At 41.9% G+C, this 61,976-nt stretch overlaps 1 protein-coding gene and 1 pseudogene across 1 annotated transcript; one reads left to right on the top strand and one right to left on the bottom strand.

Annotated features, from left to right (window-relative positions):
- Window positions 1-6,174: 6,174 nt before the first annotated feature.
- On the bottom strand, window positions 6,175-44,361 carry RNF128 (ring finger protein 128). The gene is made up of 7 exons (XM_061598782.1): window positions 43,707-44,361; window positions 25,210-25,457; window positions 15,389-15,460; window positions 13,385-13,467; window positions 9,686-9,782; window positions 9,158-9,326; window positions 6,175-7,598 (listed from the first exon to the last, which is right to left on the bottom strand). Exons 1-7 carry the CDS (start codon window positions 44,128-44,130, stop codon window positions 7,501-7,503), a joined length of 1,191 nt encoding a protein of 396 aa, XP_061454766.1. The 5' UTR covers window positions 44,131-44,361; the 3' UTR covers window positions 6,175-7,500.
- LOC133371564 (5S ribosomal RNA) lies at window positions 29,780-29,897 on the top strand (annotated as a pseudogene).
- Window positions 44,362-61,976: the final 17,615 nt, after the last annotated feature.

Below are 61,976 nucleotides of genomic sequence, written 5' to 3'. Positions count from 1 at the left end.
GTGCCGCCGCGTTCTGTACCAGCTGTAATTTCCGGACCGTTTTCAAGGGTAACCCAACGTAGAGCACATTACAGTAGTCTAAGCGAGAGGAGACCAGGGCATGTACCACCCGGGGGAGCAGATGGACAGGAAGGTAGGGTCGCAGCCTCTGTATTAGATGTAATTGATACCAAGCTGCCTGGCTCACTGCCAAAATCTGAGCCTCCATAGACAGCTGGGAGTCAAGAATGACCCCGAGGCTGTGGACCTGGTCCTTCAGGGGCAATCTTACCCCATTAAACACCAGGTCTATATCTCCTAACCTTCTCTTGTCTCCCACGAGCAGCACCTCGGTCTTGTTGGGGTTTAGTTTCAGCCTATTACCTCCCATCCATTCACTTACTGACTCCAGGCACTTGGAAATGGTATCCACAGCCAACTCTGGTGAGGATTTAAACGAGAGATAGAGCTGAGTGTCATCCGCATATTGGTGACACTGCAGCCCAAATCTCCTGATGATGGCACCCAGCGGCTTTACATAGATGTTAAATAGCATGGGGGAGAGGGTGGAACCATGTGGCACACCACAATTGAGAGGCCAAGGGTCTGAAACCTCATCTCCCAATGCTACCCGTTGATGCCTGTCCGAGAGATAGGAACGGAACCACCGTAAAACAGTGCCCCCTATTTCCATTCCCTCTAGGCGATCTAACAAGATACCGTGGTCGACGGTATCGAAAGCCACTGAGAGGTCCAGGAGGGCGAGGAATGCATGTTCTCCCCTATCCAACGCCCTCCTCAAATCATCCACCAGAGCAACCAAGGCTGTTTCAGTTCCATGTCCAGTCCTGAAGCCCGATTGGAATGGATCTAGATAATCTGCTTCATCCAAGTGTGTCTGTAATTGTTTGGCCACCACTCTCTCAATCACCTTGCCCAAGAATGGTAAATTAGAGACTGGGCAAAAGTTGTTCAACTCTTGGGGATCCAAGGAGGGCTTTTTCAGAATGGGCTTTATGACAGCCTCCTTGAGAGCTGAAGGCATTACACCTTCTCCCAAGGAGGCATTCACCACTACCTTGATCCCTTCTCCCAGTCTCTCTTTGCAGCTCATAATGAGCCACGTGGGGCAAGGATCACGCAGACAAGTGGTCAGCTTCACAGTCGAGAGCACCTTGTCCACTTCCTCAGAGGGAAGAGGCTGAAACCAATCCCACTGGACCGGAATGCCACTGGCCGTCTCTGGCCCACTTCCTGTATCCACGGCGCACGGAATCGTGCTCTTCAGACGCTCAATTTTATCAGCAAAGTGTTTAGCAAATATGTCACAGGAGGCTTTAGAATGTTCCATGGGTTCCTGTGCAACTGGACCGACCAGGCTACGGACCACTTGGAACAACCTCCTGGGACAGCACTCTGCGGATGCAATAGAGGCAGCAAAGAAATCCCTCTTTGTTGCCTTTGTTGCCACTTGGTAGGCAGCTATTGCTGCTCTCACCAGTGTCCGATCGTCATCGGAGCGAGATTTCCGCCACCGGCGCTCTAGTCGTCTCACCTCCTGTCTCAGACCCCGCAACCGTGGTGTATACCAGGGTGCAATCTGAGTTCTATTCAGGGGGAGAGGACGTTTCAGAGCCACCCGGTCTATTGCCCCGGTGATCTCCCTGTTCCACTCCATCACCAGGGTTTCGACCGGGCGACCTTCAGACAGCTCCATATCTCCCAGCACATTCAGGAATCCCTTAGGCTCCATCAGGCGCCTGGGACGGACCATCTTAATAGGTCCCTGTCCCCTGCGGGGGGTGTGCGGCATTGAGAGGTCTATATTTACCAGATAGTGATCTGACCATGACACGGGACTAGAAAAAACAGCCCCCATTTTCAGAGCACTTCCTCCCCCCTCCGAGACAAACACAAGGTCAAGAGCATGACCGGCTACATGGGTGGGCTCAGTATTACTAAGATGCAGTTCCCAGGAAGTCATGGTTTCCATGAAATCCCGAGGAGCTCCTATGAGAGCAGCCTCGGCGTGCAGGTTAAAATCCCCCAAAACCAATAGGCTGGGGGAAAGGACCCGCACGCCCGAGACAACCTCGAGCACCTCGGTCAGGGAGTCTGCCATGCAGCGGGGCGGGCGGTACACCAACAGAATCCCTAGACTGCCCTTTGGGCCCAACCTCCAGTACATGCAGTCAACAAACTTGGTCTCATGAAGAGGGGGCCTGGCAAAAATCAAAGACTCCTGATAAATAACTGCCACACCCCCTCCCCGCCTACCAACCCTCGGCTGCTGCGCATACTGGAAACCGGCTGGACACATGGCCTCAAGCACAGGAGCTGAGGCCTCATCCAGCCAAGTCTCCGTAATGCACATCAGGTCTGCATTCTCATCCATGATCATGTCATGGATGAGTGTTGTTTTCTGTACTACAGACCTGGCATTACACAACAGCAGTCGAAGGTTGGATGGAGTCATGCATCCCCCAGTTTCCTTCTGGCTATGAGCAGGCCTGGAACAGGGAATGGATATTACGCATCGATTTCTTGTTCCCCTAAACTGGCGTGGCCTGCCACCCACATTCCAGCATCTGCCGCCCAGCCTCTTAATATCATGGCTTCCCACCCTCCCCACAGTCACCCTTTTCGATATACACGTCCCCCTCCCCACCTGGTACTTAGGCAGGTTCCCCCACCCCCCCAAACACGTCCAAGTAAGTTGTTCACGTCTTCCTTGCTGCAGGTCAACTCGTTAGCAGCCGGTAGGCCACTCGTCTCCAGTCATGCCTGGGCGTCCAGCACGACACCTGGCCTTTGTCGCTCTCCCCGTATGTCCAATGGTTTCCTCTCCTCAAAATGTATCATCGTCCTCCTCCTCTTGTAGGTCCTAATCTTCCGGAGTGGCCAGAGCGGCCAGCCAGGCAGCCAGCTCCAACATCCGGACGAAGGTGCCCCTGGACCACCGGGAAACGCCACCCCAGCGGCGGCCAACACAACCACAACGGCAAGCCACAATGTTAAACTGAGAATACCCCCATGCCATTCTACTGCTTCCTATAAGCTCATTTCAAAACAAAACCTTACAAAACTTATAGCGCTGAACTCAGAAATGCTTGCTTAACCACCCTCTAAGTTTTCATGGCGATACACAAAACACTCAAGAGAGATTTGAGAGTTCAATGTTAAAACAAGAGAGAGAAAAAGACCCCTGTTGGACTTTTTTCTGTCAATGGTCTCATAATTAGTTGAAATTGATAAAATATCATCCATGTTCACAGAGTACCTGTAATCCTATTACAGACCTTGCCCATACTCTGACCTTCATCTTCTGGAGTTTAAAAGTTTAAAAAATGCCTGGCTGATTTTTAATTAAGAAATTTAACATTGGAGTCTATGATAACGTTGGGCATGCTCAGTAAGAGCCAACTTCAGTGTTCTAACAGCCAGACTCACAGCTGTTTGGCTTGGCTAATCAGGGGGACACACCCAAGCCAGACAGAGCTCCAGTGGCCAGAGTGGTTTAAGTCGGCCCCTCTTCTGGGGCTTTCCTCTTTAACTTTCAACAGCATTTGTTTCAAATCATTACTAGTTTCTGCTAGTAGTATGGTATCGTCTGCATACCTTAAATTGATATTTCTCCCTCCAATTTTCACACCTCCTTCTTGGTCCAATCCCACTTTCAGAACATACCATACAGAAAGCTGGATTGGACCAAGATGAAGGAGGTATGAAAACTGGAGGGAGAAATATTAATAATTTAAGATATGCAGACAATACCATACTAGCAGAAACCAGTAATGATCCGAAATGAATGCTGTTGAAAGTTAAAGAAGAAAGCACAACAGCAGGACTACAGCTGAATGCCAAGAAGACTAAAGTAATAACAGAAGATTTATGTAACTTTAAAGTTGACAATGAGGACGCTGAACTTGTAAAGAATTATCAATACCTCGGCACAGTCATTAACCAAAATGGAGACAATAGTCAAGAAATTAGAAAAAGTCGAGGACTGAGGAGGGCAGCTATGAGAGAACTAGAAAAGGTCAAATGCAAAGATGTATCACTGCACACTAAAGTCAGATCATGCAAACCATGGTATTCCTGATCTCTATGTATGGATGTGAAAGTTGGACAGTGAAAAAAGTGGGTAAGAGAAAAATCAACTCATTTGAAATGTGGTGTTGGAGGAGAGCTTTGTGCATACTATGGGCTGCAAAAAAGACAAATAATTGGGTGTTAGAACAAATTAAACCAGAACTATCACTAGAAGCTAAGGTAGTGAAACTGAGGTTATCATACTTTGGAGACATGAGGAGACATGATTCACTAGAAAAGACAATCATGCTGGGAAAAACAGAAGGGAGTAGAAAAAGAAGAAGACCAAAGAAAACATGGATTGATTCCATAAAGGAAGCCAGACCTGAACTTACAAGATCTGAACAGCGTGGTTTGTAACAGATGCTATTGGAGGTCGCCGATTCATAGGGTCGCCATAAGTTGAAATCGACTTGAAGGCACATAACAAATGTCTTCTGAGGATTGTAGCTCTGTGAGATAAATAGGGCAACTCCTAGCAACTCTCAACATCCTTCACAAAATAACTTCCCAAGTTTCTTGGGGGGAAACCATGACTGTCTACAGTGAAATAAAGGTTTGGTGTGGATGTGGCCAGGGACAGCTTTGGTTTAAATTTGGGTCAGAGACTGCATGTGCCTGCTATAGAATAAAAAGGTGGGGGAAACCCTGAAAAATAATGATACTGTTCAGTGTTTTCCTTTTGAAAAGGGGCTTTGCCCAGTGTCCACCCAGCTAATCTCCTCCCTTCTCCCTCCCCTCCCTTCCCCCAGGTCAGTTTCACCTATCCTAAGCATGATTGCACAGGGTTAAATCCCACTGAACTCAAAAAGCATGCAAATTATCAAACCTGCCCTCTCCTCCCCCTTCCTTTGTCCCTCACTCACCATATGCTCAGAGGCATGCTACCAAATTCTTCCAAGCTACACGGAAAGTGGATTGGGCTGTGAAAGACCAACCCAAATTGTGTTTGCATTTCCCTGGTGCATTCCCTATAGCTGCCAAATTTCCCTGCTTTTAAAAGTTTGATAGAAATAACTGTTGGCTATAGGTACATTCTTAAATCACTACGGTTTTTGCCTATTAGTGAATTACCTTCAAAAAAGTTAGCCTCAAAGCTTAAGGCTTGCACCATTATTTCTTGTAGCAAGAACAATGCACTTGCTCATTAAGAAACACAGTAATTTTTAATGCAATCTTCAGCTCACTCAAATCAAACTCCTTTGCAGAAAATTAAGTTGAGGACTGGCAGGTGCTTGCCTCTCAAAGTAGTTGCAGAGACTGAACTATTATGTCAAGTAATTTTACTCCCAAAGTGTTTCAAGGTCAGTAATTACATAAAAGATTAACTTAATCAGTTTGCAGCAACATTTACAGACAGAGCAACTCCAACTCAAGCACCAAATGTTAATGCCATTTGTAAGATTTACACCATCCTGAAGGTGCATAACAGACATAAAATCTCCAGCAAAACACATTGTCCATCATACGAAGTGATTAAAAATCTTATATTGTCTTTGGACCGATTTTCAGGGCTCAGGGTTACTAGGTAGTCTTAGACTGCTTGCTACAACTTGGGAGTTCACATTGATTTTTCTGTGCCTCTCTCACCTGTTACAAAAGTCTACCACATCCAATGAAACTGTCGGTGAAGCAAATTCCAGTATCAATCAGGGTATTTTTAGTTTAATCAGCCTTCACAGATGCATGATATTCTGTATCTAACAGAAAGAACTGTAATAGACTTTAGATAACTTATGCTACGAACATAACTTTCCACTATTGAACAGACATGCCATGTATTCCCATAATGCTCCAGGTGTATAAGTGGTAAGGTTAGACAACCCAGTTAGACAACCAATCCTCCTCCTTCTCATTAGGTATCTTTAAAATATTCGACCCTAGCATAGTTCTCAAAATAGCAACACCTTGCAGTCTGTGAACTCCCTATTGCTTATACCAGTTACTCTCTCTTCACTGCTGAAGGCATCAGTGGACAGCCACACAGGTTTTATACACTTCAGATTATATTAACAAGATGGAGGTTATCAAGTCATTTAACATTTTGGAGTTCTCCATTATCATTATGTCATTTGATAAGAGGTAGACTCCAACACAAGTCAATTTATACACAACTGCTTTTATTATCAAAAATAAGTGAACATCCTAAATGGGCATTAGAATAGCTTTATTTACATTTTGTATTCAAGAGATTTTTAATAGAAATCAAATATTTACAACTTTATCAAACCCTATGCAAAAAATGAGGGGAAAGATGTATTGTTTCCTGTTAGAATCAAGGGAAAGATAAAAACACATTATTGTAGTTCTCCAGGCCGCTTATGCTAGCACTTGCAATTAGAAACAAACACAGGAGACGCAAAATAAAAATAAAGTGCATTATTAGATGTAGTTCACTTTGGTGGATGAGGTTCCAGGCTCCATGCTAAGGCACCCTGTGTTCCCCTCTTATCCTCATATCCAAATTCCTGTCTCACACATTAGAAAAATAATTTCAAAGAAGTTCATCCATTCATTAATTGCCATTTTAACCATCCTTTGGGAATCGTTATTTAACTGTCCCTTCGGTGCAGCAGCAGCAACAAAACTTCCTTCAAGTGAGAGATCTTCAGCCACCACCAAGGCTGAGGGCAGCAATATCCAAAAGTGGACAGATTCCTGGGCTATGTGACTGTTTGCCCCAGTTAAAGTAGTCCACAGTAAACTTGGATGATGTGTATGACTGTATGCAGCTATTCTTCTGTAAAATGTGCAAATTAAAGATGCCTAACCTTTTATTCAAACACAGCTCAGACATTTTTAAAATGTGCATTGTGTTTCATGAGTTTTAGCTCTCTAATCCAGCATAGCAGGTGCAGAGAATTCCCAATATATTTTATGGATACATTTCATAGGCAGATTGGTTTGTTAAGTCCTAGTAGCTTAATGCAGCAAGAGGTGCTGCACTGAATATGAGGCCACTTATATGTAAAAACATATTAAACCTAAGCTAATAATGAAAAATGAACACACCAAGTGGTTACCATAAACCAGAAGTTCAAGAAAGCTAATTCAGTTATGAAAGTTAACTGTAAACCAAAAACCTCTCTTAAAAATGGACAATATTATGGTTTGGTTGGTTGACTGAATGAAGTTCTATCGCATGAAAAGTAGCTGTGCTTAAATAGCTTGGTGTTAAGATTTTGTCTTCCTTGGTTGCACTGAAAAGAAATCTCTGTACTGAAGAGTACTAAAACTAATTCCACAAAAAAAAAGTAAATGGGCAGGTCATTCCATGTAATTGCAATCTTAAATTGCGTATTTTATCTCTATATCAAGGCAACATTGCTGCTACATCAGTCTTATCAGTTCTGTCATTGTTTGATGCTGGTTATGTCAGGTAGATAGCAGTTTTGTCAAAACAGCTGTTTAGGTCTTTGCTTCATGAGTTTATACTTCATCTGCCTGAAAACCTGAGTTGTCAAGGTGTGGAAGCACATCTACAGGTGGAGATTGGGTTATGTTGTTCACAAGATGGAGATTGTCACCTTTGAGGAAGGAAGGAAGGAAAAATAAAAATCAAGTTTAGAAAAAAAAACAGTCACAACTGATCAAGCTTATATTCTATTCTAGTGATGTTTCAATGCCATTCTTTAGAAAGTCTATTTAAACCAGTTTGGCCAGGGAATTAAAAGTCACACTAAACCTATTTGGGTTTTTTTTGTTGTGGCATTCATTTAGGTTATGTTTTGGCAGCATGTCACATTTCTTTTCACGGCTTACAAGCACTTTTGGTTCACAACTCCATCGCAGTAGTGTGGTACAAGGAATGAAGCATAAGCTGAAAGCACTGTTCACATCTCACCTCAGTTATGGACTCACTGGGGAGGGAGGGGGTGTGTCTTATGCAAGCCAATTTTTACACAGCCCACACATCAGTAACACATGATAATACTGATCCCGTGTACAGGAAGGTTTTAAGGATTACAAAGATACTATGTGAAGCTTTTAAAAAGCAAGCAAATTTAAAGTTAATATTAGTAATATTCCAGCAATCCTTTCAATCCTGTCATATTTCCTCAACTCTAATTCAAAAGAATTGTTCTATATTCTGTATGAGTATGCCAGGTGATTTCATTCATAGTAGCCAAATCTCAAAGTTTAACTAGCTACTCTCTCAAATGTGGCTTTTTAAAAAAACTTTCCGATATACTGTTTAAAGTTGCTTAGCCACTACTATTATTTGGAACAAAGTATTCTCTTTAGGGACTGATCCTGTTAAATATGCCAGCAAAATAATTTATGAGGGGGAGACTAAATAACTCTTGAGATTTATCATGTTAAAATTTGAATCCGAAAGATCTTAGTACTTTTGCAAAACCACTAGCCATGAACCAAGTCATTTCTCACTGCCACATTTTCAACAATGGGCACAATGATCTTGGAAGACTTTGGATAGTCTATGAAGTGTTAAATGCCTATGAATTATTTCCAGCCTATGGAGTATTTCCAACGTAATGTCTAATAGAGTTAAGTCCACTGATTTTAATGGGTCTAAGAGTATGACTTAGTTGGGTATCACCCTTAATTTATAACTGAAGAAACTCTATGCCTGTCTAGTTTTATGTATTTCCATACTTGCGATGTGGAATCAATATTTAGGCTCTTTCCACAGATGCATATGTAATCAGGATTTACATCACTAGATCCAGCTTCTTATTTGATATCTGTATGGCATTTCTCCAGAGTACCATTAGATGTAACCCAGCCACATTAACAGTCTCTATCATCACAATATTTGATGTAGGTATAGCCTTCTGCGAAAAAAGGGCAGGGCTCCAAAACTCATGCAGGACTTAATTTCTTGGTCATTACCTGTTGAAGGGAGACAGGGAGAAGAGAATGCAATGCAATTCATTGGATGTGAACCTCCAGCAGGTGGCAGCAAACACCAGTGTTCATCATTTCTAACTAACCCATGTCTGCAAGGGTAGGGTTCATACTCCAGAGCCAAGGAAATTTTTTTTAAAAATGTCCTTTACTATAAAGCCAATGAAGAATCAGGATAGATCAAGAAGTGCTACCAGGCAGCCAATGAAATGCTTACTTTCTGAAGGGGCAGGTTCCTCTGCAGCTGGCTCATCGGTTCCTTGTACAGAAGCATATCCGGATGATGCTGTCTCACTATGACTATCCTCTTCGTTATGTGAAGGGATGTTAGAAGCTTCATTGGATACAGTGGGTTGGAAAGACTCTCCTCTGTCTTCTATATCCACCTGGGTCAAGAAGATATGAATGCAGGTGATCTTGTGTAAAAATGCATTATTTCTACCAAGCTAGCCTACCACCCTTGTCACTTTTTGTTTTTGAGGTAAATGCTTTACATAAACTTGGTCAGAAGCCAAATCAATATGAGCAAATCTGTAGCATGCACATTTGCTCAGCACAGAGGGGCAGCTTGGAATGCAATGAGGGGACGCACAAAAAACATGCATACTGTGTCTAATAATTGGTCTCCCCCTGCCTTGGCCTAAACATTTTTGCAAATTTACTACAGCATTCAGCTAAGAAACTACCTCTACTGTAGAGCAGCAGAAAGTCACAGCAATTCTTAACTTAGAGATTGCAGATTTACCTCAATTCCCAGAGCCTTCAGTATGTCACATTTACACATGGGGCATGTCCTGTGTTCCAGCAGCCATGGATCAATACAGCTCTTGTGGAAGAGATGACTGGAAAGAAAAAAAATAGTATCACTCACCAGGCTAAAATAAAACACTGTTTGCTTAAAAAAAAAGAAATCAAATGACATTGTTTTGGAGGGTCCAGAACCTTAAATAAGTTACCTAAGCAACACAAACACAAAACCACTGTTTGACTTTTAGTGGTACAATGGCATCTTCTTAGAGAAAAGAAGCTACATAAGCTTTGTGGAATTGTGGCAGGGGGAAAGGAGAGAAGCATAGCAAGGATGTAAAGTTACTGATACAGAAGCTGGGTGGGAAGCTTTGGCTCTGGATGGGGAAAGGACTGGGTATGCTTATGGGAAGAAAGTTCATGCGTGCAAGAGAATGTCTGCATGAGACCGAGCAAGCATTAACTGCGCATTTGAATGTCTGCATATCAAGAGATAGGGCAAGTGCAGGGAACCCTGGGGCCTCTGTATGTTGCTGAACTACAACTCCCATCATCCCTGACCATTGGCCATGCTTGCTAGGGCTGATAGAAGTTGTAGTTTAGGAACATCTGGAGGCTCAAAGGTTCCCTACTCCTGTCCTAGAGTCAGCACAGACAAAGATGTAGGACAACTCACCATTAGAAAACTTCCATCCGGCCACCAGCTAAACTTTGGTGTTATAGTGCTAACCCTGCCTCCAGGAGAGTTAACCCATTCCTGTCTGCTCCACTCCTCCGCTGACCAAGAACTACAGAAGACCACTTCTCCATTCTTCTTTCCAATTCAACTTCCTATCCTTGCAGTCCCTCAGTTACCACCCTAGAGCTACAGAATGTTTCTGCAGGCTCTTCTTGTCTGGTTCCTCCTCATGGCGTTCCAGAACCAGGTAAAAATGGGTCTTGCTTTTAAAAAATAGCTCTATGTGTTTTATCTCAAGTTGGTAGGTTTGTTTTCTATTTCAGTTTTGATATTAATGTGTCTGCAAGGTGTTTAATCTGTCTTTGTATACCCCTTTTGGAGCAGAAGCAGGACCAAAATAGTGCATGCAAAATGGTAGCCAGACAATGGCTGAAGGTGGACTTCAGTAATGTAAGAATGGTCACACATGCATCTAGCAAAACATTTGAACCATTTCTCCAGTATTCAGAGGCTCCCACCTGACTGTCCATATGTAAAGATGTGAAGCCATGGCCGTTTTCTAAACATTGCAAAAATGTAATGAAGCCCTAATAAGTCGCTTAATAAGTAGCCTTCATATGTAATAATAATAATAATAAAATTTTATTTCTAAGCCTCCTATCTGGCTGAATTAACGGCTTCTTTTTGTGCAAATACTACACATGAACTGTTAAAAAGATTGCCTCCTCCTCCAGCTTTGCACCATTTAACAGATCAAGGGGAGTTTGTAATAACTATGAATTTATTGAGGACATGTGCAAGAAGTCACACACTTTTCCCAGGATATGGTTTTGCTGACATGATTCATCTAAATAACTTCCTAAGTTTTTGACCCACTTACACCTAATAACTTTTACTTTTACAATGGGTAAGAGAAAACTACCTGCACTCAGAAAAAGCTCAGTCATTATGTGTCTGCATGAATCATTTTCTAGGTGTGCCTTCTCCTCCTCACAGTGGGCAATACTGCCACATCTCTGCACTGGGAGTGACAGAATGATCAAACTGCACTCAATGCAGACACACAATTGAATTACCATGGCTGACTGTAAGAAAGAGAAGACTACAACACTAAATCAAGGTGACACAAAGCAGGGGGCCTCCTCTATGCATAGGGGCTTAGGCTGACAAAGGTAAACATTTCATTTGTTTCTTGCGGTACACTAGTGTGCCCAAACAGAGTCTGGAAATTACTGAGTAAACTTGTGACTACAGGGTCGGGTTGTTTACTAGTTCTAGGAAACAAGTAACCATTTCTGTCACTATCCATCTCAAAGATCTCTTTTCTACATGTACTGATTTCCTTGTAGTAATTTCCTTATTGAAATTTTAATTTAAGTTAAAGATTAACCCACACAATGTTTATTGAACATTCAAAGCAACTTATCTTTTATAGATTTGCAACAAAAATATTTACCATTCAGAGTGCACACAAGGTCACCTTCTTGTTTTAGTATAACCACCAACCTACTGTGTCAATTCTCACTATTATGAAACAAGTCATCACTTCTTATTTGCCACTTCATATAAAAGACCACTCAACCAAGGCATTGTGCTCTATTACCACACATAATTGTTGCTATGATACTACACAAGAGATGCAAAATCATTGGTTAAAGCCAACTGCCAATATAATTCTTGTTTCCTTTTAAAAACTTAAAGTATTAGCCCTTTAAAACATTTAAGGTTTTGGAATTAAAAAATAAAGCTCTAAATCAATTCTAAAGGTTGAGGCAAAGCTTACAGTTAAATTGTCAATTGTTCAATTTAGCTTGACGTTAATTAAATCAGCTTCTTCAACTATTCTGAGCCAGAAACACAATGCCATGACAAAGAGAGTAGCCACAAAAATTAGTATTCCTGTCAAATTGTTCCCGTTTCCCTCTGAAAAGCATAGTAAAAGGTACCAAGTCATTAGCATCATATTACTTCTTCTCCCCAAACCCTGCCAGCAGCAGCCAAAGATGTCGGGTGACGAAAAACTGGTGGTAACAGGACACAGTTTAACATTTACCACATTTTCCTGAGAAGAACTTGCCAAAACTTGCAGCCCTAAGTTAATAGCCCTGTGCGGCTTATAAAATGCAGTTCTGTCTTAAGTTACCCAGGTTACCAGGTGGTGTAAACCACTCTGGCAACTAAGTTATCTGGCTTGCCTGAATAATCCTTAGGCTGCAAGTTTTCACTGTGCCATTTTAGAAGCTACATTTCAACAGGAGATACAGTAGAGGGAGTAAATTACCCACTGCCATAAACTTTAGACATCACGTCTGCAAGAATCCCTCTTCAAGCAAAGAACTGAGCATGCTGACAAGTAACTGGACTCATGTGTAAACTCAATCTGAGAGCTGTAGAAATATGAAATAAAACGTCCACAAGATTCTACCTTTTTTTTAAAAAAAAAGAAAGTTTTAGTATAAGTTTTAGTTTTAGTATTGCTGTATAAAACAGCAATAGATAACTGTATTTCATCACTGCTTATCCAATTCTGTGATTGCTATTACTATTATGTTAATTATCTTATAATTACTATAAAGATTATCATCTCCTTTCTCTCTTCACTATTATTATATTCAAATCTGATCATTAATTTTGAGTATATATATTTTGTCTCCTCTTGGTCACTTTCGCTTCTACCTTGTTGCATGGACTTTCTGGTTCTCCCTGCACAAGAACATGATCTACAGGAGAGCTGGCCAACACAATGCTCTCCATGTGTTGTGGATGACAACTTCCATAGTTCCTGAAGAAAGCTATAGGTCACAACATCTGGAGAGCAGTGTGCTGGCACCCCCTGATCTGCAGCTTTGAAACCCTAAAACTAACCTTGTTCAGTTGAATAGTGGGATAAAAAGGCAAATAGAAGTTTTTACAACTTGAGTGTATGAGTGTATCTAAAGGGGGAGGAAGAGGGGGGCAGGAGAAGATGGTCAGAGTCTTTTAGACTGAGAATGTAGACTGGGTGGAAAATCAACCTACTTGCATGTTAAAATTCGCACAACATCATTTGGCTTGTACACTTCAATACACACTGCACAGCTGTCTGCATCAGGGCCAGTCTCCTAAAGAAAGGGAAAGTTTGTCCTTGTTAAGAGATGTTGTTTGCAATAAACATGATACCAAATTACAAGTGTGAAGGCTTTAATTAAGTTGATAAATAATGGAACAGAGACTGGGGCACCAGACTTGTACTGTTCCAAAATGCTGCTCTGCAGATATGAAGCTAACATGGATGTGAATACAAGCATATTCTGATAACTATCTGGAGCAATGGTGAGATTAAGAGTAACAGTATCTAGAGAATCCAAGAGTAACCCTAGGACATTTTAAGGGTTATATTAATTTTGATTGCATTTTAAACATGTTTTATGTCTGTGCTACTAGCCCTTTTACTATATCTGCAATGGCCCATGGCTTCAAGCAATAAGTATTTATTGGATCTACAGAAGTGCCTGAGCAAAAAGCAAGAGCAAAAGATCTGCAATGGTATCTACAGCATTAAAGTTGCTAATGTTGTGCATCCTTGTTGAATTCACTCTAGTTTAAAAATACAGCAAATATAGCACCTCCCCAAACTACAAACATTGCATATCATTTCCACTCAAACTCATATTAGGACCTGTCAATAGCCTTTAAAAATGTACAAAACAGTTTTAAAAGGCTCTTATATTTTTATACCTATTTGGGGAGTTCATGGCTACGAAAACATCTCCTTACTGCAGGCAGAGGGTTCACAACCTTCATACTGATCTACTGTAATGTTAATCCTGGTGTATTGTTGCTATTTTCTAGAAAGCAACAAGGAATGTTATTAGGATTAAGAAAATATTTGAAGACCAAGGGGCGTTCTAAATAATAGGGCTGACACCTTTGTCTTCTGCCTATAGGGCACTTGGAGCAGCTTCACAACAAAAGAAATGCAGGACAAAAAATATATTAAAAATAGATTACAATGCTATAACAAAAGAGCAGCGACATAACACACAGTGCAAAATACGGTAATAGTAAAATATTAAACATGAGACATCTCGTGAAATGTTTTTGCTTACTGTGAAAAAAGATCAGTGAAGGAGTGCGCCAATTTCCACAGGGAAGGTATTCTAGAGCACTATTCTTCAACCTTGGATCCCCCAGATGTTGTTGGATTACAACTCGTCACTGGCTAAGCTGTTGATGGGAATTGTACTTCGACAACATCTGGGGACCCAAGGTTGAAGAACAGTATTCTAGGGTGAGTTCTTCAACCTTGGTTCTCCAAGTATTGTTGGGCTACAACTCCCATCATCCCTAGCTAACATAGCCAGCGGTCAGGGATTCTGAGAGTTTTAGCCCAGCAACATCTGGGTATCCAAGATTGAAGAATACTGTTCAAAGCACTGTGGCATTACTGCTAAAAAAGTATTTCTTGCTCATTCACCAAAAATCCCAAGATGACAACACAGGGAGCAAGATCTCCAAAGCTGATTTTAAGGTATATTAAGTCTGTATGGGAGGAGGTGGTTCTTAAGATGCTTAGGCCCTACCAAGACCATTTAGGGTCTTTAAAGGCCAAGACCAACACTTTAAATTGAGCTCAGAAACAACTCAGAGGCAACTGTCATAGTTGATACAGAAATGGAGCTATATAATCCAATTGACAGGTGCCAGACAGAAATCTGTCCGCTGCATTTTAGACCAGCTGAAGTTTGACCTGTTTTAAAAGGCAGCCTTGTGTCAAAACCACAGAAGTAGTTTGCTCTGTTCTGGAGGAACTAAACTCTGGGTAACTGAGGTATAAAAGTCCTGTCTTCTCCAGAAGATGCCAAATGCAACATATCACCTGGACTCTGGTAAAAATGAGCTCCTGGCCACTATCAGCAACTGAGCACCCAGGGAAGGTGACAGGCCTGAGAACACTCCAAGCTGTGTACCTGCTCCTTCAGGAGGATTGCAACCTCATCCACAGCACAATGAAGCAATTTTCCCAGTTCTCGTTTACAGTACCTTATCTCCCTGTTTTAGTGTGCGCAGCTGAAGCCGTCCAATAGCTTTTTTGGCATCTGCTTTCAGTCGTCTCTGAAACAGACAAGCACTTGGTCGATACAAAATTTGTTTCTTCTATAAAAATCTATAAAAACCAACTGCTACTAAATTCATTAACAGCAAGTGGGGTGTTTCTTTAGACAGATTAAGATCTGTTGCTTAATAGTGTTAACCAGAAGATAATTATGAGCCAAGATATGCACAGAAGTTTAACTGAAGCATTTTCGTAGCATTTTTAAGAAACATTACAGAGTTTATTTAGGAGGCAGTGCTTGTTTGCCATTAAGGCTAAAGGACATTGTAGTTCCAAACACAATTTGAATGTTTTCAGAAGGTACTTCCTATTAAGGTTTTTAAAGGTCTTGCAAAGACTGGTCCATACGTACCTAGTTCACACTCTCCAATATTCCTTGCAATTGTCTTATGCTGGTTACAGACAAAATCAAAGCAAATGATTCTTTTGTTTCAGTCACTAGTTTGTATTTATTTATTAAATTTATATTACCGCCCCATAGCCAAAGCTCTCTGGTCTTTTTACAGCAATTAAAAACAATAAAAACAAATAGACAAATTTTAAAACAAAAAACAATTAAAAAAAAAACTATTTAAAAACACATGCTAAAATGCCCGGGAGAAGAGGAAAGTCTTGTAATCATGCACGTGCAAATCTCTACTGAGTGTTTGAGCAAAGCATGTCAATTAACCAAGTTACCCACTGCCCTTACCTTGCCTGAACTGATTTCTAATGGGAAAGGGGAAATGTGTGCATGTGATCTAATCTGGAAAGCTACAGGCAATTAACTTATCTCTATCACTTTGAAGATAAGAACACTCAAGAATCATGAGGACTTGTTTGAAATGTATGAGTACATCCAAGCAACCAGTCAACTGAAATACTGCCAAACTCACTGGAAAATAATTACAAGGCAATTGTCATGTCAGGAAGGAAACTGGATGGGTGGCATTCCCCTCCTCATCCCACACAGATTGGCAGAGGAGCACAAGTGAGCTAATCAAGTAATTTCTATTGTTGTCAGTTTTTGCTTTAGTAGGTCAACCTTAACATAAGAACATAAGAACATAAGAAGAGCCTGCTGGATCAGGCCAGTGGCCCATCTAGTCCAGCATCCTGTTCTCACAGTGGCCTACCAGGTGCCTGGGGGAAGCCCGCAAGCAGGACCCGAGTGCAAGAACACTCTCCCCTCCTGAGGCTTCCGGCAACTGGTTTTCAGAAGCATGCTGCCTCTGACTAGGGTGGCACAGCACAGCCATCATGGCTAGTAGCCATTGATAGCCCTGTCCTCCATGAATTTGTCTAATCTTCTTTTAAAGCCATCCAAGCTGGTGGCCATTACTGCATCTTGTGGGAGCAAATTCCATAGTTTAACTATGCGCTGAGTAAAGAAGTACTTCCTTTTGTCTGTCCTGAATCTTCCAACATTCAGCTTCTTTGAATGTCCATGAGTTCTAGTATTATGAGAGAGGGAGAAGAACTTTTCTCTATCCACTTTCTCAATGCCATGCATAATTTTATACACTTCTATCATGTCTCCTCTGACCCGCCTTTTCTCTAAACTAAAAAGCCCCAAATGCTGCAACCTTTCCTCGTAAGGGAGTCGCTCCATCCCCTTGATCATTCTGGTTGCCCTCTTCTGAACCTTTTCCAACTCTATAATATCCTTTCTGAGATGAGGCGACCAGAACTGTACACAGTATTCCAAATGCGGCCGCACCATAGATTTATACAATGGCATTATGATATCGGCTGTTTTATTTTCAATACCTTTCCTAATTATTGCTAGCATGGAATTTGCCTTTTTCACAGCTACCGCACACTGGGTCGACATTTTCATCGTGCTGTCCACTACAACCCCGAGGTCTCTCTCCTGGTCGGTCACCGCCAGTTCAGACCCCATGAGCGCATATGTGAAATTCAGATTGTTTGCTCCAATATGCATAATTTTACACTTGTTTATATTGAATTGCATTTGCCATTTTTCCGCCCATTCACTCAGTTTGGAGAGATCTTTTTGGAGCTCTTCGCAATCCCTTTTTGTTTTAACAACCCTGAACAATTTAGTGTCGTCAGCAAACTTGGCCACTTCACTGCTCACTCCTAATTCTAGGTCATTAATGAACAAGTTGAAAAGTACAGGTCCCAATACCGATCCTTGAGGGACTCCACTTTCTACAGCCCTCCATTGGGAGAACTGTCCGTTTATTCCTACTCTCTGCTTTCTGCTTCTTAACCAATTCCTTATCCACAAGAGGACCTCTCCTCTTATTCCATGACTGCTAAGCTTCCTCAGAAGCCTTTGGTGAGGTACCTTGTCAAACGCTTTTTGAAAGTCTAAGTACACTATGTCCACTGGATCACCTCTATCTATATGCTTGTTGACACTCTCAAAGAATTCTAATAGGTTACTGAGACAGGACTTTCCCTTGCAGAAGCCATGCTGGCTCTGCTTCAGCAAGGCTTGTTCTTCTATGTGCTTAGTTAATCTAGCTTTAATAATACTTTCTACCAGTTTTCCAGGGACAGAAGTTAAGCTAACTGGCCTGTAATTTCTGGGATCCCCTCTGGATCCCTTTTTGAAGATTGGTGTTACATTTGCCACTTTCCAGTCCTCAGGCACGGAGGAGGACCCGAGGGACAAGTTACATATTTTAGTTAGCAGATCAGCAATTTCACATTTGAGTTCTTTGAGAACTCTCGGGTGGATGCCATCCGGGCCCGGTGATTTGTCAGTTTTTATATTGTCCATTAAGCTTAGAACTTCCTCTCTCGTTACCACTATTTGTCTCAGTTCCTCAGAATCCCTTCCTGCAAATGTTAGTTCAGGTTCAGGGATCTGCCCTATATCTTCCACTGTGAAGACAGATGCAAAGAATTCAAAGCTCTGCTTAATTGCCAGGAATGTTATATCACTACACCCACACTAACTATTCTTTTATCAAATGTGACACAAACCACTCTTATATTTGATATGTGCTCATCAAGCACAGTCCACAGCACAGGAAAGGATGGGTAGAGATGAAGGAAGTATTACTACAATGAGCTGACTGAAGCCTCACTAATGTGATGTCCAAAGAACTCCTCAGGGAAACACTAATACTTGAGACAGTCTCATATTTGGAGAAGGCCTTATGTTCAATTTTGAGAACAAAGATTGGCCAAATAAAAAGGCACCAGTTCATGTTCGTTTCATTCACTGCAAGGCAAACAGAACTAAAAGAGTATCCCTTGATTACAGATGTGACGGATCCTTCAGAAATACTGAAGATTATTATGCCTTTTATAACATTTCAGATTCTCTCCGAGAGTTTTTTCAGGGAGGTCAAAGTGAAACACTAAAGCGAGCTCTTGATAGTCATTGTGTGCTCCGGAGAAGACAGAAGGACCAGAGATGATAGCGGAACAAAAGAAAAGGTTGTGCATTACCCTTTCATAACCCGGGGCTCTCCAGATATTTTGAAGGATACCTGCATTCAGCCCCAGCCAGGATGATCAATGGTCAGGGATAAAGGGAGCAGGAGACCAAAACATATGGAGGACACCAAGCTGGGAAATGCTGATATGCATCACAGGCAAAAGCAGCTCCCTCAACCACGTTTACCCTTCTGGAAAAAGCTTTTGGAAGACTACAAAACCTGCTAGCAGCAGCCTTCAAACTAAGAACAGTCTTCCTGCATAAGTGCAATGATATTTTGAAACACCTTTTTATAAGTTACAACAGAACATATAGGCTCTGAAGTGTTCAGGGATATGTGCAAGAGAAATTCATAAGAAGGAATTATATGCACATTAAAGTAGTCTTATCAGCTAGTTGCTTCTTGGTTTCTGGCATCGCTCTCCTGAAACTGAAAGCCAATGCAAAGACGTAGCCTAAAAATCACCTATTTTTTAACTGCTTAAATTAACTGTTAAAATTGATTGTAGAAGAGGCTCTTCCATTACACAAAAGCAGTCCTCCATGTGGCATGTGGCATGGAAATGGTCTCTCATTAACTTAGAGATTAATTTGTCATAGGTATATAATGAGCCTTAAAGATTCACATCCTTTTAGGAGGCTATAAATATTGATGAGCCACCATGAATACATTTAGCACTAATAAGACTCATTTAGCATCACAGCACTAATTTCAGCTTGGATGTGAAAAAGCTAGGGAAAGGCTGTAATTATGCACTGGACTGGAAGAACCTGAATGGGCTAGATGCCTGGAGTTTGTCACACTGCTGTCTCTCAAGGAAGAGGCAAACCCATTTAGGATAGGAAAAAGCTACAGACTGGACACTCAGCTCTGGCTCCAATCATTTGGTAGATGTGGTCCCAGAAACAGCAGTTCCTACTCTCAGAGTAGATCAAAATATACAATTAGAGCAATCCCTGGCAAAAATACATCAAAGTACTGCAGGTATTCATTTACAGCCCTTGAAGAACAGCTGACCGCTCAATAACTACATATATGAAAAGGAACTTAATTATGTTAGTATGTAATCAACTTTCAAGGAGAGAGGAGCTTATTACAACAAGGTTGTTTACAGCTAGAACAGAACAGTTCAAAAATGGATCACAAGGCAAATACCCTTCTCTCACCAAAAATCAGATAGTCTGAGCAGTGTAATTTCAATTTGCCCAGCAAGCATGCTAGTCCCTGTTGTGGTTTCCACTTGCCACAATAGATTGCCCCTTCTTGCATGAATAGAATGCTTAGAAGGGAACTTAATTACTATAATGGAAAATGCAAAGCTGACTAGACAGGAAGTATTAAAAATGCAAAATAAGTGGAAATATTTTCCCTTCAGCCTCTCATCATTATAATGCCAGGATGGCAAAAGAAACTGCTATACAATCTTACCAGCGACATCTACCACAAGCATTCAGATTTCCACAGAACAGAGAGGTGGGGAGATACAGAAAAATGCAAAATGGAACTACTGGTACATTTGCTATACTGCACCCTTTACAGGCAAAGGAGTCCAGAAATTAGTATGAGATAGATTCAAACCACTTCATATCCATATCACTTCCTATTGATCAAAGTGACCTCTCTATGTTGGGGGGGGGGAAGTGTCACCAACTTTTTTGGGCCAGTGGGCACATTTAAAATTTTGAGAGAGCACCACGGGCACACTCTCTGGTTGCTTCTCTCCTCCCTCCTTCTTGTAAATCTTCGCCAGCCCACTCCACCCCATCCCCTGCCCAGCAGAAAGAGAGAAAGCACTTAACAGACAAGTTCACTTCACTTTTCTAAGAAGTCTGGGTAAAAATTGGATCTTCCTGAATTTGCATAATTTTACATGGAGTCTCCACAAAACCTCAATCGAACTAAAGCTTACAGTGATAGACTACATAATAAAAATCATGTATGACACTTGCTAGCTCCACAAAAACACTGATTGAAGGCTTGGGTCCACATGGATCTTCTCGATTTATACATAACACGACAACAAAACATGGAACTTTCTGTGGACTTAGAGGTGGTCTATGATTTCATGGTGATTTTGAGATGATCTCTCGTAAAAATTATGAAAACCCATAAAGGTCTGTGCCTGTGATTCATGTTTTTGCATTAAGCCAGCACTGAAAAGCACCATGGTTCAGCCAATTAAGACAGATGTGATTAAGACAGCTGGGATGGGGGAGTGAGGGAAAGACTCTTGATAAAATTACACAATTTCAAGAGGGTCTGTTTTACTAGATCCAACAAGTGCGTGCACATGTATCTCTCTCTCTCATGCACACACACACACCCCATTCATACTCCATTTACTCTTTCTCCACTGACACCTGTGGCACACTATTTTCTTCCCATGGGCCACTCTGTCCTCCCCCTCCCCCAGTCACTCAAATGGCTCCCTTCCTTTCCTACCCTTTGGTCATTCCACTTCCTATTCAATTCCTCAGGGGTTTATCTGAGCCTTGGAATGCACATAAAGGCACACAGGAAAGTGGGAAAGAGCATCACTCTTTCAACTTTCTCCTTCAGCCTCACCAGTTTACGATGAAGGGGGGGGGGAAACACGTTCAAAAGCTTCACAGACACAATGCAAACCCTTTCAGGATGCCAGGATTTACGTCCTAATCAGGTTTCCTTTCTTTATCTTCCCTGGGTCTATTTGCATATTAATTAGCATGCCTTGTTGCAATAATTGTAGTCGACTGAGGGTTCCAAATAAACTTTCCCTGTGTTCTCATGCCCAGCTGCAATTCTTACTTGCCAAGAGCAAACGGGCAAGTGGATGTCTACAGGTCTAAAACAAGCATTCTTGACTGTCACATCCCCCCACCCCCAGTAGGATCTAAAATCACACTACTGAAAGAATTCCCACTCCATATAAAGAGCTTCAGTCAAGTATTTAAAGGATCAATTTATTGGAAGCACAAATGAGTGGGAAACTGTGAGGCAGCTTGTGTACTGTATCCACACTGCTTACTGGGCTTTGCATGGGTGATAAATAAATAGCTCTAGAGAGACTTGGCTAATTAGCAATTCCCTGCACGGGTTTTCAAAATCCAAGACAACACTCTCAGTGTGTAAACATCATATAACTGAGTTAACCAGTGGAGTTAAGATTCAAGCCTTTTCCTAAAGGTGCATATAAAAAAAACCTGAATCCACTATTTAATACTTATGAAACAATGATTAAAAGAGATTACGTACAACGCTGGCAGAAGTCAGTTATGGTAAAGCAGCAGCAGCCAACCCCTTCCATTCAGCCTTCTCTACACCCTGAGAGAAGGAAACTTTACAATCACATGTAGGTGGAGATGGATGGTTCTCCATAAATGTGAGGTTGTGAGAGAACAAGTGGCTACTAACAAGCAGAGCAAGTTAAAGAAAAGTCACTTGACAAAAAGCCTAGAAAATGCCCTGCTGAATCAGGCCAAAGGTTAGAGATGTGAAGACCTGGAAAAGCTAAACAAAAAAAAAACAGTTTTCCCCCTGGATTTTTACAAAATATTTTGCTTTCTGAATTAAAAAAAATGTTTTTGTAAATATAACACTATGTATAATATCAAATTACAATTTCTGTACACTGAGGACAAGTAAGCCCTGAATTATACACTGAGAATACAATTCTCAAATGCAAGATCAAGATGTGTTTCTACCTCTAGGAGGCATTGCCATTATCACGCAAGAAGGATTCAGTGCCTTTTTTGCTTGTGGGCTTCCTCTTGTTGGCACAGTTTAATCTTTCTGTCCTTTGTCCTTTTGACTAGGCCTAAAATTTGTCATCATATGATGACAAATATAAAGAAGCAGAAACTGATAATGGTACCTCAGAAAATGAGACTGATTACATTTCATGCAGTATTCATTGAGTCTTGGTTTCCTCCCTTCTTTTTCAATTTCAATGGAAATGAGTGCTTTATGTCTGCTCAATACCAAGAAGGACTAGAGGAGACATAATAAATTTCAGAATACATATTAGTTTTCTTTGTTTTACTATAAGGGCCTTTGGCCAAAAGGCAGGGTATAAACAACAACAACAACAACAACATAATGTTGATGGTTTGTTCTGTTTTGAATGGTTTTTTTGCCTACCCCTCAAACTGGCAAAACCAAAGATATCCTAGGTTCTTTACAGTTCAGCAGCTTGTAACAATTTAATTTTTTAAAAAAATAAATAAATTCAATTTGTAATTGTCTGAATAAACTGTATTTTTAATATATCAAACTTGATCATTTTAAGGCATATCAAGTTATACACAACACATTTTATGGTCCTAAAGCAATAAAGTAATCTGTAAAGGGCACTAAAAAAAAAAGTATAGCGTATTTTTCAACACCCCTCCCCTCAAAAATCTGTTTTTATCCCCCGGGTTTTCCTTCATGGCTTCAAAATTTCTTGGAAATTTTACATCTCTACTAAAGGCCTACCTAGCCCAGCATCCTGTTCTCAGTGTCAGACCAGGTGCCTATGAGAAGCCTGCAAGCAGTACCTTTCCCAACCAGCAACTGGTATTCAGAAGCATACCACTATCATCACTGGAGGTAGTAAACAGCCATCAACAGGTTTAGCCTCACCACCACCACCACCACAGTCCTTTGCTAGTAAGGCCTCAGCTGCTAAAGCAGGTTGATTTGATTTAAATCGCTTCTCTGAAGGATTCAATTTTAATGATTTAAGCCAAAGTTTAAATCACTAGAGAGGAAGATTCTATTTAATCACCAATTTTTAGTAGAAGTAGGTTATTGTTTAATATAACTTTAATACATATTCAAAGATGTAGGCAGGGCTGGTTCTAAAGGCGGCCAGGTGGGGCACTGGCCTGAGGGCCACTAGAGCTACACAGGTCCCTGAGAGGGCCCTCCGCTCCCCTTCCGCGATCCACGGCAAGAGTCGCGGATCACAGGACAGGAGGAGCTTCCGAGCTGCCCGCCATCCCCCCGCTTCACCTACTTTTCTCTCTGCTGTTTTCTGCAGTGTGCGCAGGGTTGCCACCAATCAAGATGGCAGCTGAGGTTTCTGTAAGGGGCTGAAGCCTCTGCCACCATCCTGGTTGATGGCAGCAATGCATGCGCAGTGCGCGCAGCCACAAAAAACAGCAGAGAAAGGTAGGTGAAGTGGGGGGATGGCGGGCGGCTCGGAAGCTCCTGTCCTGTGATCCACGGATCGCAGAAGGGGAGCGGAGGGGCCCCTCAGGGACCTCTGTAGCTCCAGGGGCCCCAGCATGTCTGGAGCCGGCCCTGGATGTAGGTTTCATTAGAAGGCAGGTAAATACTACACAATTATTGTTTTCAGATTAATTTTAATCAAAAAATGGATAAAAAATATAATTTGGTCATTTTAGTACTAAGGCAGAATGAATTTGTCATTCAGGAGATGAACAAGCTCCAACTGTTCAATTATGATATTTTTGTGATGTGCCAAAATCATCACTACCAAACAACTTTTAGATTGTGCTAATAAGATTGTTTATTCTTCTGGTCAGTTTTCTTCTTAAACAACAACATTAACAAAACATGCACATGGATTTTTGAATGGTAAATTATTTCAGTTTTTACATAAATGTAAAGTTCTTTAAAAAATAAAATTTAGGCAATTTCAACCAAGTCAACTTGAGAAACTTAAGATATTGTGTAGTACAGTTAACTCAACTGTTGTCTTCTTCACCTTTGTCTTCTCTGTTCATTGTCTGGAAAAGTAATACAAACTTTCCTGCCTTTTCAGTTTCCAACTTGCTTCTCAATTTAGAATTAAGTAGTCCAAAGAAAGAAAACATTTCTCTATACCTGCAGAACAGCTACTGCTGTTAAGAGCTGATAACCACTTCAGTGGTCTCCTCCTTGTTCAGATCTACTCCATCTCCCCAAATTCTCTATTCATTGACCTTCTCTATCTTTGCACTTAGTGAACATGTGTGCACTTCATGTACACCCCTGTAGAATAGGACTGATCAGGTTATCTCCTATCTCCATAAACTGCTGTTAACATATTCATAGAATATAATTAGAAGTTGTATAATTAGTATTCATGGTGATATCTTTGACCTAGGCTCTTTTTTCCTAACTGTTGTAAGAAAATTTTGAAAGCTGATTTAAATTTTAAAAAAATCCATTTTTTTAATCATTGGTTTTTATCAACCCTGTACTAAAGCAAGACCAACAATAGCATGCTGAGGCATCTATCAGTTTCATCATCTGTGTAAGAAAGGACAGTGTTGATTCTTGTATGTAAATTTGCACATCAGTAAACAAGAGAACATAGGTAGCTGCAACAGCCATGTAGGCTCTCTAATACAGAGAGCAAAGAATGAATATAAGTAACTCACCTGTCTCCTGTTCTGAGCCCTTGCAATCCTAAGCCTCCGTGCAGAATAAAATATGAAGTACCCCACAGTGGCTGCTGTGACAATAAAGAAAGACACAGAAACGAAGAAGATGGAATAGTTGTTCATCCATGATCCATGCTTTTTCCCCACTTCAATAATCATAGTCACTTGATAGCCTTCTGTCATCCTATTAAGGATTTCTTGGCCCTTCAAATGGCTAATCATAATGGCAACAGTGCTTCCTGTACCTATGAGAAAGAGATAGAGACCAGAGCATTAGATTTCCACACCAAATGCAAGTATTAACCCATGAAATCCTATTTATTATTCTACATTGTACTCTCCTTTAATTTTAGGCAATACAGGTAAGCATCTTTCAAGACAGTTGCCTTGGAGGAAGGACTATGGAACAGGAGCAGCACTACCCCCCCCTTCAAAAGCCAAGGCATTGTTATGTGCTCTGCTCCTGAACTTCTCTGGGTGTGGAGGATTTTTTTTTTTGCGCTGTCAGAGCCAAGCGGCATGTTACTGGGTCTTGGTGTGATTCTCCACCGTGATTACTGGGTGTAGAGCAAGGAAGTCTGATGGTTTGGTCCAAGATGGAAAACTCTTCCCTCTATAAATCAAACCGGCATTTATTTAGGTGCAAAGTTGCCTAAGTCAGAGAAGAACATAGCTACGTCATTTGAAACAGCAATTCAAAACAATGACCAACCAGTGATTTCTGCTGGAGACCTTGGACAGCTGCTGCCAGACAGAGCAGGCAGTATGGGCATAGCTGGACCAAAGGGTCTTTCTCAATATAAGGTAATTTCATCTGTTCAACCCTGAGGGGAATTATGTTCATTCTCATATTCTTGATAAAGGTATATACTGATGCTTTTTTTGGTTGCAATTATAGTATCAGATAATTTCCTACACAATGTTAAGTATTACTCAATTTAGGAAGATTTCAGTTGGAGAGATCAGCTTTTAATTATAAATGTCAAGCCGCAGATGCCTGAAAATGTAACCCAAGAACCAGATGATGTTTTTTAAAAATAAATGAATCCTTCTGTTGATCAACAGAAGTACAGACTGTTGGGAATAGTGGCAGGATTTTAATGTATCTCTGGCTGCCTAAAACTAAGTTTATGGTATCTCACCTGTGCCAGTTGAGCAGCCCCACATCCCCTTGGCAGCTGCCTGATACCTTAACTGCTTTGGGTTTGATTAAGTTTAGTAAACAACACTTTTTAAAAATGTTTACTTTTAGATTTATGCTGTATAAATGTCTACAGGGTTTTTTCCAGTCACCAAAAATACTAGCTGAAATGATGATGATATCCCACCCTTCCTTCCAGTAGGAGCCCAGAGCAGCAAACAAAAACACTAAAAAACACTCTAAAACATCTTAAACAGACTTAAAAAATATATTAAAGTAAAACTTATTTAAAAACTTCTTCTAAAAAAGTTTTTAAAATTCTTTAAAAGCAATTCCAATACAGATACAGATTGGGATAAAGACTCTACTTAAAAGGCTTGTTGAAAGAGGAAGGTCTTCAGTAGGCACCAAAAAGAAACAGAGATGGTGCCTGTCTAATATTTAAGGAGAGGGAATTCTAAAGTGTCAGTGCTACAACACTAAAGGTCTGCTTACTATGTTGTGCAGAACAGACCTCCTGATAAGATGGTATCTGCAGGAGGCCCTCATCTGCAGAGTGCAGCAATTGACTAGTATATAAGGGGTAAGACTAATCTTTCAGATATCCTGGTCCCAAGTTGCATGGGGCTTTGTACATCAAAACCAGAACCTTGAACTTGGCCACGTAGCTAATGGGCAGACAATGCCATTCGTTCAGCAGTGGGGTGACATGTTGGCGATACTCTGCTCCAGTGAGCAGTTCCACCACCGCATTTTGCACTAGCTGCAGATTCCAGACCAACCTCAAGGGTAGCCCCACACAGAGCACATTACAGTAATCCAACCTGGAGGTTACCAGTGCATGGACAACAGTGGTCAGACTATCCCAGTCCACAAATGGCCACAGCTGTCTTACCAACTGAAGCATTCCTAGCCACTGAAGTCACCTGGGCCTCTAGAGACAAAGATGGATCCAGGAGCAGCCCTAGACTACAAACCTGCTTTTTCAGAGGGAGTACGACACCATCCAAAGGAGGCAACTGACCAATTATCCGAACTCAGGAACCACCAACCCACAGCGCCTCCCTCTTGCTAGGATTCAGAGTCAGTTTATTGGCCCTCATTCATCCTACCACCGAGTCCAGGAACGGGTCCAGGGCCTGCACGGCCTTTCTTGATTCAGACGTTACAGAGAAATAGAGGTGGGTATCGTCAGTGTACTGCTGACATCTCGCCCCAAATCTGATGACCACTCCCAGTGGCTTCATATAGATGTTAAATAGCATTGGGGACAGGATGGTATTCTGCAGCACCCCACAACACAACAGCCAGGGGGCTGAAAATCACCCAATGCTATTCTCTGAAACTGACCCTGGAGATGGGATTGGAACCACCGTAAAACAGTTCCTCCAATACCGAGCTTATGAAGTTGGTCCAGAAGCACACCATGGTCAATGGTATCAAAAGCCACTGAAAGATCAAGTAAGAATAACAGGATTGGATTCCCCCTATCCTTCTCCTGATAAAGCTGTGATGGAAGGGTTGCCATCACTCATAAAGCCCAGTGACAGATCTCTTTCTTCTCATCCATGTGGAAAAGAATGATACGGCAAAGCAGAAGAAGAAGAAATCACGTCAGACTTTGAAGCTCTGGGAAGGAAACTCAAAGAGTTTGGGGCCCAGATAGTTTTCTCATCCATCCTTCTGGTACTTAGAAAAGGAGTAGAAATGGAAAGAAAAATACTCCAGGTAAATTACTGGCTATGACTGTGGTACCAACACAAGAGATTTGGATTCTGGGACCAGAGGCTACACTTTCTTGAAGATAGACTGTTGGCAAGTGGTGGGTTGCACCTCACAAGGACTGGGAAGAATGTGTTTGGCCACAGCATGGAGAAATTCATCTGGAGAGTTTAAAACTGAATCCTAAGGGTGAGAGACATAAACTTGGTGGCAACGAGTAACATAGACTTGCGTACAGTAATAAGAACTGAGGGAACGGCACTAATGGGGCCCAGTAATAGTCTTCATAAAAATGTAGGAAGGAAGCCAGGCTGTAAATCACATGGCTTCGATGTCTGTATACTAATGCCCAGAGTATGGAAAACAAAGAGGACAAACTTGGACTTTTAATACAGGACAGTAAATATGACTTGATAGGTATAACTGAAACTTGGTGGGATGACTCCCATGATTGGAATATGTTAACTGAAGCATATAACTTGTTCATAAAGAACAGAAGGAATAGAAACAGACGCATAGCATGACTCCGCCTCCGTTTCTATTCCTTCTGTTCTTTTTGAACAAGTTATATCCTTTAGTTAGTCCAGGTACTCTTGGTGGAGCTACCAAGCTTATCTTCCTGTATTTCTGTGCAGAGATATATATTTTTAACATATAGCATATGTTAAATATATATATCTCTGCACAGAAATACAGGAGGATAAGCTTGGTAGCTCCACTGAGAGTATCTGAATTATTTATTTATTTATTTATTTATTATTAGATTTAGTATTCCATCCCAGGCGTCATCAGAATGGCTTATAACTAAGAACTGATACCTGAATTTCCCTATTTCCTCTTCCCTGCCAACCATGTTCCTTTTGTGTTGTCTTTTTTTAGATCATAAGACTGAGCATAGGTTTAGCAGCACACTAATAATAAGCAACAATTGTTTAGGGAACAATCCTAACTATGGGAAGCAGGCATGATGTGTGCCAAATCCCAATCGCATTCAGGAGTGATGCTACTACCTTCTGACCTGGTCCAAGCCTGGCAGAGGGGAAACAAGCTTTCAAAACAAGAGTTTGACTTCACCATCTTTTTTTTTTTGCTGACATAATTTCCACCAGGTTCCCAGGTCAAATGACTGAGCTGAACTGAGCAAGGATACAGTGCAAGTCCCCCCTCCTGCGTCCCACCCCCAACACTCCCCCAGAACACCTATTTTTGGGGAATTACTCCACCTTAATTTATGCTGGTCTTGGCTGCGCCAGCTGAGGTGGTATGAGGGAGAACATTGGTGTATCTCTGGCTGAGCCAGGATGAGTGAGTGATACCAGTGTAATCCAGCTGAATTTAACCTGGCCGATCTAGCATTAGGATTGTGTCCTTAGTTTATCAAAAGCCTGGGGGGAGGAAGGTAAGTCTTTACCTGGCACTGAACATGTGACTGCACCTGGCAAACCTCACTGGGGAGCAAACTCCACAGATGGGGAGCCACAACTGAAAAAGCCTTCTCCCTTGCCACCACCTTCCAAGCATTCCTATTTTATTATAATACAATAATATTGCATTATTACAGTATTTTGTAATAAATGTTGGCAAAGGTTCTGTGTTTGGGGAAATTAATTGCTCTCTCCAAACAGTGACACACCTCTACAGTTAGATTTCTGATAATTTTTTTCATAGCTGAAACGAAACTTTATATGGGACTAGCCCATTATTGCCTATGGCCATACTACCCTGAACACACCTGATCTTGTCAGATCTTGGAAGCTAAGCCAGGTCAGGCCTGGTTAGTACTTGGATGGAGACCGCCTGGGAATACCAGGTGCTGTAGGCTTAGAGGAAGGCAGTGGTAAACCACCTCTGAATAGCTCTTACCATGAAAACCCTATGAATATATCCAAAAGATTCATAGGGTCGCCATAAGTCAAAATTGACTTGAAGGCATATAACAACGAGAGCCAGTGTGGTGTAGTGGTTAAGGTGCTGGACTACGACCTGGGAGACCAGGGTTCGAATCCCCATACTAGGTGACCTTGGGCCAGTCACTGCCTCTCAGCCTCAGAGGAAGGCAATGGTAAACCACCTCTGAATACAGCTTACCATGAAAACACCATAAGTCAGAATCGATTTGAAGGCAGTCCATTTCCATTTCAACAACAAGCCCATTATTAGACTGAATCGTGAAATGTGTCTATACTACACAAACTGTTATGGGTAATGACCTCCTTAAACAGTAATTCCCTGGCTTTAGGAAGCGTCTAATAAATTTTGGCTGATATCTGGACATGCCCAGGCTTTTCTGGGGATGAATATTTTAGAACACTTCACACATTAAAAGCGAAAACAGAGAAGAGGGATAGAGAGAGGACACGAGATCTAGACTCACCCACTTCCCCAGCTCTTCAATTCACAAAGTATATTCTAATTCTATCGGGTGATGTCTAATGTTAGTCATACGCAGGACCATTAATTTCAGTGGATCTACTCTAAGCAGTACTTAGATGGACTTCACTCATTCAGTTAATAATTTGCATGATAAGGAGGACAAAACTTCAGAAATAAAGTTCTAGTCTAGTAATAGCAAGCTGTTCTATTCAAGAGAAAAGATTGCCACTTATGGTTCCTCATTTTGTAGATTAGGTGGGAGCAGTTCTCAGATCCTAACTGAACAGCTGTAAGGCAGTAGTGGGAAGGGGAAAAACTTGCATCAGAAGAGCAGGGGACAGGAGATGTTTAACCCAACCCTCACCAACCATTTTCCCTCTGTAATCCCTTCCCCCCAGGCCCCTACTATGCAACAAGCATGTCTGAAACTGCCAGCTGGAGGAGTGGGGTGCATGGAAAGAGACAAGATAAACATCCTTTCTCACCTAGTCACTTCAGCAGTATAGCAGACACAGATTCCCAAGCCTCCTATTGAAAGTCTAGTTCAATACTTAATTGCCAATAACCACTTGCACAATGAAATCCACATTTAAGAAACTCATTAAAATGCTTCAAGGCAGGCTGCTAGCCTCATTTTCATATTCTTTACTGCACATATTTCAGATTCAACACCAAGTAGTTCAAATGTGTTCCTTGACACATAACCATGTTTTACACATTTGCCCACTTGATGCTTTATCAATAAGACAATCTCAGTGTCTGTGCTTCAGCAAATAAGCAAGGGTGGAGTCTACCAAGTATAGTGTTAACTCTACATGACACATCTAGCCAGTATGCTACAAAAAAACCCCCAAAAAACATGAAGACATCATTTTTCATCAAGCTTTTATAAGCTCACTTACAAAGTCAAAAGGTATCTTGCCAAGAATAATACTGTTTATATGGTGGTCTTCCTAGATGTGCTCACTTAATCTTTTGAAGGGGCCATGCCACCACCATAAAATATGCCTTTTACAGCTGTAACCTACTAAACTTCCATTTAAACACAGGATTTAATAGTACTGCATTGTTTAATTTCCAACTAAAATATTTGCGCAGCATGTTTATTATTCAACATAAACATTATTGTATTTAGTATACATATGAAGAGGTTGGGACTAAAGGTGATACCTTGTGCAACACACTGTGTTCAATGAAATCTACACTGCTATAAAACTGTGATACAACTACCCACAAACTATTCCTTTACCACACACTTAAGTAAAAGTAAAAAATATGCTTCATATGTGCATGGATACTGCTGCCTATCACCACCCTAGTACATTTATTCAACTGCCAGCAGTTCTGACTTCACAGCTCTCTATTCCTGCAGCACTCAGTGCCTCTTCTTAGACATCGTTGAAAACAGCTAGAACTAACAGCTGATGGATCTCTATGCCTAAGCATTCCCAGTAATCAAGTCACTGAACAGTTTCTTATAGCCTCAGTAAATATTAAGCATCCATCACTCAAAACCACTGTATTTTCTTCATAATACCGCATACCACAGAAAAGGTTATTCTACCCTCTCTGGTAAACTCCCTCAGTAAGATAGACAGAAAACAAACGTCATCATTTGTTTAATCACCAGTACATATTTGAAGAACGTAGAGAAACCTGGCCCTGCTGAAGGCTAAGATGGCAAACGTGTATAGGCTCTGCTACTTCAGATGGTAGGTGGGGCTTACACGGTACTCCACATATTTTATTATTATTATTTATTTGTTGAGTTTCTATACCGCCCGACTAGCATAGCTCTCTGGGCGGTGTACAACAGAGAAATATAAATATACACAATAAAATCCAATAAATCAGTGCAAGGGACATGAATATAAAAATTCACAAATCTAAGATCAAATTACAACATATTTAAAACTAAAAAACTAAAATGCCTGAGAAAAGAAGAGGGTTTTAACTTGGCGCCGAAAAGATAACAACGTCAGCGCCAAGCGCACCTCATCGGGAAGACTATTCCACAGTTCGGGGGCCACCACTGAGAAGGCCCTAGTTCTTGTTATCGTCCTCTGAGCTTCCCTATGAGTCGGAACTCGGAGGAGGGCCTTTGATGTTGAACGTAGTGTATGGGCAGGTTCATATCGGGAGAGGCGTTCCAGCAAGTATTGCGGTCCCGCATACAGAGTGAGATGGTAGGAGAAAGAATTCGAACAGCTTTCTAGTTGAAAGACTTTTTGTACAGAGGAGCATTTAGACATGTAAGCCCCCACCTTCAGTGTGAAATGGTACAACTGAGACACAGAAGTACTTGGCCTAAATAAAGCCAGTAAAATGGTTAAGCCTTTGCAAACATTTTTTTACCATTAAGCCTTTGCAAACATTTTTAAAAAACCAAGTTATATGTTTCCAGGAATAATCCACTCAAATGTAGACAGGCTTTCTTTGAAGAGAAGAACAGAAAGGGAGTGGGCATGTTGGCAGAAATGTTCACCTACTTATCACTTTGTATCTCAAAAGCCATTTTGATTTAACCCAATTACAAATGTGTCATCTTTATACTGCATTAGAGAAAGGAAATGCAATGTCTAGAACTTTCAGAGTACTGTGGAAAGCTATGCATACATGACTTTCACATACGAAACCATTTGCTCTCTTTTACAACAAGCTAGCTTTCAGGGTAAAAATAGCCATCATCTACACCTCAGTACAATAAAAATGATCCACATTGTACAAGAATCTGTATTTGGAGGCTTTTGAGGCACACAAAATAGCTAGCTTAAAGGGAAAACTACTCAAATATCTTGATACAAACTTTCAATATGTTTAAACTACCTTTGAATAAAACATATGTACTTTGTTCTGTTGCACTGTTTTAGTCCCTCCCAATGCAAGGCCTAATTTTGAAGGTCAATATAGATTATGCAAGAAGGGCGACTACCATAGTTATGTACTTTGAGACCTGCTGTAGATAGGTACCATCTTCTTGCAACAACTGGTTGATAAGATTCTGCACTAACAAGTTCATGAAGTAAATATTTATCCTGCATTTGTGAAACCCCGGGCATTTTGCCCTAAAAAAAGTATTATAATGATGAGCTAACATTTAATAGCTCTATTTTTTTCATTAAAAGGCATTGTAACACCTTAAAGATGTTAAATATCAGGTTGGACAAGTTATGCTGCTTCCAGACAAGCTATTCAAAATAAGCTGCAGTATTCATCTGACTTTTGAAGTAGGTTCACCTGTCAAGTTATTCTAAGATAAAGGTTAACGTTACTTGGACTTAAGTACAAACCATAAATGAGCATAATTCCTTCTGAGATAAATGCTGGATGTCACCATATCTGCTTACCAACTCGCCTGGGGCAAGGGCCCCTGGTAAGCATGGTACAAGAAATCTCCAAAAACTCAGAATATATGGAGCTGAGCTTTGAAGCAGGTGAGGGCAATGAGGAAGATTCATGCTGTTTCTGCTTGATCCAAAGCCCACTGTACTAAAGAAGCCCCATCCTCTGAGCTCTCTCTGGCATGTGCGGAAGGGCTTGGAAGGAGAGGAAGGTCAGTGGAAATACTTAAATTATGATGTGCTATTAGCCTACCATAATTTATTCTCTTCAGTGCAGAAGCTCCATTAATAAACAGATCTATGTACTTCCATTCACCAGATGGTAATTTTCTAATAGCGAATGGTTAGTCTCTACTTTGAAGAGATTGTCAGTACAAGTGTCTATACCTCCTATATCAAAGGTATCATAATAAATATCTAATTATTTCACCAGGCCTCCCCATTTGGCTCATGAGGCTATTTTCACAAAGCCACACCCATCTGACCTACACCTGACATCAGAGACAATGACAGATATGGAGCAGGAAAGAGCAGAGCTCAGCCAAAAGGGCCCAGGAGCTGACTGGCACTGCCTACAAAGCCTCTTTCAAATTGCACAGTGCTTTAAGGGGGATTCTGGAGAGATGACAGTCAGCTGAGTGTTGGATCTTTAAAAATGTAAATGTACTGCCTTCAAGTCGATTCCGACTTATGGTGACTCTATGAATAGGGTTTTCATGAAGCTTAGAGGCAGTGATTGGCCCAAGGTCACCCAGTGAGCTTCATGGCTATGTGGGGATTTGAATCCTGGTCTCCCAGGTCATAGTCCAACACCTTAACCACTACACCACACTGGCTTTAGCTCAGTTTAAAGTACTGCAGAAAATAGCAGGCAAAGAAGATAACCTGATGTCATTATGCAGACAGATGACTGACAGATAAGCAACTCCAGCTTTGTCAAACGTAGCCCACCAGGGGTGGGGGAGATAACAATCTGGTCCACCACACTAGAAGGGTTCCCCATCTCTTTTAAATGATATTTCATGCTAAACTTTAATAATCTCACACACTATTTGAAAAGAAATGCCCCCCTCCCCCAAATGCCCCCCCAAAACTATCAGTCTTACCTGCTTAACTCAAGTCATTGCTCCTAAAATACACACATACACTCAAGTTTCCTTCTCTAGCCCTGGAAAATGAAAGCTAAAATACAGAATTCAGAACTTGGACAAAAATGAAATAATATAAAGCCAAAGAGATTGCATTACTTTCAAACTCTGCCGTGTGTTTTGACAACGCCACCATTAATGAAAAAATACTGGGCTAGAAAGAGGTTTATAGTGTAGCTATCACCTTAACTCAAGGGGACCTGATTGTCAAGTTTCTGTTGACACAGCAAGACTATCTACATTTATTAGCAGAGAAACAAGTTCCACCCCAGCATGAGAACAACCTTAGGCTATCCATACACTAACCTCCTGCTCTTTGAACTTCCAACAGCAGCAATTGTATTGTAGGCAAGACCCTGATAGGCTCTTCTCCACCCCCAATGCAAATAGGAGCCATTGCAATTTTCCCAGTCATTAGACATCTGACATGCAATGAAATCTTAATTGCCCACTAGGCACAAGCAACAGTGGCACTTAAGCTTGCTGAGAGGTCTGCAGAATTCAGTAGTTCACTTCTAACCTAACCAAAACAAAGTACCTTTTCCTTAATTTCCTTTTGGCTTATTTTATTTCTACTTTATTTATATTTTTATTTAGATTTTGAGACACTGGAAGTTACCCAGTAGGTTCTGCAGCGCAAGCAACCCTCTCCTTACATGGGAGGAATACATATGCCCTCCCATTAATCCCTCAAGGACAGCAACTATGCAACAGCATTAATAGCAAGTCTGCATCTAGAACTTAGGTTGGTTTAGAATACAAGTACCACACTCCAAGGCTGCTCTTTTAAAAGCCTCTCCTTCCAAATTATCCAGTCAATTGGAACAGGACATATTGTCATTTCTTTTCAAAACATGAGCCTTATCTTCTACTCCAAATGCTTCTGCTCTCCAACTAAAAATGGAAATGGACTGCCTTCAAGTCGATCCCAACTTACGGCTAACCTATGAATAGGGATTTCATGCTAAGCGGCATTCACAGGGCGTTTACCATTGCCTCCCTCTGAGGCTAGTCTTTCCCAGCTGGCTAGGGCCTGCTCAGCTTGCCACAGCTGCACAAGCCAGCTCCTTCCTTGTCCGCAACTGCAGGCTGGGGGGCAACTGGGCTCCTTGGGCCTATGCAGCTTGCCCACAGCTGCACAGGTGGCAGGGCACGTAACCCCTGAGCCACTCCCTGTGGGGGTGATCTTTAGCTGGCCCTTTACACCCAGGAGACACGATCGGGGATTTGAATTCACAGACTCTGGCCTCCCAGCCAGGCTCTCCTCCCCACTGTGCTATACCAACTAAAACATCCAAATATACATATACTTCTGCTACTTCCTTCAGTGTAAGTAACATACAATGCTGTGTTCAAAAGGTTTCCTTGTTCAGTTGTGGACACATTAACATTTGGCCAAAATGTGATCCCACTTACCTATCTTCCAGGATTCCACTTGTACTGTCTATCATCAACACTAGCAACCTATGACTCCTTGGCTCCCTGGACTAGTCTCCAGCCTTCCAAACTCCCTTCAATCTTGCTCAACACACACAGCTCCAGACTGGAGACCACAATTTTGGCTTGGCTTTCTGGCCAACCATTATTTGTTGTTGCCATAAGCTCCTCTCTCCCCCAATTTCTCTGCACAAGTGGTGTTGTTAATTTCATGTGAGGCTTTTGCAGAAGTAGTACAAATCTCTTGCTGCTTCTGCCACATCACCACATAGACCCTCACCTTTTCTCCTTCCTCTTCATAATGGCATACAGCTCTTCCTGGCCTTAAGAATTACGAAGTTTCTTCAGGAACTCCAGCTGCTTCAATTCCCTGCCTCTTCCATCACTTCCCTTAAGCCTCACTCTTTCTTCAGGTTCTTCTCTTAGATTTCTCTCAGAAGCTTGGCTTGAGCTTTGAAGTTCCACATCAAGAGTGTCTTAGCTCCAGTATGATTTTTATAACAGAGATGCAAAGAAGCAGGAGTCATGTTGGTATCACTTCTGCTCATCCTAAATAGCCTAGGTCCAGCATGCTTCAGCAACAGTTTTTTTCTATACAAGCTCAACCACTTTAACATGAGGAGGACCCTCCTTGGTTAGGGTCTCTTCAATTCAGGAGATGTAGGAGAATGAAGGTCTGACACAGTTCCCAGTTCTCATAATCAACTCTCTCACTCACCAGAGCAGACATTCAGTGAGCACTTTATCATATTACCTATTTTCAGAGACTGTTGATTGCTATTTCATGTTAATCATATTTTTACTGCATGCAACCTTACATTTGATAAGATAGGCAAGATAAAGACGACAAAACACAACACAAGCATGGACAAAGAATTCTAGGGTGTGCCAGCCACTATCTCAGTGAAGAGAGGAAGAGAAAGCAGGGAAAATGAAGTATTTTCTGCAAGAACTGTAGGTTGCAAAGAAGAGCAAGCTAGTATAGCAGGCATCATTATAGTATGGATTCCACATTTATTGCCTGTCGGTCATTACTGATCTTTTCATTGAGAAACCCTTAAACTTCCAATGAATCCACATGAATCTCCAGAAGCCAGTTTGAAACATTATAGGTCAATTCTACGTATATTTTATTCAGAAGTGTCCCACTGTATTCAATAGGGCTTATTCCCATATGTGGATAGGATTGCGGCTTTATTTTCACATCTGTACACATGGATCACAGTCTAGGATGGATGAAAGCAGTACAAAAATTATAGCATTTACACACAACAGATTCCTATCAATTACATGGTCAGAGCAATTTAAGTTTTGACCTACAATCATATTTAGTCTCAACCAAAACCATTTTAGCATCAGCACAGCCAATCAATTTCTTGTACTATGTAGGACCCCTGCCATATTATCAAGGACAAGATGATTTTCTGACTAGCTATTCATTAGCTGAAGCACTTGTTGTACAGTGGGCAATTTGGATGATTTATTGGATGATGAGGTACATTAGGCTGAGAGCCAGCATGGTGTAGTGGGTAGACCAGCCTTTCCCAACTAGTGGGCCACCAGGTGTTGCTGGACCACAATTCCCATCAGCCTCAGCCAGCATTGCCAATGGTCAGGAAAGATGGGAATTGTGGTCCAACAACATCTGGTGGCCCACTAGTTGGGAAAGGCTGGGGTAGACAGTTGGATTAGGACTTGGGAGACCAGAGTTCAAATCCCTGCTCAGTCATGACGCTCACTGGGTGACCTTGGACCAGTCATTGTCTCTCAGCCTAAAGTACCTCACAGAGTTGTTGCAAGGATAAAATTGGGATGGAGACAACCATGTTTGGATGCCACCTTGAACTCCTTGGAGGAAAGTGGGATATAAATGTAACAATAAATAAAAAGAAAATTCAGTTATCAAGGAACACCAAAGAACAGTAAAGAAAAATGCAGAGAAGTCAAAGACCTGTAGCAAGATTTATTTTTAATCTGTCTATTAGAAGTACTGCAATTAAAACTCTGCAGAAGAGATAATATTTTCTTCTGGTCACACCAGTCACCCACATTTATAAGCTTTGACAATATTCTATGACAATGTATACTAGAATATAACAATCCATGACATGCATGTATTAATTCCCCTCCATGAGGAACATGTGTAAACACAGCTTTTAAACAAGAAAATATGCAGAGCGTGTTTAATAACTCCCAGAGGATGACAGATATCTTTTAAGTATTATTTCATAGCCACGAGGGATATGTGCTTTGCTTTCTTCTCTCAAAGGGAAACATTACTACGCAAGACTAGTACTATTAGGGTTCCTGGAATTCTATGTGGAAATTGTTCGTGTACTGCTTTTACGCATTTCCATGACACAGCTTTTATGCATATCTATTACAATAGCAGTATAGAAACATGCAACTAAGACAACTCTTATTCACATAAAAATGAGCATGACATTAGCACGCTATTCTGCAAAACTCAGAAAGGTGGTCAGAATTTTCATATTTCTGCCATTCCTGATCATCCCCACCAACATACAAGGCATGCTAGAGAGCCAAAAAGGTGTGCTTGAAATTATTTTCCTTGCTCTATATTCAAGGGTCTTACATTTGGTTTCCAGGCACTCTCCCTATCCAGGTTGCTTATAGGGCCAGACCCACTGAGCTTTCACAGCAAAATTGTTACATGCGTTCAGGCCATTATATGGACACCTAGACTCTGGGTATCTTGTAAACATGGATATTTGAGGTCTCAAAAAATAGACCTTAAGAAAACAGAAAACTCACAAAAGTTGTTCCACAGGTTCCCAATGTTCTTGGTTAACTCAGAAACAGAGGTATAGAGATTGTCAGAATACTGAGACAAAGTAGCAGCAGAATTCAAAGATGAGACAGAAGACTCATCCCTTAACCACTACCAACTTCAAGACTGGAAGGGATGCTTGATGATTCCACCTCACATATTCTGTATATGCGTTCTCCTCTATGATATAAACTTGGATATGTACTGTCAAACACCTTTGAACACCCTGTTGAACATATAACTGGAATGCTTAAAAATAACTTTAAAATAAAAATTTAAAGGGTGCTAAACAAGTGATGAAGTCCTTCAAATGTTTTCCCATGAATCCTGTGAAGAGCACTGGATATAATTAAAGTACATTTTATAAATGCAAAATATGGTAATTAATACTGTAATAGAGTTAACACACACAGAAGGAGGCAAGAGCACAATCCAACTTGTATTTGTGGTGGGCTGGGGGAGTTGGATGTGGCAGATCCCTGGCTGAAATGGCAGGCTTCCAGCACTGCCAACCTCCGCCAACAGAAGCCCTTCTTTCTTGTTGAGCTGGCAGAAGGCGGCAGAAGGCCTGAAAACAGGACATTCCAGTGGCATGGTAGACATGGAGCCAAGGGGAGTAGACTTCTGCTATATTCAACTCCCTTTTGCAGCACTCTCATGGGTCCTGATTTGACCAAAAATTCTGCCAGCAAAAACATCAGCATAGGTAAATAATGACAATGGCGTCACTGGGGAGCGCTTAATCCCCAGTAGAAGTATTCATGGGAGCTGGCTTTTACCTCCCAGTCCCCGTGCGCAGCTCCAGACTGAGCCAGCGTTCAGCCGGCTGGGCGGCTCTTGAAAGGCAAGTGAATGCTGCGGAGCTTCCTGCCGGTTCCTCCTCCGCTAACCCACCTTCCCACTGGTTTCCCATGATTTGGATTGCTCTGCCCATCATTGCAATTTGACTAGAGGTCCACCTGATTTGTAGACATGGTACAGGTGATTCCAGGGTCATGCCCAAGTCACTACCAAAACTTCAAACCACTCTTCACATGTTATACGCTATGTTTTCTGGAGCAGAGCTCTTGTGGTTTTGATAGCTTCATGGGGTTAACATTTCAACTACAGCCAAAGTTGACACATTTTGCTTACAAGAACTCTTTATCTTGGATTAAATATCTCTTCACATGTACAGAGCTCCTTTTAGGCTTTAAACCTTCTAGACTTGGCAAGCAATTAAGATACCAACAGAGAATATGCTGTGGCCAGCACAATAATGGGAACGGTTTCATCTCTTATTACTTCCGGTTGTATAGCTTCTGAGATATATAGGATCCCTAACAGAAGGGGGGAAATAACAGGTGGCACTAGCTTTTACCCTACATTAGCAAACAACAGAGCATAGCAAAGTTGTATTCTATTTATTTTATTAGATTTATATCCTGCCCTTCGTCCCAGTAGGTGCCCATATTCTATATGGTGTGTTTAATGCCTAGATGATGCAAGACCTCAAGTCAATCTGGAGGTAAAGGCCTTATCCCAGTCTGTGTCGGAATTGCTTTTTTAAATGTTTTTGAAGTTATTTTTTAAAGATGTTTTTAAGGTGTTTTGTTTTAATATGTTTTAAAGTGCTTTTAGTATTTTATTTTTTTTTACTGCCCTGGGCTCCTTCTGGGAGGAAGGGCAGGATAGAAATTTAATTAATTAATTAATACCATCCTGTGATTATGGAAGCTCTTCTTTCTTATTCCTCTCCAATAACATGTTTTTTACTAGTCTGTCTTGAAACACAGTTACCTCTTTATGGCTCCTTGAGAGCCCAAAGGGAAGCGGGGAAGGTAACCACCAGCATTTTTACAACATGTGAGCTTAAGTTGGGAAGATAGCAGAAGTGAGTGCAGCTGCTACTTACAAATACATGCTTGTATATTTGGTGGTGGGGCTAACCGTGTCTGCTGTGTTTTGAATCTATTAGTAGTAATGGACCCCATGCTAGATGGTTCAGTTTATAGTGCTATGTAAGATAGTTTATCTAACTGTTATCTATGCTGCTCTAAAATGTGGATTTTTATTGTATTTTTGTATTTGACTTTTATTTGTGATCTTTTTAGAATGCGAACTGCTCATTTTCTTTGAAATATGAAGTGGTCTATAAATTACCAAAATAAGTAAATTATACAGAAGCTTCTTTGCCTAGTTGCCTATAGATGGCTTTTTATTTACTACTTGCAATGAAAGAAGGGACTATTTACTGCCTTGTTGTACCTGCTCTGGGGTACTTTCAACTATCATTATTATTGGATATAGTACCCAGGACATTCCTTTGTTATTGGATAATAGTCCAGGATGGTTAGTTGAGTTCATTGGGAATCTACACTTGAGATATGGTCTCCAAAGATAGGAAGTTCTCTACATTTTGGAACTACATCCTAAAGAGTATGGAGGAGATTAAATCCTTTCAGTTGAAGGGGAAGAGTGTGAGTAATGGAGGAATGGCAGTTGGTACTTTTGAAGATAGAGCAGGCACTGAATTTCTAGTGGGGATTACAACCTCAGGAGATGCCCAAGTTGTTCTTTGGATCTTTTGCCTTCTAAGAGTAAATAAGAACATAAAATGATCCGGCTGGATCAGGACAATGGCTCAACTCATCCAGCATTCTGTTATCATAGTGGCCAACCAGAGACCTATGGGAAGCCCTCACACAAGACTTCAGTGCCACAGCACTTTCCCCACTTGTGATTCCTAGCAATCAGCATTCAGAGGCAGCCAGCCTCCAACAGTGGAAATAGATTGTGACTAGCAAACATTGATAGCCTTACCCTCCATACATTTGCCTTATCCTCTTTTAAAGCCTCCACGTTGGTGGCCATCACTACTTCTAGTGGGATTGAATTCCAGGGTTTAAATCAGTCTTGAATTTTCCAACATTTAGTTTCACTGGGTGTCTATAAGTTCTAGCGTTATGAGAGAGGGAGAAACACTTTTCTCCATCCACTTCCTTCATACCATGCATAATTTCATACACCTTTATCATGTTTCCTCTCCCTTTTTGCTAAACTAAAACTCCCGAATATTGTAACCTTTCCTCATAAGGGAGTTGCTCCAACTCTTTGATAATTTTGCTTGCCCTTTTCTGAACACATACTGTTTGGCTCCACTTATGCTCTACTTGCATATTTTTTGTAAAGAAGGTATCATGGAAAAAGAAAGTGCTGAATACTCTAATCCAACGCAAATCCTATACATGTTTATATAGTTTCACTATGTTCAGTAAGCCTCCCTCTAAAGTTCATTTACAATTGCAAGCTCACCATTTGCTAGCTTGCTCCACTGAATTTAGTATGACAGTTCTGGGAAAACATGCATATGATTGCAGTGAGAGGCTGGTGGCAATGCCTCTGAAACTTCTCACACTTGAGGAAGGGGGTGGGTGGGGAAACGCACAACAATACATAGCAACTACCATGGACCAGAGAATTCTTTGCAGATCATTAGCCTGTTTCTGTGAACTAGCATCTGTAAACGTCAGCCAGCCCCTGAGGCCATCTACAGCAACTACTGCCTCTGGAGGGAAGAGCCTGGAAACTAGACTATGTTGTCAATTGCCATGGACAAATGTCCTCCTACAGCTTAATGGGATAAATGCTTCTGTGGGTTGGCATCTTCACCATCAGTCAGCCCTTGGGCCTACTTGTGGCTCCTTCCTCTAGAAGGAAGGGCCCAGAACTTGGACTATGATGTCGCCAACTGTCATGGTCCACAAGAAAATGCCATGCACTCCCCTCCACTTATCCCTCATATCACACCTTCCTATTGATTTTAACTGTAAGCAGTCTTGAGAGTCAATCTTTGACAGCCAATCAAAAGGAGGATATAAGTGTAATATGTAATGATAGAAGGATATAAAGGCTGGAATCCAATGTGCCCTTGGATGAGAATAAGGCCCACTGAATTAAATAGAATTTAGTTCCAATTAGACATACACAGGGCTGCACTGTTAATACATTATTTCAAAAAATATAACATATACACACCTGTATATAGAAAATACATACACACAGAATATATATTTTTTTAAGTACTGGCCTATCTACAAGCGAGACAATACGTTCATTAGGACCAACAAAAATATTAGAAAATATTGAACAAAGCTTTTATAACTAGTTCTGAAGAACTCAAATGTGTCCTTAGTATTTGGTTGATGTTAAGAAAGTTACTGGTCTACTGTTGATTTTTTGGGGGGGAAGGAGCAGGTGAGAATTAAACACCCACAGTTAAGATACACAGAAGCCTATATAAATATAAGTAGTCAGGAATAAAGCCCCACAGCAAATGTAAAACGGGAATAAAGGAAGACACACAGAAACATTTATAGATTTATGGAAAATATAAATCACACACGCACATAGGTAAGCCACATGCTTGGCAAGTGGACGTGACGGAGGGGGGGGTACAAAGGCAGGCTGGGTCGTGGCAGGGAGACCAGCTGCCGAGGTGAGGGTCGCGTCCCCGAGGCAGGCAGGCTGGTTCTCCCCACCCCTCTCCCGCACACACTCACCAGGGTGGGTCATGGGCTGGATGTCGTTCCCCATCCCGACGCCGTAGTTGTAAATGACGACGGCGGCGGCCCCCCGCTTGGCAGCCACGTTGATCTTCTCCGAGAAGGTGCATCCGCCGCCCCGCTGGATGAGGGCGAGCCATGGTGCGCCGGCGGCCGGGAGGCTGAAGTTGGTGAGGGGGTTGCAAGCGTTGACGGCGTCGAGCCCCTGCGGCAGCACCAGCACGCCGCCCGCCCGCCGCAGGGGCGAGTCCTGCCCGTAGACGCCGTTCTCGCCGGCGCTCCCGTGGCTCTGGTTGCTGCCGGGCATCTTCCACGAAATGTTGAGCCAAGCGGTCCAGACTGCCTGCGCCGACGCCGCGTGATGGAGCGGCGGGGCCAGGCACAGCAGAGCGCCCAGGGCGCAAAGGGCAGGCGGCCACATCGCCTCAAGCGACGAGGCAGGGGAGGGGAAACAGAAGGGCTACTGCTGTTACGGCCGAGGACGAAGCGAGCAAGGAAGAGCCGGCGAGTGACGGGCGACAACTCGTCGTGATGTACCTCAGGCGGGCGACTGGCCCAACCGTGCGCGTGACGCCGTCCTCCTTACCTGTGCAGCTTTCCCGCCCACTCGCGAGCCGACGGGAGGGGATGGGTCAGTGGGAGGGAAGGGGAGGAGGGAAGGGCGGGGATTCGCCAGTGCCACGCCCCCTCGGGGAGAGGGCGGGGAGGAGAGAGAGAGAGAGCGAGAGCGAGAGAGACAGGAAAGTCACGTGCGGACAGGCGCACAAGGGCCGGAACGTTGGCGCCGCGTTCTGCGGCTGTGTTCCGCTGTCAAAGGCGCGTGGGTTGAGGTGCCGGGTTTTCCTTTCCTTCCTTCCTTCCTTTTTTTTAAAGGATTGCAGCCCCGGCTAAACCGCCGTGGGGGGGTTCACGCAGAAGAGTGCCTGTGCCCTCTTTCGGGATTTGCTTTTCGGTAGCAAAGGTTCCTCCATGGTGCAGAGTGGTAAGCGGGGAACGCAGCCGAAGCTCTGCTCACGGCCGGAGTTCGATTCCAATGGAAGGAGGAAGTTGAATCTCCGGTAAAAGAGGTCGAGGTCCATCCATCCGTGGTCGGTAAAATGAGTAAAAAGCAACACGGCGCCTTAAAGACACGTTTCTTCTAGCATAAGGTTGTTCATGGGCCACCGTCAGTTTCACCAGATGCTTCGCCCTGCAACCCTAGCGAGCACTCCGAGCATCGTTTGTTTAAGAGAGCCCTGTTAGGTCAGGCCAAAGGCCCATCTAGGCCAGGACCGTTTTTTCACAGTGGCCGACCACGGTTCTAATCCCCACACAGCCATGAAACTCACTGGGTGACCTTGGGCCAGTCACTGCCTCTCAGCCTCAGAGGAAAGCAATGGTAACCCCCCGCTGAAAACAATGAAAACCCTATTCATAGGGTCGCCATAAGTCGGAATCAACTTTCAACCAGTTGCCTTTGGACAGTCTGCAAGCAGGATCTGAATGCAATGGCACTCTCCCCTCCTGCTGTTACCAGCAAGTGGCATTTGGAGGCACGAGGCATCAGACTATGGAAGGAGGACCCAGCCATCAGGGTTAGCAGCCACTGATGGCCTTATCCTCCATGGATCTGTCTGATCTTTTAAAACAATCCAAGTTGGTGGCTATCACTATACCTTATTGGAGTGAAGTAGTGAGAAAACGAGTAGTCAGAAACTAGTAAGGGGTGTTCAGGTTTGCAGCCGAAGTGAACAGTCCAAGCCTCAGATATTTATTTACTTGGGATACTGTGGGGCTTTTAATGTATTAATATGAAAACTTAAAGCGTGTCCTCACCACCACCAAAAAGGGATAATCATTAACTTATACAAGGCTATGATTCCATAAAGGAAGCCACAGACCTGAACTTACAAGATCTGAACAGGGGGGTTCACAACAGCAGCTGATTCATAGGGTCACCATAAGTTGTAGTTAACTTGAAGGCACATAACAACAATAGAAGGCTAAAAAAAGTTTTGACAATAACAGTAGATATAATATTACAATAAAGTCAGTTCCTGTGCTTTAATATTGGTGTCTGTTGTTCCAGTATGGGGCGTTTCCTTATTATTTATTTTATTATTTCAATTTATATACCGCCCTTAGCAGAATAGCTCTCAGGGCGGTGAACAAACAAGATAAAATACAATATATCATAGTAAAAAATCACAAAAACATGTACAAACAAACAACAGAAAGCACAACAAAAATGAAATACAACACAAATTAAGAAGGATACATGTTAAAAGTAGAAAGATTAAGAAAATTAAAAGATTAAAATGCCTGGGAGCATAAAAAGGTCTTTACCTGGCGCCGGAAAGATAGAAGTGTAGGCGCCAGGCGTACCTCTTCGGGGAGGCTGTTCCACAACTCGGGGGCCACCACAGAAAAGGCCCTAGATCTAGTAACCACCCTCTGGGCTTCCCGATGAGCTGGTACCCGGAGGAGGGCCTTAGATTCTGAACGAAGTAGCGAGAGAGGCGTTCCACAAGGTATTGAGGTCCCACGCCGTGTAAGGCTTTATAGGTCAAAACCAGCACCTTGAATCTCGCCCGGAAGCAAATAGGGAGCCAGTGCAGACGCGCCAGAATAGGTGTTATATGCAAAGACCGACTGGTCCTCGTCAATAGTCTGGCAGCCGCGTTCTGCACCAGCTGAAGCTTCCGAACTGTCTTCAAGGGCAGCCCTACGTAGAGCGCATTACAGTAATCCAATCTTGAAGTTACCAGAGCATGAACAACGGAGGCGAGGTCGTCCCTGTCCAGATAGGGGCGTAGTTGGGCTACCAGACGAAGATGGTAAAATGCATTCCGTGCCACCGAGGCCACTTGGGCCTCGAGAGACAAGGAAGAATCGAAAAGAACCCCCAAACTATGTACCTGTTCTTTCAGGGGGAGTGTAACCCCATCCTTTGGAGCACTCAGTAAGGGGTGCTTAGGATTTCAGCCCTAACAGCCCAGGATTCAGAAATTAACTCAGAAATAAGCCCTATTAATTTCTATGAGACAGGCTGCAATGTTATCCATGCTTATCTGAGGGTAAGTATGTGGGACTTGCTTGTGAGGGAAGAAATGGATAGGATTGCATTGTAATTATAATACCAAAATCTCAAATGTGTTTTGTTGTTGTTATGCGCCTTCAAGTCGATTACGACTTATGGAGACCCTATGAACCAGCGACCTCCAATAGCATCTGTCATGGACCACCCTGTTCAGATCTTGTAAGTTCAGGTCTGTGGCTTCCTTTATGGAATCAATCCATCTCTTGTTTGGCCTTTCTCTTTTTCTACTCCCACACTGAGAGCCAGTGTGGCATAATGGTTAGAGTGCTGGACTACGACCTGGGAGACCAAGGTTCAAATCCCCACACAGCCATTAAGCTCACTGGGTGACCTTGGGCCAGTCACTGCCTCTCAGCCTCAGAGGAAGGCAATGGGAAACCACCTCTGAATACAGCTTACCATGAAAACCCTATTCATAGGGTTGCCATAAGTCGGGATCCACTTAAAGGCAGTCCATTTTTTTTTGTTTTTCCCAGCATTATGGTCTTTTCTAGTGAATGTGTACACAGGAGGAATCCCCCAATGATTTACTAATCTTGAATACACCCACTCATTCTGTTGAAATCTACTGGTGAAGCTAGTCACAACTTTAGTTCCACTAATTTTAAGGGAATGAAAGTGCAACAAACTTAGTACTGAGGCCAGTGTGATTGACACATCCATTTGAAGACATTGTGAAGATATTTATGGAGAGCTGATATAGATGTTTGATTGATGGGTGTGGCCACTGCACACCCTTGTGCATATGCACACACCAGTAAGCTTAGGGACACAACCCCCCTTGCCAGGGCTTTTTTGCCCCCCCTTGCCCATCAAATGATTAGGCTAACTGGGGAGGGGGCAATTTGCATCCCCATCAGATTTAAACCTCTCTTCTCCCCCAGTGCTGTGTCTGCTTCAGATGCTTTTTGTTTTTGCTATCACTGCCAAAATCGGGGGGGGGGAGAGAGAGAAATTGCTTGGGAGACAAGGCCAGGTCCCTGGTCTAGGAGTTAGCCATCTCTGATCTAGATATTTTATTGAAGTATTTCACCACAGGTCCAGCAAACATTTATGATGGGAAAAACAAACAGCTGTTGGCTGGTGGTTTACACAAAACAGCCTATCTGGCACCTTGCCATTGTCTCAGGCCAGAAGCACAACTTACTCAAGGCCAATTCACAAGACCTTTTTATCTACCGTGGTGTCGATTACTATGGACCTATAGGTGCCATGTTGTTTAGGAACATCTGGAGGGCCAAAAGTTCTCCATACCTATTGCAGTTATTAAGAGATGATGATATATTATCCAGCCAATGTTTAACTGGCCAGGTGGTCAAGAAATCAGACAACTGCTACCATGGATTCAGTGTTCATGGTCAACACAGTAATTGACTTTATGATACATTAAAACTGTTCTTTTAAATCTCATTGACTTTAGCAAAGATATTCTGGAGCAAATGGATTGTGATTATAGGTTAGAGAACTGAAAGGACATGGCTATTTGTTTATTTAAAATTAAAGACTTCAAATTCAACATAAAACATAAGTAATTGTATAGCATAAAATAATTTCTAGTGGGCTAGCCACATTAGTAGTCTGTTGCAGGAAAACCAACAAACAGTATTGTTGTGGTATCTTAAAGACTAATTCACTAACAGGCAAAAAAACCTTGCAGTTTAAGAATGTACCTATAGCCAACAGATTTTTTTTTATCAAACTTTAAAAAGCAGGGAAATTGGGCAGCTATAGTAAATGCACCAGGGGACAGGAGACCTGACCTCCTCTCTGAGATATTGTACTACCCTACAAATTTGTCAAAATGCAAACACAATTTGGGTTGGTCTTTCACAGTCTAATCCACTTCCTGTGTAGCTTGGAAGAATTTGGTAACATGTGCGTCTGAGCATATGGTGAACACTGACAGTAGGTTCTTACTGAGCATGCCAGCATTATAATTGAGTTCAAGCCAAAATTCCTTAAATTAATTAAAAACCAACCAGGCATTTTCTTAACTTTTAAACTGCAGAAAATGAAGGTTAGAGTATGGGACAAGGTCAGTAATAGGATTACAGATACTCTGTGAACATGACTGATTTTTTATTAATTTCAACAGATTATGAGAACTCTGACAGAAAAAAGTCCAAAAGGGGTATGGTTTCTCTCTCTCTCTTTTTACACTTTGAACTCTCGATTCTCTCTGACTGTTTTGTGTATCACCATGAAAATTTAGAGGGTTGTTATGCAAGTGTTTCTGAGTTCAGGAGAATGGCATCGGGGGTATTTTCAATTTAACATTGCGGAATGCGAAAAATCCATGCTGACTAGTATACAGCCACTCTCATGGCTGTATAATAAATAAATTATGGCATACACTTTTGTGGACTAGATAATGTTTCACAATGATCATATCCATCTTTTGTAAACATCTAGGTTTGACTAGTGTATTGTATATGTGGGGCTGCCTTTGAAGACTTCCGAAACTGCAGTTCAAAATACAGCCGCCAGACTGTTGACTGGAACCAGTCAATGGATATATATCTCACTGGTATTGAATGAACTTCACTGGCTTTGTGAGCACAATTCCATAATTCGCTTACTGTTGATTTTAATTATCTTTTGAATGTTTTTAAATACCTGTTTTTAATTGTGTGTTATTAATATTTTTAATGTTTATTATTATTTTTGTAAACTACTCATTCAGTACAATCAAGCAGTATAGAAAGATGAATGAATGCATGTTGCAGGCGGTTTTTTAAAAAAGAAATATGCCGTTATACATTGTATTTATTGGCTTTTTTTCTTGTTTTTGTAAACCACACTGGAAGCTCTGCCAAAGGGCAGTATATTCATCTTTTTGATCAATTAATCAAATAAATAAAATACAAGCAATGTTAAAAGAACAGTGCCAATATCAGAATAGAAAAGCCACATATTCTATTGTTCCACCAATTGAGACTGATGTGTGCTATATAGACCTTATGGTTATAAACAGATATGGCACAAGCGTTTAAGTCATTAGACAACAGTGGTTGACTCCCACTCTTCAAAAGAAAGAAGGCTGGAAAGTTTATTCTGATTGTTTGGTAAAGTCAAAGTTGAGCTGCATTAATGGTGCCGGAAAAATGGGGTAGGGAAATTCCAACCGATAACACTCATTCCAGCATGAAATTATATTTGCTGGCAGATAAGTTACACTGCCCCAAGCTCTGTTTGTCAACAGTGCTACCTTCCACTGACCTAATCTCCCCCCTCTCAAAAAAAACACCCCACCATCTTGAATGGATTGTCTTTCTTACATTGCATCTAAGTAACCCCATTGCCACTGAAGTTGCCTGCTTGTTGCAATATGATGAATGGGAATTGAGATCCTCTGAGCATGCAAGAACACTGCTTGGTGTGACCTGGTTCTCACACAGAGTAATGGAAGGCTTTTCAGCTTACTTCCTCGTGTGTCCGGCTCTTCATGAAAATATATTTACTAAGCAGGTCACAGGCAGGATGGGGAGCTTGGTGCTTGATGAAGGAAGGAGATGGGTTTTTCCCCATCCACTAGTAATTAATGTACTTACTGTTAGTATTGTTTGTCTGTGTAGCTCTTGCAAATGCAGTGTGTACTTTACAATTCCTGTTTAAATTATCCTCTCACCAATCCAGTGCTCAAATTATGCGGGAAAGGGTAGGGAGAGGCCTTAATGAAATCAAGAAGCTCCACTCTGCCTCCCACCAAATTTGGCAAATGATGTAGCCAATTTTGATGAAGCTAAGGAAGGTTGGATCTGGTTGGTGCCTGGATGAGAGACCGCTAAAGAACCTTACAGTATATACACAACTTGTCAATTCCCAGCACCTCCAGGTAGAGCTGGGAGTGATTGCTGCCTTAATCTCTGGAGAGCTGCTGCCAGTCAGTGTAGGTAATACTGAGCTAGATCGATCAATGATCAGGCAGCTTCCTATGTTTCTCTGTACAATCAAGATATAAATCTACTAAATAAAATCACCCCTTCCGTTGCTGTTTAAAAACTCCCAGGAGGCTGTCCCAAATGGGAGTGGCACTGAGCCTCCCTCTCTTAGGGTTCGATCCAAATACATTTTATTCAGAGTAGGGCCATTGAAATTAATAGTTAGCCAGGCCCTTTAATTCCGGTGCGACTACTCTGAGTATGATTAATGTTGGAATGGATAAAAACCCTGGTAATTCAAGCACTGTGTCAACTCTGAAAAGTGTGTTAGGATATCTCTTTTGAGCTGAATGGAGATTTGAATTTGGATCTTCCAACCACAGCCAAATCCAGTATATCCTCCACTGCACCAGACAGATTACTCCCAGTACAGTGCAATTTTCTCTGCTTCAAGGCTCAAAGCTGTTCTGGAAATGTACACCAGGAAGAAAGAGAAAGCATGGTGCTTCTTGTGACCACCCTTCACCTTAGTGGTAATATGACAGCCTAAAAACAATGGTCTGAAGCCAGACTAAATGAGTTGCACTTGGTGCCCATTGAAATAAGTGGGACTTGTCATGACTAACTTTCTACATTAATTTAAACGGGATTTAAGTGCCACTAACAGCACATTCCTAACCATGTACACTCAAAAGCAAGTCCTATTGAATTCAGTGGGATTTATGTCCCAGATCAGCAGATTTAGGCCTTAGTCTGGATCCAACCCATAATCTCTCCTCATGCCCATCCAGTTTTTTCAAAAATATATTTGTTAGCTCTGGAGCCATTATAATTTTTTTATTTTTCAAACAGTCCTCAAAAGTTTTTTTGGAGGGGTAGGTTGGGGGAATAAATGGAATGTGATTTTGGTTGCTACCAAAGAATCTTTTTACTTTCAGGCTGGACCCCTGAAATGAAATATACTAAGTGGTATGCACTGCCTTGCCCTCAACACCCACTGTTGCCAGCCTAGAGCCCAGCAGTTAGGATGGTACAGTTTTAAAACACTAGTGACCATTCGAGCACCAAAGAAAGCTTCCACTTGCAGAGCAGATGTGGATAGGTATGTTCATCACAATGCACATTCAGATACCATTGGGGTAGCTAGATGCTCCATCTGATGCAGACAGGGATGTGCCCTTATCTGGAACCATTTGTTGCATGCTGCTAGATGTGCATAACCGGAAGCTATTTGGAAGAAGCCTTTGACTTGAGATGTTATCAAGTCAAATCAATGCTTCTAGAAAACAATTAGATATAGACAATACTAAACTGTTTCCTTGTCACTGTTTATGAATGCTAATTTCCAGCTTCCACTTCCTCATGCAGGTGCTGTGCATCAAACTGCAATGACCTTGGCTGACTTGTATAACCTTCTTCTACAGTGCAATTTACTGTCCTGTAAAATTGGTTTAATTGTACTTCCAGGTACATGTAGTCATAATGATAAGACAGAAAAGCTGATTTGAAAAGCCATAAAATGTTCACAAGCGAGGCTCTGCACAAGAAATATGCCATGAATTACCTACAGGAATTAATTAAAGCAGGGTTGAAAAAATAACAGCAGCATTTTTCACAATGGAGAGAGAAGGATTTCTCCTGAAACCAATTGAATGTGGGTTAATCTCTCAAGGAAGCGTACCATGGAAGAGTTTGCTCTAGATTTGTTTGACATTTCAGGAGGTTAAATGAATGTGTATTATGTAATTTTCCTTTGGCGGATGAGGGTGTCATAAGGTAATACCAACAGTGTCTGTCGAGTAAACATACAGGAACCTTTCCCCCACTGAATAAAAACAATGCACTCAGGTAGTTTTCAGCCAGATTCAATGGGAAAATGTATCAGTGCTGGGGAAAATATTGAGTTAGCAATGGCTAATGGTTTGAATCTCTCTCCTTCTGCAAGAAATAGGGAGCACAGTCCAACGCTGTTCCAGTAGAGAAAGAACAGAACAGGGAGTGCCCTGAGAGTCCTTGGATCTAAGCTTTCCTGGTGCAATGGGGAATGCTTTCAAGGTGCACAGACATTTCTATGCCGCATTGTCGTAGTCCCAAAATATTCTAACCTGCACAGTGACTGGACAGGAGTGTTCCAGAAATTCACAAGGATTCACCTGTGTCCTGTGGCAATGCAGCCATGCACATCTCTTTGGGTTGCTCAGAGAGAAAGGTGGATGGAGGCACATCTGAGGTTTTCTGGTGGAGACACTACAGTTGCATGTTGAAGTAACCCCTTTGTTGTCGACTTCTGCCTAGCACCAATCTAAAGCTCCTTTATTGGCTTATAGACCTCACCCTCATTTGTGCAAAAAAAAGTGCAGAACCCAGCTGTAGAGGGAAACTGGGCAAATTTGCCAATTCCTAACAATACTTAGTATTTATGTAGCACTTTTGAATGTTTAAAAGCACTCCACATATATTTGCTGAGAGATCATCAACTTTTGGCTCCTCCTCTCTTGAACTGTTTCCATTCCCAGTTATTAAGAACTTGGTAACTTGGAGCGAATGCCTCGGTTTGCTTTTTTCCTCTCCTCCCTACCAATCTTTTTTCCTTTTGAGTCATGTCTTTTAGATAAGCATCAGGGCAGGGACTGTCTTATAATGAATATTTGTAAGCTGCTCTAGGAACCTTTTCTTTCTGTTTTCTTTTTGCCAAAGAGTGGGGTAAAAATGCCTCAAATAAATAATTAAGCCCTGGAAGGCTGACCTAAATGGCATATAGAGGGGAGAAATGGAGAGCTTATTTTGAAGTAGGGATGTGCTAGAATTCCACCCAATTCAGATTGGGTACCAAACATTCCATTAATTTGCTTATTCTCTGTTGTTGCAGATTGGATTTTTATGTAGCATTTTTCTGCAGCTATTTGTGAAAATGATTTTTTTTAAAAAAAAACTGCCTCTAAAATATCAAAATTAAGAATGATAATTTTATTGATATTTCCTTTCAAAATACCAGTATTTCCTTTCAAAATATCTCATTGAATTCAAAGGAATCAAAAACATTTCCTTTAAAATTATTGATATTTCCTTTAAAAATATCAATATCAACCTTCTTTGTGAGGGAGAAAAGCAACAACACAGATCAGTAAGAGCAGCAGCTAACAGACAAAGAACAAACTTGAGCCTGTTAGGTCGACAGAATGGTTTCAGACTGGCACTGGCCAATGAGTCCCATCCCTATTTTTAAGTGGGCGATTAATAAGGGAACATATACTGTTATGAGGTTGCCATCACGATACCATTTCACACTGTCTTGCCCCTAGAATGGAGGGTTGTCATAAGCACGGCTTGCACCAGGCATGACTGGGCCCTTGGGCACCAGCCTGCCCCAGGTCCACGGTGCCATAGTCCAACACTCCCTCCTGATACAGGCGGTGTGGGGCTAATAAGCCCACCCGCATGCCCCACCTACCATTTGCATTAGTGTGCATGACGGGTGCCTATAGTGCACACACCTGCCATCAACCAAGATGGTGGTGGGGCATCAGCCTGATGGGAGAAGTAGATGGGGAATGTGGGTGGGGTTATTGAAGCCCACACTGCCTGTATGGGGGAGTGCCTGGAAACTCCTGCTCTGCAATCTATGGCAGCATCATGTTGCAGGACTCGACGCTGTGGCAGATTGCAGAACAGGAGCGTCACCCTCCCATCCTAAGGAGGGGCCCCTCTGAGCCATAGGAGCCCTCGTCCAGGGCCCAAACTGGCCACCTCCTGGCGCCAGGTCTGTTCATAAGAAGTTTTAAAAAGACCATGTCTAAAGGAGGTTACACCAATTCATGGAGGATAAGGTTATGAATGGCTACTAGTCACAATGACTTTATGATACCTCAAGGAAAAGAGGTAACATGCCTCTGAATACCAGTTGCTGGGGCGCAACAGCAGCAGGAGAAGACTCTTGTGTTCATGTCCTGCTTGTGGACTTTCCATGGGCACCTGGTTGGCCACTGTGAGAAACAGGATGTTGGACTAGAATTGGCCTTTGGTGTGATCCAGCAGGGCCCTTCTAATGTTTGGATGTTCATACTTCCCCTCTCTTCAGTCCTTTGCGTGTATTTCCCAGCCAGTTTTATACCTCAAAAGTAAGAAATAAGTGTTGCCATCATGAACTGCTGTTCACAATGAAGTAACCAATGTACGGACAGTAGATGGCTTACTGGACTTGGCTGCAGAGGGTTCATTCAAATCCCCAATCAGCCCGGAAAATGCACTTGAATAGCCTTGACCAAGTTATTATAGTCTTAGCCTGTGAGGTCACGTAATGATAGTGAGGCGATCACATTTGGACGGGATACTTTGCAGCACACAATTATAACATGAAACTCTTTCTAATCCCTACAATCTTTACCGACAACCACAAGTATGATTAACTTCCTTTCCGCTTCTCTCTTTATCACTGTCTTTTCATTCCCTTTTCTTTTCCCACTGTCTAGGGATGGAAGGATCTGTCAGTTTCTCCTTTTTTTCAATCTTCAATTCAGTTCTCTGCAGCACTTTGCAATTTTGAAAAAATCCTCATGAACATTTATCAACATTTTAGTGAGAATTTCTCATAATAAACATATTTTTGTATGCAATTTTGATGAATTACACATTTTCCCTAACATAATGCATTTTATATGTTTTTAAAAATATATTTATTTTTATGCACACGTTTACATAATATATGATTTTTTAAAAATATTGGTTGGAGAACTGCATCACAAAATTCACTGTGTTTCAGTGCTCACATTGTTTGGGAAAGTGCAATTTGGATAGATTCATCTAAAGTGAATTGGATTTTTCCCTCTGTCCCTACAACTATCAAACTTTTGGGAGAGGATGGGAACATAATTTGCTTATGTTGCAAACTATTGTGTACATCTATAAGCCTGTATCAAAATATAATGTTTAATAATCAGAGGAATTTTGTTAGGTGAAATTAAATGTATGTGATTTACTACCAGAGAGTATGTGTCCAAACATGTCTGGATGCAAAGATCAGATGTGCTGATTCATCATCAGAGTCCTTTACTCAAGTCTGGTAGAATTTCCGTTTGCTGGGACTGAATCAGAAAGGCTTATTTCCCTCCCCTCTTCCCCCTTTAGGGAGCCGATTACACAAGACTGGAGATCTAGATTTCCCCGATGATCAAGGAGATGACACAGTTGACTGGACAGCTCAGAAGCATCAAGTAACTGAAAGTCTGCAAACAGGGGGAACATGTCTGTGCATGTCAGTATTGGGTTACAGATATATCTATATATGCAACGTGTAATAACAGTCCACTAAATACAGGCATGTGATTGAGATGCATTTATTTATTTATTACATTTATACCTCGCCTTTCTTTTTATGATAGAAACCCAAGGCGGCTTACATATGGTTCCCAGGTGATCTCCCATCCAGGCACTGACCAGACCTGATGCTGCTTAGCTTCAGCAGGGTGCTGGCCTCATGTGCCTTCAGACCATAGCCTGGACCAATTAGACACTGGAGGGGAAAAACCCAAATTCTGGGGATGCACTTTAGATATATATTCACTATTTGCATGCATCATTCTGGGTCTGCAATATTGGGCACCCTTTTAACATTAAAGTGTTGGACTACAACCTGGGAGACCAGGGTTCGAATCCCCATATAGCCATGAAGCTCACTGGGTAACCTTGGGCCAGTCTCAGCCTCATGGAAACCCTATTGATAGGGTCGCCATAAGTCAGAACCGACTTGAAGGCAGTACATTTACATTTAGCTTGAGAGATGGATAAGAGTAAAGGGACCAAAAGAAATGAGGACTTCAGAATTTGATTCTGTGACACCTCATGCTGTTACCATGTGTGGCTTCACTGAGAAATCCTCTATTTTTTAAAGTTCTTTCTAAACTGTGGCAGCACTAGAGGAAAAAAAGTATCCATTGGCAAAAAGAAAGGAGAAAGTTGGAGAGCCTGCACAGCAAGAGGCTGGAGAGCCTACTCTCCTTATAGCACTCATGAATTCCACCCAATTTGCCACTACACTACTGGTTATAGATCTGAGAACAGCTTGTACAAACAGAACATTGGACCTGGCATCAGCAGCGGGAGAGGTGAGACAGTGAGGACCCCTCCATCAGCTCAGCTAGAACCAGCTGCCATTTTGCTCCCTCTCAGAACTGTCTCTACCAACAGTCAGTCAGTCCACTTGGATGCAGTCAAGGGAGAGATGAGACAGCAGACTCCCTCCATCAGCATGGACACATTGTCATTTGGTTCTTTCTAATGCCTACTCCTATTACACTATGAAATCCAGGGAAAATCAGGTTGACTTAGCATATTATCCAGATTTGGAACTGGTGTTACACTTTCTTCTCCTTAACCACCAGCTATAGTCAAGGCTTGTTTTTGGCTACAGCTGGTGGTTTACTTATTTATTAAATTTATATTCCACCCTTCTTCCCAGTAGGAGCCCTGAGCTGCAAACAAGAACACTAAAAACACTCTAAAACATAAAAACAGACTTTAAAATATCTTAACAAAATTTTTAAAAAAGCTTTAAAACATCTTAAAAATCAGTTCCAACACAGACGCAGACTGGGATAAGATCTCTACTTAAAAGGCTTGTAGAAAGAGGAAGGTTTTCTATAGGCACCGGTGCCTGTTTAATATTTAAGCACTGAATTTCTATTGGAAGGAAGAACGAGATGAAAATTTAATAAATAATAAAATAAAATAAATATTCCAAAGGGGAGGTACCACAACACTAAAGGTCCACTTCCTATGTTGTACAGAACAGACCTCCTGATAAGATGGTATCTGGAGAAGGCCCTCACCTGCAGAGTGTAGTGATTGGCTGGATATATAAAGGGTAAGACAATATTTCAGGTATCCTGGTCCCAAGCTGAATAGGGCTTTGTACACCAAAACCAGAACCTTGAACTTAGCCCAGTAGCAAATGGGCAGCCAGTGCAATTCTTCAGCAGCAGGGTGACATGTTGGTGATACCCTGCCCCAGTGAGCAGACACGTTGCCACATTTTGCACCAGCTGCAGCTTCTGGACCAACCTCAAGGGCAGCCCAACATAAAGCGCATTACAGTAATCCAGCCTGGAGGATTTGTGTTGTCTCATACCACAATGTTTTCCTGTACCAACTTTCCTAGAAGTAAGCACCACTGAACTCAATAGAGCTTGCTTCTCTATATAGGAATGAAGCGTGTTTATGATCATCTCCAACTGCTTTACCTATTATTAAGGCTTTGTTTCTGAAGATATACATTTTCTGATACCAGGATTCAAGAGAAAAAAAAGTCTGCGGCAAGTACAGACTGAGCTGTAAAGCTCTGTTTTTCCATGCAGGATCAAATTGCACTTTGAAAAACAGACCACAGGAGGCTGGTATTTATTACGGTGCAATATCAGAGTAATCAGTGCAGATTGCTGATGAGGTCAGAATACGTAGCTCAGGAACAACAGCACCCATAAATATATCTGAGAATCTAGATTTATTTATTTTTTAAAAAAGGAAGATAAAGTAATTAGAAACAGAACTTTCAGGACAACAGAACAAAGTTTGCAATCCATCTTCAAAACAAAAGATAAAGGCAGAGGCAGACAGCCTGCAAATTCAGCCTCTGCACTGCAGCAGCAAACTAATAAGGGCCTATCTTGAAAAAGGTTGAGATAAGGCGGAAAGTCTAAAGCACAAATTCAGTGTCAGTGCTCCCTTGTAACTAATGGACTGTACTGAGGTTTCACTCCCAGTTTTTACAGTTGTAGTTTTTAACTCAGAAGTAGGAATGGAAGGACCTGTCAGTTTTGGTTCTCTTAGTTTTCCAGTCTTAAACTCAGCTCTGCAGCAATTTGTAATTCAAAAAATCCTCATGGAAAGTCTTCAGCATTTCAGTGCAAATGTCCCTTAATAAACACTTTTTTTACATTTAGTTTTTACTAAAGAATAACATATTGGCAGCCAGTTTCTCTTAATATAATGCATGGATATATATTTTACTAATATATTCATTTTCATGCACTTCCCCATAATATATGCATTTTGGTAAACATTGGTTGGCTGGGGAGCTGCATTGCAAAAGTTCAGATGAACACTGATTTCAAAGGATGGCTGTGTTCGGGTTCTCACCTTGTTTTTGGAAAGTGCAAATTTGGATACATTCAGCCTTAAATGTGAACTGAATCAAATTTCTCCCCTATCCCCAAGTGTTCAGTGTCCTGACACTCCAACTGTGAATCTGCTCCGAAGGAGTTACGTTGCAAGGGGCAGAGGGGTGGAGGGAGCTTGTATCAAGCAAAAAGCTTATACTTCCAGGTTGGAACTCAGAGCCACAGTGGGGCCTAAACTGAGGATGTGAGGCAGGGAACTATTCTACTCAACATCGCTTGGCTCAATTACAGAGAGAAACCACCAGCCACCATACCAGCTAAGGAAGTCTCTTTGAACCAATGGGCTAAGTTCTTCACTAGTCTAAGCAAGTCGTTTTCTGCTCATCCCTTCTCCTGTCTCAGACCACCTTCAATTGCACAGAAAGCCAGCCTGGCAACACGGAGTGGCAGAAGGTGATGGTTCTTGCATCCTTTGTATCAGATCAGTTCAAAGCAAAGCCCACCATAGTGCCAATCAGCTTTTAGATGGGCAACGGCAAAGAAAATTAGGTGCCTCAGCCCTCCACCCACCCAAAATATGAGTGGTCCTGTGGGGTGGTCAGGGGAGAAAGAGAAGGACTGACTCTTGTGTGACATTCCTGTGTGTCTGGGATTACCACCTCCTGATTCCTAAACTCCTGGATCAGGAAATCCCCAGGAAGTCCACCTCATCCTGGGTCAGATATGTCCTCTGAACCACAAGCTTCAGCCCAACCACCTTTTCTCCAAAAGGGGACCACTGGTGTAATTTGTCTGTAAAATTGGTATAGGTGCAGAATCTTAATATTGTACCACTCTTGACCAAGCTGACATGTGGGATTTTGAATCAAATACACTTTATTAAATACAAGATGTTAGATAGTAAATGAGTACGTTGTTATTGTCCTTATCCTACCTACCTATCCTACTCCACTAATCCCAAAGAACACCCACCCTCAAAAAAACCTCAGCCCTTCTAACTAGATCCCTAATCCTATTTAGCTCTTAAACTGTCAAACCCCAAAAGCTTTTCTCTTTAAAACTCCCCTTGGAATTCTCATTCACACACTTCCTCCCACCTGTCAGTCATACCTCATCTGCACCTACTAACATTCTATTAACACTTTCTTACCTGAACATAATTTCAAAATAGTTTTAAACATATAAATAATTCTGATTTCATTACAACTTGCCTCACCTGAAAATGAACTGGGCTGTGAAAAGCATCCGGCAATGGCACAGCCAGGTCATTTCAGACACAGGACTTAATAGTCTTACAAAGGGCCCGTTGAGACAGCATTACTTCAGTTTGGATGCACAATTAACATTTCTCTTTCCCCTTCCATCCCCCCATCCTGCCATTCCATGCTTTATCATTGCTTATACATTCCTGCTATATTAGCACAAAAAGCAACAAAAAAGTTTTCCAACCTCGATAAAACAAGACATTCTCTGAGAATGTGCTGTTTTACATTTTAAACTCACTGAAATCTTGACTGTAGGAATACAATGGGGTTTGCTTCTGCTACCATGATAGTCAACATATTTACTTGAGAAAAGCACAGTTAGAAAAGGATGATATGTATTTAAGTAAATATGGTATCTGGCTGCTCATTTCCTGACACACACACCCACAAGCTGTGGGCCCTGGACTTGGCCCAGAGGTCCAACTCTAGCTGACAACTGGTATTCAGGCCCAAGAACTCAATTAAAAGTGTGAATATAGCAAAGGCAAGCAACCTTCTGGTGTAATTCTCTGGATCAGCATTAGTCTTAAGACACCTAAGACTAACTGGGGTATTGAGACTCATGGGCCTCTTTCAACAGAGACATGGAGAAGCACTAAGCCTTAGAGAAAGTAGATTAAGTACTTCAATGTACGTTGTTGCCGAGTAACACAATCAGAATAAACTAACCTTTAAAAAGCAGGCGACAGCTGGTATAGCACAGTGGGGAGGACAGCCTGGCTGGGAGTCCAGTCTGTGAGTTCAAATCCCTGCTCGTGTCTCCGTGGTGTCAAGGGCCAGCTAAAGATCACCCCCACAGGGAGTGGCACAAAGGTTATGTGCCCTGCCACCTGTGCAGCCGTGGGCAAGCGGCATAGTCCCAAGGAGCCCAGTTGCCCCCCAGCTGGCAGTTGCGGACAAGGAAGGAGCTGGCTTGTGCAGCTGTGGCAAGCTGAGCAGTCCCTAGCCAGCTGGGGAGGACTAGCCTCAGAGGGAGGCAATGGTAAACCCCCTCTGAATACCGCTTACCGGGAAATCCTTATTCATAGGGTAGCCATAAGTCAGGATCTATTTGAAGGCAGTCCATTTTCATTTTTAAAAAGCAAGGGTGGAGAACCTGTAGCCCTCTAGCTATTGTTGAACTGCAACTCCTATCATCCCTGACCATTGGCCATGCTGGCTGAAGCTAATGGGAGTTGGAGTCCAGCAACAGCTGAAGGGCCACAAGTTCACCAGGTCTCTTTTTGAGAACGCTTATTAGGATTTAATCAAAGCAGCTTAGAGTTTAAGGAAAGTAAAAGTTCGGTACAAAAATTAGCACCCAGACTGCATAATCATATATGAAAAAATGGAAATGGACTGCCTTCAAGTCGATTCCGACTTATGGTGACCCTGTGAATAGGGTTTTCATGGTAAGTGGTATTCAGAGGAGGGTTACCATTGCCTTCCTCTGAGGCTGAGAGGCAGTGACTGGCCCAAGGTCACCCAGTGAGCTTCATGGCTGTGTGGGGATTTGAACCCTTGTCTCCCAGGTCATAGTCCAACACCTTAACCACTACACCACACTGGCTCTCATAATCATATATACCAATAATTATTTCAATGTAGTTTTTTTTTTTTTGTAAGTAATCTGTTTTGGGAGGATTTTTGCCCTAAAAGGCATAAAGTATTTAAGCTACAAAAAAAAATCCAGTGGTGTTATTGCTTCTGTAGCCATAATGGTACCACCCACACAAAACAGGGAGTTATCAGCAAGACTAGGGGTCTAGTGGCATGCCAAAAAGAAAAAAATTGGTTGTTGAATGTTTAAGCAAGAAACACTGTCCTTGTTCTTCTGAGCAAGAACATTCATGCCTGACTCGGTGGAGGCTTGATGTGATGATAGAAAGATAGAGGGATAGTGATAATGTAGAAGTGACTAGGAACCAGGCTCCTTTTTGGAGGAAAATGGA

Source organism: Rhineura floridana, chromosome 16 (genome assembly GCF_030035675.1).
Source record: "Rhineura floridana isolate rRhiFlo1 chromosome 16, rRhiFlo1.hap2, whole genome shotgun sequence".
Taxonomy (NCBI): domain Eukaryota; kingdom Metazoa; phylum Chordata; class Lepidosauria; order Squamata; family Rhineuridae; genus Rhineura; species Rhineura floridana.
The sequence above is the reverse complement of the archived record's forward strand: the minus strand, read 5'-3'. Positions and strand labels throughout refer to the sequence as shown.

Excerpts from the sequence above, each read along its gene's own strand:
- RNF128 (XM_061598782.1), bottom strand. The coding sequence starts at position 44,130 with ATGTGGCCGCCTGCCCTTTGCGCCCTGGGCGCTCTGCTGTGCCTGGCC. Across the intron at positions 9,783-13,384 it reads GTGCGAATTTTAACATGCAA|TCATCTCTTCCACAAGAGCT; the intron begins GTAGGTTGATTT and ends TTTTCTTTCCAG. Across the intron at positions 7,599-9,157 it reads GGAACCTGCCCCTTCAGAAA|GTGACAATCTCCATCTTGTG; the intron begins GTAAGCATTTCA and ends CCTTCCTCAAAG.